Source organism: Eurosta solidaginis, chromosome 5, assembly GCF_040869045.1.
Source record: "Eurosta solidaginis isolate ZX-2024a chromosome 5, ASM4086904v1, whole genome shotgun sequence".
In the NCBI taxonomy this organism is placed as follows: domain Eukaryota; kingdom Metazoa; phylum Arthropoda; class Insecta; order Diptera; family Tephritidae; genus Eurosta; species Eurosta solidaginis.
The window spans coordinates 175,426,228-175,488,944 of record NC_090323.1 but is presented as its reverse complement, the minus strand read 5'-3'; the positions used below and the strand labels follow the sequence as shown (position 1 = coordinate 175,488,944).

General features: G+C 39.2%; 1 protein-coding gene and 1 long non-coding RNA gene across 3 annotated transcripts; one reads left to right on the top strand and one right to left on the bottom strand.

Moving 5' to 3' along the window:
• Positions 1 to 16,636: 16,636 nt before the first annotated feature.
• moi (modigliani) lies at positions 16,637 to 52,712 on the bottom strand. Of its 2 annotated transcripts, XM_067757501.1 has the most exons (5): positions 52,375 to 52,712; positions 51,893 to 52,312; positions 51,747 to 51,827; positions 35,100 to 35,239; positions 16,637 to 17,073 (listed from the first exon to the last, which is right to left on the bottom strand). In XM_067757501.1, exons 1-2 carry the CDS (start codon positions 52,620 to 52,622, stop codon positions 51,961 to 51,963), a joined length of 600 nt encoding a protein of 199 aa, XP_067613602.1. In that variant the 5' UTR covers positions 52,623 to 52,712; the 3' UTR covers positions 16,637 to 17,073; positions 35,100 to 35,239; positions 51,747 to 51,827; positions 51,893 to 51,960. The 2 variants fall into 2 exon arrangements, with proteins under 2 accessions (XP_067613602.1, XP_067613603.1); XM_067757502.1 differs by lacking the exon at positions 35,100 to 35,239 and having other exon boundaries at positions 16,640 to 17,073.
• Positions 43,332 to 44,185, top strand: LOC137233945 (uncharacterized). Its single transcript, XR_010947616.1, has 3 exons — positions 43,332 to 43,509; positions 43,679 to 43,903; positions 43,958 to 44,185. It is a non-coding gene; the product is annotated as an uncharacterized lncRNA (long non-coding RNA).
• Positions 52,713 to 62,717: the final 10,005 nt, after the last annotated feature.

Sequence of the window (62,717 nt, the reverse complement as noted above, 5' to 3'; positions counted from 1 at the left end):
TAACATTAAATTGGAAAACACTAAAATTTTTGAAAATGGGTGTGGCACCGTCCCTTTATTGTCTAAGCAATTTTCAATGTTTCGGGAGCCATAACTCGAAGAAAAATTTAAATATCGTAACAAAATTGGGTACACATATTTTCCTTATAGCAGGAAATATACCTAGTAAACATGGATAAGATTGGTTAAGGACCACGCCCACTTTTATATAAATGATTTTTAAAAGGGTCGTAGACGAAAATAATAAGTTAAATCTTAGCGAAAAATAGTTTTGTACCAATCGTATTTTGTGCCATTATAACAAGAAATGGGAAAAAATTCAAATCTTGAAAAATGGACGTGGCACTGCCCTTTCTTACAATGCATTATGCCTTTTAACAGGAAATATTTTCAGTAAAAATGGACTAAATCGGTAAAATTGCCTTCTTTTATATAAAAGATTTTGTAAAAGTGTGTAGATTCAGGTAATAAGCTATTTCTAGTAAAAGTTGGAAAATTTCGTTAATAACTCTGCCCTTTTTGTTTTTGTAATAACGCTTTTAGTACAATGGCACTTGTGTGTTTATGTTTATTGTTCTGTCATATCTTTATTTTAAAATAAAGAGTAGGGAAATCCACATAATTATTACGCGCTCAAGATCATTGGTGTTAGCATCTGTATCCTTTTTGCTTCTTTTAAACGAAAATTTATTCAGAATAGAACCATATTTGTATGTATTGTTGCGCAGCCTTGTAACAATATTAAGCACACAAAACAAACACCAACAGCATTTCAAGTTTTCAGCTGGGTATGTAATGTTCGGTTTCACCCGAATTTAGACTTCCTTACTTGTTTTGCCCTGGTATTACCATTTTCGGGATGAGAAAGTAAAAAAATCTTCAATTCGATAAAAATAAGCACCACCTTAATGGATAGAGATATGGATACATTTATGCACATACATACATATGTATGTATTTCAAACTGACTTAAGTACGTATTTAAAAAAAAAAGATTGGCATAAACAATTATTTAAAGTTTTATTCGTTTTACTTATAATTTATTTATCGTTGGAAGCAAACGCGAATGTGGTAAAAATCTTTAAGTGAATGGTAACTATGCGTTACATACACACATACATATAAAGATTAAAATTTTAAAAAGTTTCATTTAATGTAATGGAATATAACTGTGAATGCTGTTACCTAGCACTTAGCCATATTTAATCATTAATTCCTTTACACAAACTTTCCGGATTTCTCGATAAATGGGTTAGGTTGAGACAGCGTGTATAGCAATAAGCTCTTCTGAGTAAAGCACAAATGACTCCTCTTCCTCCTTATACTGACAACTTCTGCAGAGGGAGCTCATTGCTACGCGCGCTCGTTGAACCAGCGGTTCAATAGCTCAGCGAACTACGATGATGCCCTTAAGTACTCTAACTGCCGACTCGTTTCTTTCATATCCAAATATGAAACATAAGAACCATGAAACCCCACAATCATCTCTATTCGTCCACAGCAAGTTCGTTGTCCTAGTAGTGTACTCCTCGATATAGCCTAGTGGTGGTTGTACGGCGATGTCCGTCTCAGTTATATCCATATCATAGTATTTTCTCGCCATCCCGTTAGCGAATTCATTCCCTTCAATATTGCTGTGCACGTAGACTCAATAAATGGAGATATTGAGTTGTCATTTGAAGGTCAGTGAGGATGTACATTTCCGAGAAATATTCATTTCTTGTCAAGTTTTACTATAAAGCCCTTGGAGCAGTCTGGCTGTCAACAAAGATCGTAACATTCCTACGTGAAACAGTACTGTTCTTGACCAGTACACCCATGGCAAAGAAAGACCTCCAACTGGAAGACACTGCAAGGACTTAGAAGTAGGACTGATTAACTTCCAGATATTTCAAATACATCCCAGCTACAGCTCCAGTTTCCCTTCTCTCCTAACCAATGTCGAAGCCCTCCTCCGCCCAAGCCAGTTCCGCCCTACTACAATTAGTCCCTTACGTTCTGTACTTGGAAGTCAACAACTGCCGTATAAGAATAACTGTATTAGACAGACTAACCATGGTTGATATACGGCGACAGTCCCCAGTTTTATTCGAAGTTCCTTTTGTAGTTATAATACGCTACTAGAGCTTTCTTTGATCTCTCTTCAACATCAAGACTTCACCAAGAACACGATATTAATTTCTAACAAAAGCCAGACGGAACAGATGATGCCAGTTGGTCCTCCGTTTTTCTTGTGATTACAAGAGAGATCGCCTTTCGGTCGTTACTCAAACAGTTAACAAAAGGGATCATGAAAAGCGTCAAGACTTCACTCGACGTTCCTCGTTCCCCGAAGGTTGGATACTTTGAAGTTGCCAACAGCTCACTAAATTTATCTCAAAAGCCGCTCCACCGAATGTGCACTACATAAAGTGCGGGAAACAGTTTGGGGACAAAAGATCTATCCAGACGGCGTTCCTAGACATGAGACATAGAGGCAGTCCCCAACAATATTCGACTAAAGGCAAAAGCAGATTTGCTTTATTTGCTTGGCACTGAATGCCCCATTCAAAACTGGTCCAGAATGTCGGTTATCATTCTGGGTGTGAGCTAGTCAGGTAACAGCATAGACGTCATAATCCACTATCGTAGCAGAATTAATCGAGGAAATGCTTGTGTATATTTAAAGATAAAATCTCGGCACTGATTCGACGAAGCATTTTCGAAAGTCTTTCAGAACTATAGGAGGCACTTGATCACCTTGCAAGTATAAGCGAAGCACTGATGTCCTTAATGACGAACACGACAGTCTTCGCCATACTTGGCTTGGAATTATTTACTTACCTACATGGCACTCAACAGTTTAAACGGTTTAAATCGCTTTCCACCTCGTCCTTCCAGCGGAATGGGGGACGCCCTCCTCCTCTGCTTCCATAGGCGGGTTCCGATAAAAATAGTTTCTTAGCCGGAGCGTTATCTTTCATTCGCATAACATGGTCTAGCCAACAGCTGTTTCGTTTTAATTCGCTGGCCTATGTTGGTGTCTGCGCAAAGCTTGTAGAGCTCATAGTTAAATCTTCCTCAGTACTCGCCGTCGTCAACGCGTAGATATCCGTAACTTTTTCGAAGAAATTTTCTCTCGAACGCTCCCAAAGCTGCTTCATCTGATGTTGTCATGGTCCATGCTTCTACACCATGTAGTAGGGCGGGTACGATATGTGACTTGTAGACCATGATTTGCCGCGACGACTTTACCTTTTAATTGCGTACCTAGTCCAAAGTAGCAATTCTTCACTGGATTTGGCCTGGAATAGGCTATGATTATATTGGTTTTTCCACAGATGCCTTGAATACCGCAATAACCACATTGCGCTTGAGTGTCACTGCATACTTTTTATTGGTGGGTAATCAGGCAATATTTGGCCTATTATCTAAGTCATGTAGAAAGAGCAATCTATGGAGAAAATCTCAAGGTCTCCATCAAAATAAAAATAAAAAAAATAAATGTAAGGCGCGATAACCTCCGCAGAGATCTAAGGCCGAGCTTCTCTTCCAATTTGCGTCGTGCTCCTCTTGATTTTCCCTACAAATTGGCCGGACGGGACCTACATGTTTTATGCCGACTCCGAACGGCATCTGCAAGGCAGATGAGTTTTCACTGAGAGCTTTTCATGGCAGAAATACACCCGGAGCGCTTGCCAAACACTGCCGAGGGGCTTAGAAAAATTTTCTTCTAATTTAAAAACCTTATTTCTAAAATTTTGATCTTGCTTTGCCCGGGGTTCGAACCCAGGGCATACGGTGTGGTAGGCGGAGCACGCTACCATCACACCACGGTGGCCGCATCTGCATCAAAACGTTGCATTAATATCCGCATTATTTGCTTGTAAAGAGGCTGAAAGCCGTCCAAGCAGCGGAAGCAAACACCACAAGCTATTAAAAGTTGCACCTCGTCGGTATGACCAAAGTCCCTAATGCCCAACGTACCATCTCTGAGCTTAGACGAAGAAGAATTTGTCTTCAGCATTTGGGCTCGAGCTAAAAATATATTAAGTTTACTAAATTCGATGCGTATAAGTCAAAAGGTGTGTACACGTTAGCAGATGCACGCAGCGGGCATTATTTTCTTATTTTTTTTAGGTATCCTTAAATTAGTACCTATGTATGGAATAGGTACGCAAAACGCATTGAAGTGTGCCCACAAGCAGCTGCGTGTTAACACAGCTGATGTTTGATCCTGCAGGACTCTTTTCAATTCTTTGTAAACTTGAATAATAATAGGCATGTGGCAGCTGTTGCTTGCTGCCTGTTGCTTATTGCCACGATCCTTTATTCTCATTTTGTTTAAAAAGGCATCTTTCTTTTTAATTAACTATAGGTCCTACATACATACATATGTACATATGTGCATATGCTGGTACTTAGTGTGTTACGCAGCAAGCGTAGGGAAATTTTTAGGAACAGCTGAAAAATTCTTTTGTATATGGTCCAGGAAAAATATTAAGTGAAACGCAGTTCGTAGCATCAGCAGGAAAAATATTTCCTGGCAGTTCTACTTCAATACAGATTGACCCGAAGCCCTTCTTCCTTGATACATACTATTCAACAAGTGGGTAGGTAGGTTGAACTGGCCGGTCCATGAGGACCTCACATAGACTGATTGAATCCGTAGTGTTACCAGAAGTTTGTTTTAACGACCAAGCTGAAAAACCCTATCAAAAACCAGGACCTATGTTATAAAATAACTCCGTCCTCTTGGCAAATACTAGAAGCTTCCTAGGACTTAAGCCACTTGCTGCTTCTAGATCTGACAGCTGTATCACTCCTAATAGCTGGAGTCTTAGCCTGGCACGTGCAGGGCACGAGCACAGAACGTGGTCGATCGTTTCCTCCTCCAACCCGCACTTCCTACATCTGCTATCACTGACCAAGCCTAGTTTAAAGGCATGTGACGCCAGAAGGCAGTGTCCAGTCAGAATACCCGTCATGAGTCTACAGTCCTCTCTTTTTAATGATAGGAGCAACTGTGTTAGTCTAAGGTTGTAAGACCTACACATAATCTTCGACACTTTACAGCCCCGCGCTTGAACCCACGCCTTTCCCGCTTGGTCGATCATGTGCACCTCTCGCCTTCACTTAATCTCGCCCAATCTAATTGGGACATCTACGGAGCAAGCTTCAAGGGATGCGCCCTTTTTAGCTAGTTAGTCCGCTTTTTCATTCCCATCTATTCCCATATGCCCTGGGACCCAATATAGATGTATGCTTCTCCCTGTCCCGATTCTCTCCAGAGACTGCTTACACTCTAACACGCATTTAGATGCTGTGCTATGCGAGATTATTGCCTTAATTGCTGCTTGACTGTCAATATAAAAGTTAACACGGTTGCAGCTTAAGCTATTCTCTTCCAGAGTTTCTACTGCTTTGGTTACGGCTAATATTTCCGCTTGGAAAACGCTACAGTAATCCGGCAGCCTGTAGCTTCCATGACAGCTTACTGTCTAGGATGATTCATAAATATTTTGTGCAAGGTTTTTCCTGTAAGGTCACCCCTCCTAACTTAGGCCTGGTCTAATTTGGGACCTTGTACCTCTTTGTAAACAAGAACATATCCGTCTTCTCCGCATTGACTTTCAACCCGACATTAGATGCCCCGGTATGAATATCGCGAAGCGCCCGATCCATCAAAGAACTAATCGTTGGAAGGCACTTTCCACTTATGACAATAGCAACGTCATCTGCGTAAGCCGTAAGTTTTACGGGTCCCTCATCGAATTGCCTGAGCAGTTGGTTGATGACCAGCGTCCACAGCAGAGGTGATAGCATCCCTCCCTGCGGCGTGCCCCTGTCCACTGATTTCGTGGCCTCGTACAATCCCCATTGTGATGTAATCTTTCTGCAATTTAGCATGCAGCCGATCCATCTGATTAAGGCAGGATGTACTTTAATGTAATTAAGACCATCCATAATCGCCCATTTTGCAACATTATTGAAAGCCCCGGCAATGTCCAAGAAGACTCCTAGAGCATACTCCTTATATTCCAGGGATTTCTCTATGCTTATTACCACCCTATGCAATGCGGTGTCTACCGACTTGCCTTTGGTGTACGCATGCTGTGTTGTGGAGAGCAGCTTTTCATCCACGTTGGACTTTATGTACACATCTATCAGCCTCTCAAAGGTTTTGAGCAGAAATGATGTTAAGCTAATGGGTCTATAGTCTTTGGAATACATGTGACCGATCTTCCCCGCCTTTGGTAGAAAAGCTACACGAGCAGTTCTCCAAGAGTGCGGTACATGATTCAGTCGTATGCACCCATCGAATATTATTTTAAGCCATTCCACGACCGCCCTACTTGAGACTTGTAGCATGGCCGGGAATATACCATCTGGGCCCGGCGATTTAAACTTAGAAAACGTCTTCACTGTCCACTCGATCTTGGTATCGGTCACCAAGCCCGGCACTACTAGCTCCGTGATCGAAGTGTGAGTGATGTCTGCTGGCTCCTCTAAACCGTCTCCCGATAAGAAATGTGTATCGAGAAGCACCTCAAGGGATTCCTCACTATTACGTGACCATTCCCCGTTCTCTTTCCTTATTAGTCCCTGGACTGTTTCCCTTTGCTACGACTTTTTTCAACCGTGCTGTTTCGCTGGAGCACTCTATGTCCGTACAGAAACTTTTCCATGAGTTTCTCTTCGCCCTGGTAATTTCGCGCTTGTAGATCCTCAGTAGATCCCTGTACTCGTCCCGACACGCTTCGCTTTCCGCGGTCTTTGCGAGCTTAAACATTTCTTTTACCTGTCTTCTTAGAAGACTCAGCTCATTGCTCCACCATGGCGGCTTTGCTTTTCCTCTGAATCTTCTTAGAGGGCAAGCTTTGTTATACGCAGTCATAAGCGTCCTTGTTAGGAATTCATTCGACTCCTCCAGTTCCTCTACATTAGCAACCTCTTTGGGTTGTCCCAGTATTGTTTCTACATGTTTCTGGAATTTAGTCCAGTTCGTTGACCTAGGGTTTCTAAAGGTTCCTCCCTTCTCTACCCTCTTTAGAGGGATGTTGAAGCTGATATACGCATGGTCGGAGAAGGATGGTCTATCAAGAACCATCCAATCATACCTTGATATATCACGCTCGGAGCTCAATGTAATATCCAGAACATTGCTGGATGTTGGACCAATGTATGTAGGGACATTTCCCCTGTTGGCTATCTGCAAATTGGTTTGCAGGATGTAACAAAACAGAGATTCGCCTCTCTCGTTCGTATCTGCTCTTCCCCACGCATTGTGGTGCGCATTTGCATCTGCGCCTATGACCAACCGCCCTTTGCGCCCTTCCTCCTGTACTAGCCTTTTGCACTCCATCGGTGGGACCTCCGCAGCATGGGCCATGTAGCAGGACGCCAGGATAAATGCCTGCTTATTCTTTTGCTCAACGGCCACCGCTACGAGATCCTCAGTGGTGTAATTAGGCAGCATATATGAATGCAGCTGTTTCCTTACCATTACTACAGCTCGCACCCGTTCTTCCGTTTGCGCGTAGTAAACGCCAAACCCGCGCGCGCTAAGTCCAGAAACCTTTCCTCCCGATGAGAGCCACGGCTCCTGGATCAGCGCCACGTCAAACGAACCCTCCTCAAGGGTTAGGAGGAGTTCGCTCGACGCCACTTTACTGTGTTGGAGGTTTATCTGTAGGACTCGCAGCACCATTGGGCTGTTTGTCCCCCTCCAGCACCTTCGTCTAGACGTCGTCGTCCTCCCCTTTTGTTTAGAGTATTCGAGGCCCCCTTCACCTTCTCGTGACTGTTGTGCAGGGTGTTCCTCTGTGCGAGTCACAGCACCATTTAGCGGTTGGTCCTCTTCTAGCACGTTCGTGGTGACGTCGGGGACCTCCACCTGTCTTTTTTCCCTTAGCCTTTTCAGGTCCTTTTCGACTTCGCCCACCTCTAGCGTGTTAGGGTTTTTATCCACGGGACTTCTTTTCCTGAGTCGCATGTAAATTTTGCCAGTGCCAAAGGACATTTTACCAAGCTGCGTGTACAAAATATCCTCCGCCTGCTTGTTTATTTGGAAGATGTAGAACTGACCATCCTCGGTAGGCCGAGATACAGTAAATACCTTCCAATCCTGTGTCGGTATGTTCGGATTCTGATTCTGCAGAAGTCGCAGTGTATCCTCCGACTTCATCACGCATGGTATCCATACCTTAACTTTTGGTACCGTGGGGATTTGCGCTTTATCCACCACCTCAAACCGCGCGTTCGTGCCTTGCCTTTGGAGGTTTGGAACCACTTCCTCCAGCCACCGCAAGCTCGCGATGTTGTCGCACGCTGTCATCTTCACACCATTATACCATCCCCCCGAATCAAAGGTTGGAAGGGGCTTACTTGGTTGTTCCCGCATCATCTTAAGCATTAAGCTAATAAGCTCTCTTTCCACAGATCTCCACCTTTCAGTAGTCATTTGTCTGAAAGGACTGCTACGATCAACCAGCGCCACAGTCAGTGACTGCTTTGCCACATCACTCATCTTCTCGGGAAAAGCAGGAGTCTTAGTGTTATCTCCCTTTGGCACCTCCGAGAAAGCCGGAGTCTTAGCGTTAACTCCCTTTAGCGCCTCCGAGAAAGCCGGAGTCTTAGCGTTATCTCCCTTTGGCTTATCTCCTACTTCGTTAATTGGAACTTCCCTCTGACTCGCAGCTTTCGAGGTAGTTGCTACCTCGCTATTGGAGCCCATCTGTCTTACAGCTTTGGGCCTACTTGTCTTGTCTATGCGACTGCCCTGCCTCGCGGCTCTAGGACTGGGTCCTTTCTGCCTCTTGAAAGCAGGCTTGTCGCCTTCCGCCGAACGTTGCCTCTTCATTCTGCCATTCGACGCTTCTTCCTCCTCGTACCGGTTGCAGAACCGAGGGTTTCTCGCAGCAAACCTTTTGAACTGCCTTCGACCTACTTCTACCGCTTCATGGGCCCATTCCAAGCGGTCGATCTCCACTTCTGTTGGGTCGACCACTGCTCCCAAGCGTTGTACAATTCTTAGTGCCGCACGGTACTGCGAGAGAGCTCTTTTACTTCCTCTGCTCCGTACCCTTCTCCACTTTTCTACTCCGTTTTCATTTGTGTGCGTCTCCAACACGGAGTTCATTGAATCAGCACTACTCTCGCTCCCCGAGTCCGACGCATCGCTTAATTCGTATTTTTCGTCCTTGGATTGCGACTCAATCCTCCTCTTTACATCGTCCTTATTACCGTCAGGTAATGAGTCGTTCATCTTGGTCGTACGACCACCTGCCCGACAAGGCGGGCTCAGCGGTCCAGTATTATATACGGGGAAAGAACCGTACGCCACAGCAGCGCCCCTTACTGTGGTAAGGCCATTAATACTTCCCGAGGAGGCCCGGTATCGGGAAGGCTCCGTTCGAATACAGCCGAATTTATCCCCTGACTGCAAATCGTCCAATAGGCACGGTCCGCATAACACCCTGGATTAGGGGGTTGGCAGTTCTTGGTCACCGACATCCCGCCGCCCTCGTATGAGGCGAAACGGCGTAGATGTCAGTCATAAACAGCTCCGCCTCATAGTCGGGCGCTATGGAGTTCGGCTAAATCCTCACACCAACGACAAGGTGCCTACCCTAGTGAGGGATTCAACAAGTGGAGTTTGCTAAGAGCTTCGAAGCGACTCTCAGTAAGGTGTGTTCGCCCTCTAAAGCAGGATCGAAAACCCGAACAGAGAAAATTTTCTTCTTAATGTTCATATTTGAGAAAAGTGTTTCTTTAGTATTTCGGATTTTAAACGCCTCCTAATACATATGTCGCACACTTACTTGTTTTCATAGATAGAACTAGCTAGGTAGTTATAAAGGCTGCAACCCACGTCGCCCGAGTAAGTAACGAAAAGCCGTCTTGATGCCACATAACACTCGTTTGAACTTACTGAGTGTTACATCGGATATGTTCTACAACTAAGTTGATCTGTTTATATTTTTGATAATCTACCCAGATTTTCCAGAAAAGGGCTTCCGAAGGATCTTTAATAATGCGAAAGTTCTCAACAGTCTCTTTGGTAGTTACCCCTTTATAACTTTTGCAATTGTCATTAGGTGGAATACCTATATTTTCCGCTTGCGTGTTTAAAGCCCAATAACCGGTGCAGAACGCTATAAGTTTATGGGTTTCGGCTCAAAATCTACTCCGTAGACGTCTTCTCCTTCTGTCATTATAGGCTGGCCATGTAACTTTTGAAATTGTGCAGCTCGTATTGCTCTTCCACATTTGCTGAGGTTTGTGCAGGAATATATTTCGAATTTCCCTCTTAGCTGCCCCTAGGGGTATGGCTGTCTCGACGCTGAATATTCCTTCATTTCCTTCCGCTGAGCCCCTACGTGCCAGCTCATACGCCATTTAATTTCGGATATTTCTAGAGTACCCGCTAATGCAACTAGAAGTTACTTGTCTGCTCCTACTGACTTTGGGCTAGTGTATGGAGCAGATACAAACTTTTTTGCTGCTTGGATGTCTGAAAAGAAATATGCCTTTCCGGTTATGTTACGGGCCTGGAGTGATTTACAGGATCGTCACGTGTGGTTAGGTTAAACTGGGTTGTCCGTGAGGACCTCAGATAGACTGAATGATTCCATAGTGTTACTGGAAGTATACTTAGCGATCAAACTGAAAACCCTATCAAAAACCAGGACATATGTTGTAAAATAACTCCGCCAACTTTGACAAAACTAGAAGCTTTCGAGGACCTATGCTACTTAATGTTTCTAAATCTGATAGCTATGCCACTCCTAATAGCTGAGTCTTAGCCTGGGGAGCGCATAACCTACATCAGCCATCACCTACTTGGCCTAATTTAAAAGCATATGACGCCAGAAGACAGTGTCCATTCAGAGTACCAATGAGCATTCAGCCCCCGCTTTTCAATGATTAGAATAACTTTGTTAGTGGTCGATCATGAGCAACTCTCGCCTTCTTTTAATCTCGCCCAATTTGTTTGATACCCGAGTGGAAAAACTCCATTCATCACTTCGGCACAATTAAGTAAACCTAAAAAAACTATTTGCATTAAGCTACATATATTCAAAAAAGAAACTTTCTCCTTCGGATACGCTGCTTTGGATTCCCCTCAAGAACAAAAATTAAGTTTTTTTTAAATCCGAAATGGCTATCACTCCTATTCTGCATTTCGATTACGTTCCCGTTCTACGCTCCGCTTCAATCGAAGTTTGGTATTCTGCATTACGACGGAACCGTAAAGAGAAGAGGAAGAGCAAATGATTTTTCGTAATCAGCTGTTGGTACGGAATGTGTGAACATTGGAACAAAATAAATTAAAGAAAATTTGTAAAAAAAACACTGAAAAACGGTAATATTTTATTATCCACGCCATTTTGTACAAAAAAAAGCAATAGAATATATTGCCGCAGTGTTATATTTTTTTTAGTGAAGTGCTTTCATAATTGTAAGTGTGTTTTTGTCGTTCTTTTGGCCAATTCCCTGCCGTGGCCACCAAGCTTCGTTAAGACGGATTCCTGCACGAATATAGTTGACATTTTATGAATTTTATGGATGCTAATTTCATTGCACTGGCCTAAAATAATTTATAAAGATTTATTTATTCTTTCCGCAAGGATTGTTTACGTTTTCGCTTCACCTTCCTCTACGCCGGCAGCTTGCTTTGGCATATAACTGGACCCAACGAACACACAAATTATAGCTGTCTATTATAATGGAATCAATAGCCGCGGCATTATTTATGGAGTTGGAAAGCAACGCATACGAAAATTGCCAGGCGAGAATGGAAAGGCAAATATTGCGAGATTTGTGTAATCCATTTGAGATGAGTGACGAATTGTAAGAAATTGAACTTAAAAGTGGTAAAGTTTAATGACTTATTTTCTTATTTTGGTTCAAAAAAAACTTTCGACTTAACAAGGATGCTTTCAAGTATGTGTTAGATACTTTTGCGGGGCAAATACGTCCAAGGACTTCGACATCGACATGTTATTTTAGACCTGGAAACATATAAAAAACAATCATCATCAAGCCTTCTACGTTTCTTAACAAGTTTTACTTACATTTTTGTTAAAATTCTGTTATAAATTAATAAAAAAATAAAAATAAAATATTTTTGCGCCAACTAATTTGCAACTTAGAAAAACGGAACTACGATCGAAATGCAGAATACAAAAAATCGAACGATTCGAAGTTGGATCGAAAGAGATTGGAACACAGAATACCAAAATTGCCAAATCGAAAAAATTCCAATCCAAATGGAAATGCAGAATAGGGCTGTATATCTTTTGAGCATAAATTACAATAGCAAAAGTTGGGAAAAAAGTAAAAAAAAATTGGCAAATGTATTACTAAATTGAGACAGCCTCCAAAATGAATGCCCATGATATGAATAAATTTTAATTTATGTATATAAAATAATTTTGAACCCAGATTAGTTAAAAGAAGAAAACAAATTGGCCCGTAGTCATAGTCGAAATAAAATAGAGTTTTACTGGTTTAATCATGGTTCTAAATCAAATATCTTTTCAAGTCTGTTATAGTCCATTTAAACAATATTTTATCTCTAAAAAAGTATTTTAAATTTAAAATGACATGACCGCGATTTTAATTTTTTAAAATAGGTTTTAAGTTGGTGGTCTGCTGTCACAAGTTTCGAAAAATTAACCAATTTGCTATTTAAACGCGATGAACTTAAATGGAAGTGAAAAAAGGCTTCCCCGACAAGCAAATATACGTCAGGAACTAATTTATTATACCTAAGCCTCGTTTTCATTATGGCATATATGTTGTCAAACGTTGTCAAAATAATGAAAACGGGCTGCCAAATAGTGTCAGTTGCTTTTGCAGTCAGGTTTGACAGCTCACTGTCAGACAAAATGGCACCCAAGTGAAAACGACCAAATTTCAGTTTGCCAGCGCAGTTGGAAACGTTTGACACACAAAAGAGATTTTCCAACATGCTGGCAAATCTGTCATTAAACGAGCAATTCTTGTTTGTTTGTATAGCCGAACGATCTCGGGCATTGTAAATTTTACCAAGTAGCGCAACTAACAGCTGATCCGTGAAAATTCGCACATTCACACGCACAGTTCTCGACTCAGTTTCAAAAAAAAACTTTAGATTATTTAATTCAAATTTTAAAGTGAGATAATCCTTATAAATTTATGTTTACAGAATATATATGGCGTTTTTGTTGTTATTAAAACAATAGTTTTATTTATATTAAAGCTTTTATCATTTTTTTTTTTAGCTTTGAAAAAACTCCGAACACCATTCCTATTATATGACATTCGACTGCCTAGTCCACTGCCTTCCACTCTATTCGCAACATAACCTCTACCTAAGCTGCCAAACTATATAGTAAACAATGATCTCGGGAACGGCTCAACCGATTTAAATGAAATTTGACACAGAGATAATGTAACACCTTCTAAGACTTTCTAATTAGGTGTTGCCACTCAGAATGTTTCACAAGGTTGCCACCTATTCGAAATTTAAAAAAAAATTGCATGACATATACCGATATGGGTATCAAACGAAAGGTATTTCACTCCGGATTACAATAGGAATATTTTTGAGTAGGGTTGCCATTTAGGGTTGCCACCTATTCGAAATTAAAAAAAAATTTCATGAGATATGCCGATATGGGTATCAAACGAAAGGTATTTCACTCCGCATTACAATAGGGAAATTTTTGAGTAGGGTTGCCACCTATTCGAAATTTTAAAAAATTGAATGATATGCCGATATGGGTATCAAACGAAAGGTATTCCACTCCGCATTACAATAGGAATATTTTTGAGTAAGTTTGCCACCTATTCGAAATAAAAAAAAATGCATGAGATATTCGAAATTAAAAAAAAATTGTATGAGATATGCCGATATGAGTATCAAACGAAATGTATTTCACTCCGCATTACAATAGGAACATTTTTGAGTAGGGTTGACTTTTAGGGTTGCCACCCATTCGAAATAAAAAAAAATTGCATGAGATATGCCGATATGGGTATCAAACGAAAGGTATTTCACTCCGCATTACAATAGGAACATTTTGGAGTAGGCTTGCCATTTAGGGTTGCCACCTATTCGAAATAAAAAAAAAATTGCATGAGATATGCCGATATGGGTATCAAACGAAAGGTATTTCACTCCGCATTACAATAGGGAAATTTTTGAGTAGGATTGCCACCTATTCGAAATTTCAAAAAATTGCATCAGATATGCCGATATGGGTATCAAACGAAAGGTATTCCACTCCGCATTACAATAGGGACATTTTTGAGTAGGTTTGCCATTTAGGGTTGCCACCTATTCGAAATTTAAAAAAAATTGCATGAGATATGCCGATATGGGTATCAAACGAAAGGTATTTCATTCCGCATTACAATAGGGAAATATTTGAGTAGGGTTGCCATTTAGGGTTGCCACCTATTCGAAATTTAAAAAAATTGCATGAGATATGCCGATGTGGGTATCAAACGAAAGGTATTTCACTCCGCATTACAATAGGAACATTTTTGAGTAGGGTTGCCATTTAGTTTTCCCACCTATTCGAAATAAAAAAAAAATTGCATGAGATATGCCGATATGGGTATCAAACGAAAGGTATTCCACTCCGCATTACAATAGAACATTTTTGAGTAGGGTTGCCATTTAGGGTTGCCACCTATTCGAAATAAAAAAAAATTGCATGAGATATGCAGATATGGGTATCAAACGAAAGGCATTTCACTCCGCATTACAATAGGGAAATTTTTGAGTAGGGTTGCCACCTATTCGAAATTTAAAAAAATTGCATGAGATATGCCGATATGGGTATCAAAGGAAAGGTATTTCACTCCGAATTACAAAAGGAACATTTTTGAGTAGGGTTGCCATTTCGGGTTGCCACCTACTCGAAATTAAAAAAAATGCATGAGATATGCCGATATCTCGGAATAGTCCCAAAAAAACCCGAAAAGACAACGACACGATTCTAGACTTATCCAGAGAACCACACAGAAATTATGCCGGAAGGGTCCCCAAACGATCCCGTACAGATCCCGAAAACCCTCCAGAAATGATGCCGAAAGGGTCCTCAAGTGATCGCGTATCAGTCGAGAAAAAGTCCCGATTTGACCCCGACGGGATCGCGGACGGATACCCAAAACCATCTAGAAATGATGCCGGAAGGTACCCCAAATGATCCCGTAATAGTCCCGAAATAGCGACGACGGGATCCCGGACGGATACCCAAAACCATCTAGAAATGATGCCGGAAGGTACCCCAAATTATCCCGAAAAAGTCCCGAAATGACCCTGATGGGATCCCGGACGGATTCCTAAAAACCTCCAGAAATGATGCCAAAAGGGTCCCCAAATGATCCCTTATTAGTCGCGAAAGTCCCGGAATGACCCCGACGGGATCCCGGATGGATACCCAAAACCATCTAGAAATGATTCCGGAAGGTACCCCGAATGATCCCGTATTAGTCGAGAAAAAGTCCCAAAATGACCCCGACGGGATTCCAGACGGATACCCAAAACCATCTAGAAATGATGCCGGAAGGTACCCCAAATGATCCCGTATTAGTCGCGAAAAAGTCCCGAAATGACCCTGACGGGATCCCGGACGGATACCCAAAACCATCTAGAAATGATCCCGGAAGGTACCCCAAATGATCCCGTATTAGTCGAGAAAGTCCCGAAATGACCCCGACGGGATCCCGGACGGATACCTAAAACCATCTAGAAATGACGGCGGAAGGTACCCCAAATGATCCCGAAAAAGTCCCGAAATGACCCCGACGGGATCCCGGACGGATACCCAAAACCATCTAGAAATGATGCCGGAAGGTACCCCAAATGATCCCGAAAAAGTCCCGAAATGACCCTAATGGGATCCCGGACGGATCCCTAAAACCCTCCAGAAATGATGCCGAAAGGGTCCCCAAATGATCCCGAAAAAGCCCCGAAATGACCCTGATGGGATCCAGGACGGATCCCTAAAACCCTCCAGAAATGATGCCGAAAGGGTCCCCAAATGATCCCGTCTGTTTTTTATGGGCAATTTTCGCGTCATTTTCCTTTAGCTCTTGTTTTTTTCTCTCTTTCATTCATTCGCTCAAGCAGTCAACTGTGACGTAGATGCGCAGAACGAAACAATTTTGAACTCGTGAATGCGTAATCTGTGTAGGTGATTTGTGGTTGTAAGGAACAGCGTGAACTTTTAAAAGTTCTAAAAAATTTCTTCATGGCGCCAATCAATGTATTTTTTTTCATGCGGATACCCTGCCCATGCTTATTTTAGCTGAAAACTATGTTTAGTATGTCTATGACAGATACAAATTTGAAATCCCATTTTTAATTTAGCAAGATTTTAACCAAACAGTATTTTAGTCAGCGACTATGATTACGGGCCACAAATCACACACACAAGATTGCACATTGCGCATCTAAACAAAAGAGCACCTGTTTTTTATGGGCAATTTTTACGTCATTTTCCTTTAGCTCTTTTTTTCTCTCTTTCTTTCATTCGCTCAAGCAGTCAAGTGTGACGTAGATGCGCAGAACGAAGCAATTTTGAACTCATGAATGCGCAATCTTCTGTTTGTGATTTGTAATTACGGGCGACTTGCCGTCATCCGGTGGCAAAATCCTGAGCCAGATAAATAATTTTGCATGTAAATGCAACAACGATTTGAGCCAGATATAAGTCTGGTTCAATTTGTGAGCCAGATAATTTGTTAATTACTTCTTTTTGCAACGCGGCCTTTAATATACTTACTTTTTCAAAAATAGATGTCGCTGATTAGCCTTGAGCCGTATGAGTTAAATGAAAAACAGCGGCGACATCTGCCTATCACATTTCACGTGTGCGAAAATTTCACGACATCTGCTTTTCAAATCTCTCAATGATCCAGAGCATTCCCGTGAGAAGTGAGCGTGAGCCGGAGCTGTAAAACTCACTGGAAGACGGCAACTGTGTTCGTTGTTTTACTAGGCGACCTCTTGCGGTACATTAACATCACATTCGCTGAAAAGCATAGATTCTAACTACTATCCATGGTTCAACTATATACAGGTTGGCTCATCTGTAAAGCAACAAAATATGTCTGTTCAAATCGTCAAAATCTGTGTATTGGTGTTGGTGCGAATGGTATGGAATGGAAACATAAAACTTAGCAGTTTTTGTATGTGTAAGTAAAATGTTGCCAATGTGTTGGTTTCATTTTGAGTTTGCCATCTCCTTTTGACAATCCCTTCGACCATGCAATGACATAAATAAAATCAGCTGATGAGATGAGCCAACCTGTACATAATTGAACCATGCTACTATCAATGCATTGCAATTATGAAGTAGCGAGTGATCGTGTAGAATAAAAAAAAGAGATTGCCAAGCCTACATGAATTACTCACATATCATGACTTAAGTACAATTGGGTAGTCATGTGCTAAAGTTATATAAGTCGATATTTAAAAAATTCTATTAAGTAAAAGAAAATCAATTATAATTTAAAATAACAATATATCTCAAATGTGAACTTTATAATTAAGCGAATGTATTAACAATAAGCTAATATCTATTTTTATCAGAGATCGCAAATAACAGTTCCCGATACCAATATTTTCAATTAAAATTCGTTTATTGACTGCTATTAAATAACTGTTAAGGGTACTGCTGCTTTCGGTTTCTCACATAAGACGACCGTTTTGCAAGAATAATAAAGGGAATGATCAGCAAACGAGAAAACCCGATTATAAGTTAGCTCGCACAGTTGCTGTAATAGGAGAGTTGCGGTGAGAATATAAAAGAAAAGGAAGGAAAAGAAAAGAAAAGGAAAGAGTGCAAAGAAATCAATGGAGAGGAAAAAGGAAAGAAGAAAATGAGAAAAAAAATGAAAGGAAAGAAAAGTAAATAGGATAGAAAAGAAAAGGAGAGAAAAAAAGGTAAGGAAAGGAAATTAATCAACTGTTATCGATGAGTTATCGAATTGTCATTGTCGGTTTATGGCCATGTTATTCCTTTCCGACGAATTGTCGGTACTGGACCTACATACATGTTTCACCTCCGAGCGGCAGATGAGAAGCTTTTCATGACAGAGATATACTCCGAGTTTTTGCTAAAGCACTGCTGAAAATCTATTTCAGTCGCAAAATTAAAGTTTTGAAAAACCCTTAGGCTATAAATCACCCTTAACAATCTCAGTTAAGTTGGGTAAAAATGTATAGGACTGAACAGGGTTGTTCAAATTTTATGTTGAAGTTCAAATCACAATACCTGCATATACAAAATTGTATGTACACTCAGTGTAGTACACTGAAACTTTTTTAAATTGAAAAAACAAAAATTATTTTAAATGTTTAAAGAATTTGTGATGATCCCCTTAATAAACAAATTTTGAATTACAATTTTCTAGTGACTGAGGCAACGCAGCTAGTTACATTACACAGCTGCATATGAAAAAAGTTGGAGGTGAATACGGATCCGACCTCAGAATTGGCCTAGCGGGTTCCAGTTCGGCCCTGATTTCCAAACATTGCTCAATCCATAGTGATTTGTTTCCGTTTTTTTGCCGGTTAAGGTTCGAGTCACCCGAATAAATCTGTCGCATTAGCACATCTTACTCGTTTTTTATAAACCTATGTAATTTATCGCTTTTAAATTTTTCGGAAATCTAAAAGCCGGACGGAGACATGCCCATCTCAGAACTTGTTTCAAAAAAGCCCTATCTCAGAATTTGGTTAATATAGGGTGTTTTTTGAAATAGATTCCGAATAGGATGTTCTTCAACCGAATTCTGAAATAGGGCGTTTTTTAAATAGATTCCGAATATGATGTTCTTCAACCGAATTCTGAATTAGGGCGTTTTTGATACAAATTCTTAAATAGAGCGTTATTCAAAAGTATTATGAGATATGGTGTTTTCGAAACGGTAGCCGAGATAGGGTGATCTTCCACTCAGCAGTCGAAATAAAAAATTACTATAATGGGTACTTGGGAACTTCGAAAGCTATCTATGTTTTAGAGACTGGGTTCGAGAAACGATGAATTTAGTTTTTTGTTCAGAAAAACTCATAAATATGTGTGTAAATATGTAAATACGTACATAGATCACTTAGATGCACATGCAAAATGCATGAGATCTTTTTATACCTTTCATGAAAATGAAATGGTATATTAATTTCGTCACGAAACCGAAAATTGTAAGTCCTTAAAGGAAAATAGATAGACCCACCATTAAGTATACCGAAATAATCAGGTTGAAGAGCTGAGTTGTTTTAGCCATGTCCGTCTGTCCGTCTGTCCGTCTGTCTGTTTGTATGCAAACTAGTCCCTCAATTTTTGAGATATCTTGATAAAATTTGGTGAGCAGGTGTATTTGGGTGTCCGATTAGACATTTGTCGGAACCGACCGGATCGGACCACTATAGCATATATCCTCCATACAACCGATTTTTCAGAAAAAGAGGATTTTTGTAATATCTTTCCCAATTTAACAGATTGAAGCTTCAAACTTCACCATATACTTTCGTATATTGAACATATTGTTGCCTGAAAAAATTTATGAGATCGGTCGTATATATAGTATATATCCCCCACAACCGATTGTTCAGATAAGGAACTTTTCGTAATTACTGCCCTATTTTAAGAGCTAGAGGCTTCAAATTTCAGCGAATGCTTACGTATATAGCATATATTGTTGTCTGAAAAAATTAATAAGGTCGGTGGTATATATAGTATATATATGGTGGTATATATAGTATATATATATAGTATATATATATAGTATATATATATATATTTTCGCAAATTTTAGCCCCATTTTAACAGCTAGAAGCTTCAAATTTCACCGAATATTTACTTATATAGCATATATTGTTGTCTGAAAAAATCATAGAGATCGGTTGTATATATAGTATATATCTCATACAACCGATTGTTCAGATAAGAAACTTTTCGCAATTTCTACCCCATTTTAACAGCTATAAGCTTCAAATTTCACCGATTGCTTACGTATATAGCATATATTGTTGTCTGAAAAAATTAATAAGGTCGGTGGTATATATAGTATATATATGGTGGTATATATAGTATATATATATAGTATATATATATATAGTATATATATATATATATTTTCGCAAATTTTAGCCCCATTTTAACAGCTAGAAGCTTCAAATTTCACCGAATATTTACTTATATAGCATATATTGTTGTTTGAAAAAATCATAGAGATCGGTTGTATATATAGTATATATCTCATACAACCGATTGTTCAGATAAGAAACTTTTCGCAATTTCTACCCCATTTTAACAGCTATAAGCTTCAAATTTCACCGATTGCTTACGTATATAGCATATATTGTTGTCTGAAAAAATCATAGAGATCGGTTGTATATATAGTATATATCTCATACAACCGATTGTTCAGATAAGAAACTTTTCGCAATTTCCACCCCATTTTAACAGCTATAAGCTTCAAATTTCACTGATTGCTTACGTATATAGCATATATTGTTGTCTGAAAAAATCATAGAGATCGGTTCTATATATAGTATATATCTCATACAACCGATTGTTCAGATAAGAAACTTTTCGCAATTTCTACCCCATTTTAACAGCTAGAAGCTTCAAATTTCACCAACTGCTTACGTGTATAGCATATATTGATGTCTGAAAAAATCATTGAGATCGGTGATATACATAGTATATACCTCATACAACCGATTGTTCAGATAAGAAACTTTGCGCAATTTCTGCCCCGTTTTAACAGTTAGAAGCTTCAAATTTCACAAAATGCTTTCGTATATAGCATATATTGTTGTCTGAAAAAATCATAGAGATCGGTGGTATATATATTATATACTTCATATAAACTGTCATATTGACCCCTTTTTTACGGCTAGAAGCTTCAAGATTCATCAAATTTCATCAAATAGTTACGTTTACGTCATATATTTTTGAAATACGTGATTCGTAGCCTTAGTTTTTACATGCAGACCACAAAAAACATGAAGCTTTGCATCCTCACACAGATTACCTACCTATTTTTTATTTTATATTTATCTTAAAAATCGTTTAGATATGTTCAAATTTCGCCAAATGCTTACGTGTATAGCATATATTGTTGTCTGAGAAAATCATAGATACCGGTGGTATATATAGTATATATCCCATACAACCGATTGTTCAGATAAGAAACTTTGCGCAATTTCTTCCCCATTTTAACAGTTATAAGCTTCAAATTTCACCGATTGCTTACGTATATAGTATGTATTGTTGTGTCAAAAAATCATAGAGATCGGTGATATATATAATATATATATGATGGTATATATAGTATATATATATAGTATATATATATTTTTTTTACGATTTCGGCCCCATTTTAACAGCTAGAAGCTTCAAATTTCACCAACTTGTTACGTGTATAGCATATATTGATGTCTGAAAAAATCATTGAGATCGGTGGTACACATAGTATATATCTCATACAACCGATTGTTCAGATAAGAAACTTTGCGCAATTTCTTCCCCGTTTTAACAGTTAGAAGCTTCAAATTTCACAAAATGCTTACGTATATAGCATATATTGTTGTCTGAAAAAATCATAGAGATCGGTCGTAGATATATTATATACTTCATATAAACCAGGCATGCTTAACCAACGAACCGATATCATTTCGTTACGATAATTAACGCTAATAAACGAAACAAAGTCATTTCGTTTCGTTTATTAACGTTAAGAACGTCAAATTAACGAAGTGATTTTGCTTCGTTTTCTGCCATATCAAAACGAAATCAAATCGTTTATGTTGATTATTAATTTCAAACTATGCTGGCAAAGCTGATTGATGGCGGAGTCATTAAAGGTGAACACATTAGCCAAGCTGATTGCAACTTTTCTCATGAATTTTGACAGTACGAACATTTCTCAGAGTATTTTGACATTACCACCAACGAATTACACAAACAAATTACATGGAGTTTGTGCGTGTATGTTCGCTCGCTGTTAGCACCTTACGGCTTCACCATGGCTATAGCATTGCCAGCACAATTCAAACTTTAAGTATCACGTTTTTGTTAACGTTTTTACCGTTAACGAAAGCTTTTCGTTTCGGTTAAAAACGAGATACAATTTATTTTGATAATTTCTTTATCGATAATATTTCGAAGTGTTTCAACGGAAACGGTGGAAATTTTTTGATAAACGATTAGCTTAACGTTAAGGTGCATCCCTGATATAAACTGTCATTTTGACCCCTTTTTTACGGCTAGAATCTTCAAAATTCATCAAATTTCATCAAATAGTTACGTTTTCGTCATATATTTTTGAAATACGTTATTCGTAGTCATAGTTTTTACAAGCAGACCACAAAAAACCTGAAACTTTGCATCCTCACACAAAGTACCTACCTGTTTTTTATTTTATATTTATCTTAAAAATCGTTAAGGTATGTAGATCTGTTCACTATATATTTCTTATCTTATACATCCGATTATTCGGAGATTACGAACGGGATAAGATTATTGTTCAGCCCCATTCATGAAAGGTATCAAGTCTTCGGCTACAGCCGAAGACAGTCCCGTTCTTACTTGTTTTTATTGTGTTGCATGACCTACACTTTTAACTAAACAGTACATGTAATTGTGTAATTGAGAATTTCTCCCACGCCATGAACTACAAAATATGCAATAAAATGTACATATGTATATTCATAACATTTGAAAAATGTACACTGAAAAAAATTTTATTGAAAATTAGTAAAAATTTTAAAAATTTAAAAGTTTACAAAGTAACGAAAAGGTGATGAGTTGGCAAAAAAGGGTGCAGCACTCGTTGATTATAAGGTAGAAGTCCCAAGCCGTCAAGTGTTCCCACTCGAAAAACTTGATATCTCCCAAATCCACCAAAGCGTGCAAAAGGAGTGACCGAAATATGAACGGAATGCGATGATACAGGGTGTCGCGAAAGTTGCCTCTTTTTCCTTGCGATTTTTTTCCATAAATATTTAGACCAGTTAATTCGAATGTAAAAAAAAATATTTGGATGATTCTTATAGTACTTTTTTTGCAAGAAAGGGTACCTCCCTTCCACTTTCGACATCCTGGAAGAGGTTGGGCATGCCGCTCTCCACCTGCCAGCTCAAGATAAAGGAGGCTCTACTGATGGAAGCGGAAGCCAGGTGGAAGCATCATGATAGATGCCACACGGCAAAACTCACATGGCCGGAATGGAATGAGAAGAGATCGCGAGAGCTTCGCACCCTCCGTAAGAGGGATCTTTCCTTAGTTGTAGCTCTTCTCACTGGTCATGTTTGTATTGGACCGCATGCGGAAATGATTGGCGCTCCATTTAATGATTATTGTAGAAGCTGCGGCAAGGAAGAGGACCCTGAAACTGTTGGGCATCTACTCTGTGAATGTCCAGCGCTCGGTAGAAGGCAACGTTTTATGGACAACATGTTTCTTGTAGATCTGACTGATATAGCTGAGGTCAATACACGACGCTTAGTTAGCTTCACAAACTCAACGAAGTGATTTGATTAGGAGAGTAGGAACAAATCCGTGTGGTTTCACAATGGGCCTATAAAGGCCTAAGTGTGCCGCTCCGATGTGGACGGCAGCCACTTGAACCCATCCTAACCTATAGTACTTTTTCTGTACTTTCCAAAACACACAGTTTGAGTGGGAACCCTCGACGTGAAAAGTCCCATATGATGAAAGGCGTGCATCGAAATACAGCGCTGGAAATTGTCTAAGATCATGTTCAAGCCTTGCAATATTAGACTCACAAAGTTGACCATATCTCTAAAGGTAAAATACTTAAGGCTTATAAATTAGACCCCTCCAGAACTTGTCAAGGATTCAGCTACTAGGGTCCGACCGAGTTACCAGGCATCGAAGCAACAATTAAGCTATGTCCTAGAAAACTTCTAGTATTTATGAATTTAAGACAACTTTGGAATGAAATTTTTTGCAGTGTATGCCAAATTCATTGAGGCACATATTTCATAGAAGTACAGTGACATTGAAGTGCAAATTAACAAATCGAAATTTGCATGGAGGGGACTAATAGGGTACTGATCGTAAACTAATCTTCACATATTGCACTTACATACGGGACATTCTAAGCAACTTATCTAATAGGTGAGATCACTTACAAACTGACATCAATATCCTCTAATGGCAGTCCAAGAAAACTTGCAGTTTTAACAGGGTGGGAGCTATGGTATATGGAGGTTAGAAGTGTTTGTTCCACATTGCAATTGAAAAGAAGGTTTTTGTCATGTGGGGACACGTTACAAGCGGAATACATTGGGTATGTCGAATTTGATTATGCATAAATAAGTAAAAGTTTTTTTTATTACAGTACCAAATGGAAGTTGACCTAGAGTACCGCGCGTCTCCCTGGGGAGGTTGCAATACTCAACTGCGAGTTCCGGGTACTCGTCTTTAAGAACGAGGTTCATCGGACAACTGTTGGCATATTAATTTGACGACTTTTTGTCGATGGCTTTGGGGGCCTTTTTACGCTTCTTTTCTTCATACGGCTCACTCCTCGAGTGCCGAATTTCTTCACAGCGTTTACGGAGATGACTCCTTAAGTTCCTTCGGGGCGGGGCCTTTCCAATCGGATGTCTATTGGGATGTCCAGGTTTCATTTATTCAACAGAAACTGTTTGTTCAGCATTTCATTTCTCTCCCTTGTATGGAGTATTCTCGCCTCAACGTGTAGGTGATGTTCTGAGGACAACAATAACAGTTACCGATACTGGGGCTGTTGCCAGCGATACAAGTGTACCTGAAAAAAATAGTACTTCTTTGACGGGCTCGATAACCAACGCTAGGTCAAGCAATGCGTTTTCTGTCAACTGTTCTATAACGGCCGCAACTTCCCAGCTCTCTGGTGCGCTATCCGCTACTCCTTTGCAGGTGACTGCCGTGCAACCTCGTAGGGCTGTATTTGTGTCCCGATTACACGCCTCGCTTACTGAAAATGACATTGCTCATTACGTTTGCTCTAAACTTGGTGTTGCACCCACTAGTAACATCAATGTGTATAAATTTAATTTTAAATATGAGAGAGACATCTCCTCATTTAAAATATCCCTTTCAGATGAATATTTCGATAAGGTACTTGATTCCTTTTTTTGGCCTAAGCATTCTGTGGTTCACTTGTTCACAAGAAAGGCGAGGGCCGAACCTGTTTTATTACAGCCAAAAAACGATATGACGAACACAGTAATAACAACACAAAGGTAATTGCTGATCTGTCCCGTCTTCTCATTAATTACCAAAATGTTCGTGGTTTACGATCAAAACTTGTTCCATTCTTCCTTAATTCTTTCAACTTTTCTGCACAAGTTGTAGCTTTTACGGAGACCTGGCTAAAGCCTGATAATTACAATTCTGAGGTTTTTTCAAATAAATATGCTGTTTATCGGCGTGATCGCATCTCTAGAGCGGAAGGTGTCCTTATTGCTGTTGAATCTAACCTATCATCTGAGTTGATTTCGCTGGACAATATCTCTCATATCGAATTCATAGCAGTTAGACTTTCATTCGGTAGCTATAGCGTAATTATTTGCTGTTCGTATATACCACCTCGTTCGGATATGGATGTTTATGCTAGTCATAGCTCGGCCATCTGCGATTTGCATTCGCAGTTGGGATATAACGATCGACTTGTTGTTGTTGGTGACTTTAACTTGCCAACAGTTAGTTGGGTTAATATAAGTGATTCAAACTTTTTAACTCCCACTGCTCAACATGAGTTTCTCAATTGCTTGTTAAGACTCACCTCTTTTACAGATTAACAATGTTCCAAATAGTGGAAATAAAATGCTGGATTTAGTATTTGTGGATGGCTCGGTGGGTACTGCCCTTGTGCAAATCCCACCTTTATCCCTTCCAGAAGACCCTCTTCACCCTACGCTAGAGATATCACTTGATATCAGCCTACCCCGTAGGATTCAAGTACAGTCTCGTCCCCGATCTAGATGCTTCTACAAAGCGAATTTCATTATGCTCAATTATCTGTTGGCTTCCCATGATTGGTCGGATCTCTATGCTTGCACTGATGTCGATTCGGCTATCTCTATATTTTACAGTACGCTCGATGGCTTCTTTGATACCTGCATTCCTACTCGCTATACCCTATGTTCGAATAAGCCCCCTTGGTTTCCAAGGCAACTTATCAGACTTAATAACATTAAATCTAGGCTTTATAAGAGATTCAAGAAATCTAGAGCATCTGCAGACCTCTCTAAATATCTAATAGCTCGTTCTAAATTTCACCGTCTTAATCAGCTTTGTTATAAAAATTACTTGAGTTGTTGTAAAGCCCAATTTTTTAGGAATCCAAAAAAGTTTTACAGTTTCGTAAATTCAAAGCGGAAAACTTCTGGGTATCCTTCCTCATTAACCTTTGGAGGTAAAAAAGCTTGCACTGATGACGACGTTGCTGAACTATTTTCTGAGTTCTTTAAGTCCACGTATTCATCCAGTGGTTTTCATTCTGGTCAATATCCCAATCGCTTAGATAGCTCGAATTACATTAGGAATCCTGCTATTGATGGTAATATTGTTCTTCAGAGTCTTCAATCTTTGAAGCCCACCTTTTCTCCGGGACCGGACGGTGTTCCTAGTTGCGTGCTTAGGTACTGCGCCGAAAACATGTATGAGCCTATTTTAAAATTATTTGAGCTATCTCTGGGATCTGCGTCATTCCCGGCACTTTGGAAACAGTCTTTTATTACACCCCTCCATAAAAAAGGTAGTAGGTCAAAAGTTGAAAACTACAGGGGTATTGCTAAACTTTCAGTCATTCATAAAGTCTTTGAACAGATTGTTACCAGTCAACTCCAATATCAGTGTTCTAGTCTTTTATCTCCATGCCAACACGGTTTCATTCGTCAAAGGTCAACCACTACAAATTTGCTTGTATTCACCTCTATAGTTATGGAAGGATTTTTAGCGAACAAGCAAACGGATGTCATCTACACGGACTTCAGCAAAGCATTTGATACCGTCAACCATGAGTTACTTATTCATAAGCTTGATTTACTGGGCTTTCCGTTTCACTTATTAATGTGGCTGAAAAGCTATCTTTCTAACCGGACCCAAAAAGTCCTCTTCAAGTGCAACCTGTCGGAATCGTTCGGAGTTTCCTCCGGAGTACCCCAGGGAAGTCATCTAGGCCCTTTGCTCTTTACCCTTTTCATTAATGACTTGCCACAGACAATATTATATTCCCATACTATAATGTATGCGGATGATGTAAAACTTTGCTACACTTACTGTCCTACCGATTTGAGTTCCTTGGATCTTCTTCAGGCCGACTTGGACTCGTTCCAATGTTGGTGCACAACAAATTTACTAGCTTTAAATTGCTCTAAATGTAAGCATATGACATTTCACCGAGTGAAGCCAGTTTTGAAACCTTATGTAATAGATGGTACGCCTTTGGAGCGTATATCTATTGCAAATGATCTAGGTGTTCTTTTTGATCCGAAATTGAATTTTAGCATGCATATTTCATCTATTGCCAACAAAGCGTTGGGTTTACTTGGATTTGTTAAAAGATGGGCTAAAAAGTTCGATGATCCGTATCTCACTAAGGTTCTTTACACATCGCTGGTTCGTCCAATACTCGAGTATTGCTCATGCGTTTGGTCCCCTGTTTCTCAAAAGCATATAAAGCGTCTTGAGTCAGTTCAAAAGCAATTTTTGATATTTGCATTGCGCGGCCTTAATTGGGACTCAAGTCTCCAACTTCCTCCATACAGAAGTAGACTTCTTCTTATTAACTTGCCCACTCTGGAAAATCGGAGAATATTACTGGGGGTATTGTTCATCCATAAGCTCATTATTGGAGAAATTGATTCTGCGGACCTTATCAGCCGCTTGTTTTTTGCAGTTCCCCCTAGAGTATCCAGACACTACGTTCCTTTCTATTTACCCCTTTGTCGACGAAACTTTGCTAAAAATAATCCTCTTCTTATCTGCGCGCACTACAATGACTTGTATAGCTGTATCAGTCTTGAATGTACTTTTGCCACTATACTCAATGCAATACTTGCCTATCTAATTTAAGAGATAAAAGCTAATTTAATTTGCCGGCATTTTATTTCTTCCATAAAAAACAGGAACTATCTCGTTTAAGGATGGAGGAACATTTATCAACATGTATCATTAAGAAGGAACAAGACAGTACTGTGTTGATTGGAATCTGGTACATTCCAACAACGTAAAAATATGCTTTTTCATGAGTCACTGACCGGAATCGTATGCATTCCGGCAGTATAATCTTATGGGTCAGGCATCGAGCTGATTGGAATCCGGTGCATTCCAACAACACAGGTCATGTTACTTTTTTATGCCGTGTGATGGCGTATCCTCATTACACTACTCTTAGCACTGCCGGATTCCCATGACATGCTGATTGGAATCTTGTTGCATTCCAACAGGAAGATTGGAATCCACTGCATTCCGAAATCATGCTGAGCGGGATCTGATGCATTCCGCCAGTATAAGATCTCGGTACAAGATCTTATTTCTGCTCATATTTCTTATTATTATTATATTCCGAAATTAAAGAGTAATGTTCATTAATATATATTTGTTTGTAATATAACATTGTTGAAATCTCGATATATCTTAAATTCTATCTTTTGAGTTGTATATTTATATATCTTTTATATTATGCAGTCGACCATAGTTTGTCGTCGACTTTAAATAATAAATAAATAAATAAATAAAATAAGAAGACATCCAGTCGCAGTTCTGAGCGCGGTGCTTTATAAGTGGCTATGGGCGTTTCTTTGTCTTTGTTCCAAAGCTGCCAGTTAGGGACTTCAAGATTTTGTTACAGCTCTGAACCTAATGTAAAATTTCGGCTGCATGCTAGCCAAAAGTGTAGGTGCGCATCGCAAGTCGCACCTAGTAGGTAGCGTAATGCCATCAACGTGAATGTCTCACATTGCCGTAATTTGCCGCGTCAGCATTTTAAATAAGGTAGCCGAGGATTTGGTCGGTGACGGTGAAAAATTTTGCGAGTTGATTTTTTAGCATAGCTCATCAATGGATGGGCCAGGTCCTGTTGCCATTATCTTGCAGTCATCCTTCTGGTGGGGAAGGGAGCTTTTCGATATGTAAGAATTAAATAAAAGTGGGGATAGGACACCAGCCTGCAGGACCCCTTGTTTAATTATTCTGAGTTGGATGTTACGATCCCGATATGGACAGGTGCTTGCTAGTAGATAATTTGCAGTCCACCTTTCGATACTGGGAGGAAGAGTAGACCCTTGCAAGTCTTGCAGTAATGTGCTGTGAATCAATGATTTCGCTGAAATTTGGACATAATTTTGTATCACCTGCGAAAAAAAGCTAAATTTTTTTTTAATATTTTTTTTTACAGGGCCAATTGGGAAATATGAATTTTTATATTTGAACCTGAGAGATTTTTCAAACTTGTTGTGGATAGATTTTCTGAAAAATTTATGCAAAGAAATAAAAGATTCAAGGAAATAAAATTTAAAAAATGGATTTTAAGTCTTTTTGTGACCCAATTTTTTAACTTGACTATTTGTCATCCAATTTTTGAAATTGATTTGCAAATATTTTGGTTTTGAGAAGCTGAATATTTCCTTCTAATGTTCTTTTGTGATCAGAGTTTGTTTTTATAAGGTGTTGTCTCTTAAACCAGTTTTAGCCCTTTAAAGTATGCTACTTGTTTTACAGATCTATGAAAAAATGATTTAGGGAAAACGTGAGCAAAGCTCAAAAGACATATACATATATAGCAAATATAGAATTTCTCAACAGCATAATAATGACATGTGAATTCCAAAGCTCTGATGTCAAATAATCAAATTAGAACAGACGAAAACTATTTCGGATGTGATTGTAACGATACAAAAAATATTTACCGATACTGTCTCAACATAAACTTAAATTTAGAGACACGTCTTTTTATTTCATATGAGGACCGACCCTGTCTAGTGTGCAGGGAATGCTCCCTTTATATGGATGTATTTCACAAATTATGGCCGTTTCACAAGGTCAACTAAATTAGGGTTGCTAGTCCGAATTTGTGGCAATGTATGAAGTGACGTTTACAAAAACGCTGCGAATAACAAAGATGCAAATGCACATATCGATTACTACGGTAAATATTACAAAACAAAAAAAAAAAAAAAACAATCAGTATGTCAAATATTTATTTGTGCAATATTCATTTAGTGGTGGCCGAAATGTAGAAGGAAATGGAATAAACGAATGATATTTAAAAAAAACCACGAATTTTTCAAAAAATGTATCTTTCGATTGGATAAATGATTTATATAATTTAAAATTAAGAGGTCAGACACTTTTCTGAAAAAACTTCTGTAAACATCTTTTTTATTACGAGTCTACTTTTTATTTATATTGAGCTTTACAAAAGAAGAGCAATGCAATTGAAAGCACAGGACCTACTCCGTTTTTCTGTTGTTGTTTTAACCGACAAACACGCCTCGAGGGCTTAGAGGGTATTACGGGCATTTGCTGTCCTTTTTCGGATTGAATTCGGCATACTCCGTTACCAACATCTTCGAGTCTGTGGATATTAGAAGTATATTACGACGAGCCGACTATTTAAGATAATGAAACACCGACTCTTTAACTTTGTTAAACTCGTCCAGGTAGAAAAATAATTCAAATAAATGAAAAAATATTTTTCCGTAGACCACATCATGATAAAAACACTTACAAGGTATAACCATTCTCTCTCCTGGTCGGCCATGAAGTTTTTTTCGAAGGTTTTTCGCAACATAAATATTTAAAAATCAATCTCAGAAGAAAATGTAACAAAAAAATAAACAAAGTATATTATGCAAATTTGTTTTTGTTTGAGAAAAAAATATATGTATGCATGTGTGCAGTTGAGAAATTTGTAATTTTTTTCATAGCGGAAAACGTTAGTAATGTCAGAAACGGTTATACTTTGTAGGTGTTTTTATAATGGCTCAAATCTTCTATATTATCTTCTATCACTCAACTGTGAGAACCGCCCTTTTTCTTAAGTCCAATTGTTAAACATTCAAACTGCATCCGTTGTAGACGTACATAAAAAAAGAAGAAAATACATAAGGAAACTCTTAACGCTCAGTGAAAAAGAACTAAATGCTATCTTAATCCTTGACGTTCTATTTTCACACATTTTCTACATCTTTTTCCCATACCCGTCAAACACGAACATTGCCCTGGATGCATGGCCCGGACATTGTACTACAAAAAGCATGTGAAAGAATTCCGCCGGCCGCTCTCACAGTTACAACCACACGCACAAGCCTTGTGGTGGAAAATATGCACTTGCAAATGCATATCCTTGTGTGCATTAAGGAGCAAGGAGTGTGGGAAAATGTATAGAAAATGTGAATGAACTCACAAACGTGATTATTAGCGAGTGCTCTCGGCACTACAGCCTCAGGGCAAAGGCACACATGCTTTACACAAAACAGGGGCGTGGCGAGATCTTTTGTAATGTCGTAGCTACTGCATTTAGGTTTAGAGCGGCCACTTTCCTGAAGTTACTTCTAACAAAAAGGACTATCCAATCAAGTTCGAGAGACTGCTTATAGCGCGGTACGCATCCAGAGGCACCTCCTAAGGAGGTGTGTTATTCCCTCTACAGATTAGTTGCCAAATCACCGCACACAGAGATGGCATAGATATAAAAGCAACCGAAAAAGAGTTTCAAACTCTAAGAGAACTGCTGTAGAATCTCGCGGTATAGCAGTGAATGCTGTAAATACTGAAATTTACCCTTGGTTTATAGGAAATAAAATGATGCTGACGAAACAACGCCCCAACCGGTTTGTCTCCAAACCAAATTTTACAAGGGATGACGGAAATTTGCTCCAACATACATCATTTATCCACCCTGGCGGAAGATCAACAAAACCAAGTGAACCATTTGAAATGGTTTGGAGATAAAACTTGTTCAGCGTTCTGCCAGCTTCAGGGTAATTTTTCGTACAATCGAAGGGATGAATGAACACAGTTTCAAAATACATCAGTCGCACCAAATTCCACCCTCCCAATGTTGTTTGGTCAGATACAATGATTATAACAAGCGCACGGCCCTCAACACCCAGCAAGGCTCTGGAAATAATGCCTAATCTCTTACCGATAAATTACCCATTATAATTCCGGAGGCATGAATGGGATGTTAGCTCTAATCTAGACCAGAGTTCACGGCCGTCTTCAAAGATAGCTCTAAACTTGATGGAAATGTAGACATACCTATCTGCTAAGAGGATATTTCCCTCTCCTTAAGAATCAGACTTTGTATTTTTTTAAAGGGGAATTAATACCTTTAATGAAGGCGGCTCGATGACTTAGATCTTAGATTCTGTAGCTTACCCCGACATTCAAAAGGCGATCGAAACCCCACAGCAACAAAATTTTGTTCGAGGTAGGAAGAGATTGCAGACAGTCCGCAAAAAATCTAACCTCTCGGCGCTTCAGAGTATTGCCATGAGTTCAAGGTCACAGTGGTGTAATTTATGAACTGTGCCGACAAGGAGGAATACTACTGGTCACACCGAGAGAAATTAACTAGGTTACGTATTTATCGGAATCGGGGGATTGTCGATTCAGTAGGATATCTGAGGGAACAAAAAAAGTTATGAATTTAAAAAAAAACACCGTTTTTGTTTTCAAAATGCTATAACTTTTTCAAAAATTTACCGTTTGGGATCTTTTTCTTTTTAACTTGTTTTTCGGAAAAAATACAAAAAAAATTTTTAAAGTTTTTTTTTTAATTTTTCAGTTTTTCGAGATTTTTCGAATTTCGCCATTTTTTTTTCATAAAAAACTTCAATCAATTCTGCAATCATCCCCACTAATCCCGGAGTGGGCCGATTATTTTTATATTTTTTTTTATTTAATTGAAAAAAAAATTTTCAAAAATAAAATTTTTTTTTATCATAAGATTGATATATAACAAAAAAATTTAAGAAAATGATTTTTAAGTATTCTTTTCTTTATATATTATGGTAATCTACGATTAAAATAACCAGGATTAATGACTGACACAGAAAGCGAGTAATTTTAATCGTAGATTACCATAATATATAAAGAAAAGAATACTTAAAAATCATTTTCTTACATTTTTTTGTTATATAAATAAAATTGATAAAAAAAAAATTTTATTTTTGAAAATTTTTTTTTCAATTAAACAAAAAAAATAAAAAAAAATCGACCCACTCCGGGATTAGTGGGGATGATTGCAGAATTGATTGAAGTTTTTTATGAGAAAAAAAAATGGCGAAATTCGAAAAATCTCGAAAAACTGAAAAATTAAAAAAAAAAACTTTAAAATTTTTTTTGTATTTTTTCCGAAAAGTACATTTAAAAACAAATTTAAAAAAAAAAGATCCCAAACGGTCAACGGTGTTTTTTTTTAAATTCATAACTTTTTTTGAGTAGGATGAAAAAATTCTGAAAAACGTCTTTCGTAAGCTAGAAAAAGAAGAAAAACGTTCAGCCAATTCTAAAGGGGTCGGGTTCAAAATTGGTCGAAATGGGATGGAATACCCCATAGATAGTGTTGAGGACAGGTACTTCATCGGATATATAGCGAAACTTGGCTCTGCTGAATTCAATCACATTGGACGCTACATTAGACTGACAAAATAGTTAAATTTCCCACATACTTAAAGGAAGTGCTCTAACTCATCCTGTGGTATCACAAAGGCCCAGCTGATCAAAGTATGCAATGCATTTCGCTGCGAAGATAATGTTCTGGCAATCTCATCCCATGACATTTCTGAGAAAAGGGTTCTATCACGCTTCTGACTTTGTCTACTGCCGCTTGCCAGGCGCGTAAAGTCCTCCATTAGCACGAGCAGCAAGAAACCGCCTATGCACCGACGCACCATTGGCGACTTTTCCCATGTCAGGATAGCTAAGGTTAGATTGAAAGGACATGTATATGGCTTCCCACATTTTCCCTCGGAGAGATTTATGTCCATTGCGAATGCCCTCGATTACGGTGGAGTGAAGGCATATTTGTATCCAACCATATAGTCTTCAACAAACTGCTTGCTGTTCCATATGAACTTAAAAAGGTAGGATAAATCCACCTTCCCTTCCGCTGCCAGACTGTCGAGAAACCGTGCGCTCGAAAATGTAAATTGTCTTGTCTGAAGTCTTCAACATTGGCAAGTCGAAATTTTTCGGATCCAAACGACTCGAATGTTTTTCTGAAAATTTACACATTACTAGCAAAGTTTATACGCCTAATTGCATTCGTAGCGGACGAGACCTTTACTTATCTTTGGATAACGTAATAAGTCATATAACCCCCAATATACGGTAAGGAGATAGGAACATACTCGTCATGAAACGGGAATGCGATTGCCTAGCTTACTAAATTGAAACACCCCGCGGTCTAAGTTAGTAAAAACATTTTTAAGAGCGCCCCGGGGAACAGGAAGGTATACCGATACTCGAAAAATGTGGGATATTGTCAAGTAATGTGATGTAGTAGTCGCTTATTTAAGGTTAGAATGATCAGGAGTCACATATGTCGAGGACAGTCGCTTCGGCAGCACTCCTTCTGCGTATATTGTAAAATCAATAAATTGCTACGACGGGTTAAAGACAACCCCCCTCGTCGCCCCCTAGATACACCCATGCACAACGAATGCTTGCTCGGTAGCATAATGAATAGTTGAAAAAGCTCTAAATGAGCGATGACGATGGATGGGCGCATAACAAAAGTACCGTTATCGCGCAGCCGAGTATCCCCAATGCAGAAATAGTTTTTGTTGTTATTGCATTGCTCTTACTATTGTTACTACTACTAGTATACTATATTTAATGCGTACTCAAAACTACAGAAAGAGTTTCGTAAGACGAAATGCAATGCCTGTGAGTGGGAAAAGGACTGAAGGACAAGCAGGTTGATAGTGTTACATATACTATTATGTAAAACGAATCATGCTAAGCAGTTGTAAATGTTTTACAGATGTTACATAAATTTTATGCGGGAAGGATATGGGTTTGTGAACTTTTTTTAAAAGTGTTGCAGATTTTTAGGCTTCGTTGTACAAAAAAACTTACCATTTTGAAGTCCGTTGTGCAAGTGCTGGAAATTTGTAGATTTTGAAGAAAATTCTAGAATGTTGGTTGTTTGCTTTGGTATAGAAGTTTCAAACCTCTTGTGCTTTCAGGTGATACTTAGTAATTTTTGTTTTTCTTCACTGCGTCATAAATTCAAATTTAGCATAGTTTTAGGATATATTGTTTTGTATTTTTAAACTTCTTTAGCACTAAAGAAATGTATTTTAAATTTTGTTTCACATTCATGTATTATATCATAGCTCAATCGTCTTAGATGTGCATAAAAACCGACCTCCACTATCAACTCTCAGGACTAAAATGTGACGCACGCTACACCTAATAGGATATCCAGTTAGCTTGCAGCTGCTTTTCGAAAACAATATTTCGGCCAAACGATGTAACCCAACTGTGGAAGTATATTTTTAACCCCGCAGCAGCTTAAGGGGCTTGGATTTTTCGCGCGTATGCCTGTCGTAAGATGCGATTAAACCCCACAGACCTAGAAGATATGCTATGGTCATGTCAAATCGCTAACCTTAATAATGCTAATTTCCGAAACATATCGGACTAACACCCGACAAAAGACCACCACTATCGGGAATACTTCCTAAAACCTTCGGGGAGTTTATTTAAAGAAGTAGAAGAAGACTTTTTCAATAATTTAGTATCTCTAAAATAATGGTAGCATTTCAGTAAGCCCTGACATTTTAGCCCGACTAACGTTCGAACTATTTCAAATAAATGTTTTTAGGAAAGTTACAGGCAACCGCCTCGGGTTCGAGACTCTCGCTTGCTGCTTAGATGTAATGAAATTCCGAGCCTTTTACCTGTATTCAGCCAGCACAGAGATTAAAAAATTATTAGAGCAATGAAGCAGCCATCCGGCAGGAAAATGGGCCAGTAAATTAGTTCCCGTGCTGGATGCATGATTGAGTCGATAACATGGAGAGGTCCACTTCCATCTGTAACAATTATTAATCGGTCTTGGTAAAGGAGCGTATATTCATTTCAGTCAACAATGACGGAGAGTAGAAGATACATTTGTTGAGTTAACACCGGACAATGTCATGCAAAATCTGACCTGCGAATGTGGCAGATGGGATACAGTCAGCATGAGGGAAATACTTCTGATAAACACTACAGGAAGATTTAGTAGACAGTGGATTTACCAGGTTTGATTTGCACTTTTGGAATCCCAACAGGTCAGATCCCACTTAAGTATGCGCTCATCCGACTCTACTTTGAACAGCACGGGTTGTCTTCTTATGTCCCCAGAACACCATCTACATAACGAGGCGAGAATACTCCCCGTCAGGAAGAGAAATGAGATGCTAACAAAACAGTTCCTGTTGAATACCCAGAAACCTGGGCATCCCAACTGACATCTGATTGATGAGCCCACACCGCCCAGGGGCTTAAGGAGTCATCTCCGTAAGCATTATGAGGAAATATGTCACCTGAGAACTCAGCCGTATGAAGCCAAAAAACACAAGCACGTCCTCAGCGAACTCCATAAACAGGCGTCGGACCTTTATGCCGGGAATTTCCCGGTGAATCCAGTACTCAAAGAACAGTACCCAAAACTTGCGGAAGAGGAACGCATACTCCCCAGGGAAACGCGAGTCACTCTAGCTCAACTTCCATCTGGATACTGTAACAGGTTAAACTCTTACCTATCCAGAATCACCCCGACATACAAAATGTATGCCCCGCTTGCAATGTGTCCCCACATGACACCAACCATCTCTTTAATTGTAATGTGGAACCAACGCCTCTAACACCCCTCTCATTATGGTCCACCACCGTTGAAACTACAAGTTTCCTTGGACTCCCGTTAGAGGACATTGATGACAATTTGTAATTGGTCGCACCTATTAGATGGGGCGAAGCACTGCTACAACAACAACAACAACAACAACAAGCACACAAAGAAATCTATTTGTACTATGGCACTATTGTGAATATTTGCACTGCATTACCGGCAGTTGCTACAATACGCTAGATGGCAGCGCAAGCTGTAATTTTAATTGATTAATAGAACGTCTGATTTCTGTTGATATTTGATAAGAGACTTTTATATTGGTTTCGCAAGATGCGCACGGGTCTGGCTCGTACTCTATAAAAGCATGCAATTACTGGCGTATATTGGCGACATTAGTATTATCGGCCTGTACACCCGCCCCATATACTCAGTTTAATCCAAACTGGAAAAAGAGGAGTACAAAATGTGTTTTATGGTGAATGAGGACAAAAACAACAACGTTAGTCTAGAAATCCAGCAAAGAACCACTCTGGCCAATTAATGCTGCTTTGAACTAGGTAGGCAATTGTAATGTAAAGTCCTCTCTCTACAAACGAAAATAATGCTCTACAAGTCACTTATCGCACACGTTCTGCCTTTTGGTGCAGGGGGCATGGACCATGACACCAATCGGATGTGGCGGTTTTAGGAGTGTTCGAGAGAAAAGTTCTTCGAAAGATTTACGGACCCCTACGCATTGGAGACGACGATTACCCAAGAAGATTTAATGATGAGCTCTACAAGCGTTACGCTGACATTAACATAGTCCAGCGAATTAAAACACAGCGACTACGCTGGTTAGCCCTTGTAATGCGAATGAACGATGATACTGATACTCCGGCTAAGAAAGTATATTTATCGGAACTCGCATACGGAAGCAGAGGAAGAGGGCGGCCCGTACTCCGCTGGAAGGACCAGCTGTAAAACGATTTCAATTATCTTGGTGTTACCAGTTGGCGGCATACTCAGTTAGCGCAGGGAATAAGTGACTGGCGCGTCTTGTTCGGCGGCCATAATCTTTTAAACGGTTAAGCGCCAAATAATTGAGTAAGTAAACGCAATACATTTTAGCCTACAACTTGTACGGAGTGAAACACTTTTCAATTGGTTTTTCCATAAAAAGAGTTAGGGATGAAAGTAAACAATAAAAAATAAAAGAATTTCAAGTCGAAAGAAAAGTAGAATTGATTAATTTGATGAACAAAGGCTTCGCTTGGAAACACGGTGAATCCAGTATCAGATGCTGTTATCCCATCAGCTGATTTCTTCTTCTTGTTACTTTCTGTGTACAAGCAATACTAATTTATCTTTATTCTTTTGCACGGCTAATTGGGTTGAATTCGCTTTGCCATCATCTTGTATAGATTCGCCTTGGTTTGGAAATTATCAAGGGGAAGCAATCAACTGATGGGATAACAACAGCTTGTACGTAATTAGCCTTGCTTTATTGCATAATTCAAGGCGAATCTATACAACGTGGGGGCAAAGCGAATTCAACCAATTCGCCGTGCAGAAGAATGTCAAGTCAAAAGAAAATTTTAATTGATTTCGATTAACTGACATTTTAAAGTAGAAGGCGATGTATCGAAAATAATCAAGAAGAAGCAATCAGCTGTTGGGATAACAACACCTGGTACAGAATTCGCCTTGCCTGGTATTGAATTCGCCTTGCATTTCTTTAATAGCGTTTTCTTTTCTGGCAAAAGTGCTACGCTTTTTGTATGCCGCGCAAGGGTTGTAAATATATTTTGTTCTATTCTAAAAAGCAGGTAACGCCTTTACGGGGTATTTCGTTCTTTTGTGAAAATTGTTGCCTGCTCGCAACGCAAAAGCGTCACACTTTTACCCCGCATAAAATGGCGGTGTGGCAGTGCAACTCTGCTAAACCAGCTGATCGTGACAATTTATTTTCCTAACTTCACAAATTTTTAGAAAAGTAAATTGAATTGAAGGAAATAATTGCTAATGAATTTGTATTATCATTGACAACACGCTTGTGAAAATCAGCTAATACACGGGGTATCCATTTATGTTCTCTGCATGCACTATAAGGCCCGGTTTTTCAGTACAAGTTCAATTCAGTTTGTCAGTTAAACTACGCCTAACCTTATTCTGCAGTTTTTAAGTCTACTTTAACTGAAGTTTAAGCTGAGCTTAAGCGGCCGATCTGGCTGGGTTAAACTCTAGTTAACCTATCGGTGATTTCCGTTCGTTCGAAATGGCGTCGAATATACCCAACAAGCATTTGGGCTTGAGTACCATTAGAGCTCATATTGATAACTTGGCATACTTCTAAAATCTCAAGAGTTGTTTCAAAACAGTGGCTCAACTTAACGAGAATCATAGCGTACTCAGCAAAAAAAGGCAATTTTTTATAAAACAAAAAATGCTATTACTTAGTTGAACAAATTTAATTAACAACTTGTGGTTCTTTGACTACTCAAATGTAAGAAATACATATAATTTAAAAAATAAATAAATGTGACACGCTAACCTCCGAAGAGATTTTATGCAGAGCTTCTCTTCCAATTTGTGTCGTACTCCTTTTATTTTTCCTACAAGAACGGACGGGACATACTTGTTTTATGCCGAACGGCATCTGCAAGGCAGATGAGTTTTCACTGAGAGCTTTTCATAGCAGAAACACACTCGGAGTGCTTGCCAAACACTGCCGAAGGGCAATCCCGCTTAGAAAAAGTGGGTTCTAATTGAAAAACCTTGTTTCTAAAGTTTTGATGTTGCTTTGCCCGGGGCATCAACCCAGGATCTTCGGTGTGGTAGGCGGAGCACGCTCCCATCACACCACGGCGGATGCCTATATAATATATTTTTGATTAATTATGCCTCATTACTGCTGTCAATTAGGTGTTTATTTCTCACAATAAACAGCTGTTGGTTTTGGTGGTACAACCTTGGAGATTTTTTTCAACTCCACCTTAACTCGATATGCAATGTAGAATACCAACTGGAGAATGTTCATTTGAGAACTGTATATTTCTCAAGATCTCTCGAAATTAGGATATTAATTGGAATATTTAATGACGTTGGATATCAACTCGAAAACTATTAATTTTACAAAACTTCTCAAAGGTTGGATAGTGATCGGAAAATTAAATTGGATATCAACGAGAGAACTATATGTTTTAAGAAAAATTAAATAATGATGTTGGATATCACTTCCGGAACTATATATATAATTTCGCTGGAGAATTTTTTTCCATGTTTGTTAGGTAAACAAAATCCAGCTGTTGCCGTATTTACAAATTATCTAGATAATAAAAAAACAATGTTGCCGCACAAAAAAGCATACCCCAAAGGCGGCCTTAAACTGTGACTGAAAACTGCTCAGTAGTTTAACTGGAGTTTAAATTTGACTAGAGTTTAAGCAAATTTAGTTTAAGCTTAGCTTAACCAACTACAGAAACACCTGGCCTAAATGTTGGAAATTTTTTGGGGTAGGAGTATTTCTATTAAGGCTTTACCATTTACTTAGGCAACAATTTATTTCAGAAAAGAAAACTCTATAAGTTTGTTGTTATTAATTATGTTTCTTTAATCTTATATTTTTTGTATAAAAAAAATATTTAATTTTGTAATATTTTGTTTTTTTTTTTGTATTTTTTAAAGCTTTATTTTTATTCTTTTCTATTTAATTTGGTTATTCGTTTCTCCAAACCAATAAATAACAATAAATAAAAAAAAATATATGGTTATTGCCAATCATGTTAAATACGTTATCTATTCGATATTGTTTTGAGACCACACTTTATTTATTTATTTTTGTTTAACTAACCGTTTCTTTTTTTGGGTGAATTTTAACTTTTTTCTTAGATTTTTTTCAAATTTCGTTTTTCTTAAACTGTTTTTTGCTATACATATGTCATTATTTTATAAACCCGTTAAGATTGACAAAATTATGAAATTTTTTACTCCGTTATTTACATTTATTTTCTTTACCTTTTCTACCCAGTCTCTTACCTCAGCTGTACCGAAGAGTTCTCATTCGATAATTTTACTGATAACAAAAAGTCATTAATTTGTACAGACTAATTAGCGCAATAGCGGCATTAAAATTTTATTGTTTATATACCCATATATAAGAAAAAAAAACACAAATAAATAAATAACAAATGCCACTTAATTTCGCGTTATTCAGCTCTACCTTTCACTATTTGCGCGACCTGCTTGTGTCAACACCGCAACGTATCTATGCCTCTTTTAGTCTATTTTTTTTGTTTTTATTATTTTCCCATTTCAATGATTTTACGCAGGCAACTCAAACGTAGAAACATCCAAACACACATGGAGTAAAGAAAAAATAGAGGGGTGATTCCATCATTGGTAATACAAGTTGCAAAAGTTAGTACTCAGTGGTGGTGGTGGTGGGTTAACATAAGCGAGTACACGGAGAGCAGCTTATGCTCAGTAGTAGCAATTGTTGTTATGTAATACGTAATTAAATATGTGCATTGTTGTATTGTGTATGTGCACACCTCCAAATCTTACATGTTACATTTAAAATTTGCTTTAAATAAAAATAACTAGAACATCGCCAACTTCCACGTGCCGGTTCGTAAGCTTTTGTCTATTTTTAATTAGCAAGGCATACTCTTATTAAAAAAAAAACAAGTAAGGAAGGCTAAGTTTGGGTGTAACCGAACACTACATACTCAGCTGACAGCTTTGGAGACAAAATAAGGGAAAATCACCATGTACGAAAATGAACCCAGGGGTAACCCTGGAATGTGTTTGTATGACATGGGTATCATTTGGAAGGTATTAAAGAGTATTTTGAAAGGGAGTGGGCCATAGTTCTATAGGTGGACACCTTTTCGAGATATTGCCCTAAAGGTGGACCGGGGGTGACTCTAGAATGTGTTTGTAAGATATGGGTATCAAATTAAAGGTATTAATGAGGGTTTTAAAAGAGAGTGGCCCTTAGTTGTATATGTGAAGTCGTTTTCGATATATCGACCAAAGTGGACCAGGATGACCCAGAACATCATCTGTCGGGTACCGCTAATTTATTTATATATGTAATACCACGAACAGTATTCCTACCAAGGTTCCAAGGGCTTTTGATTTCGCCCTGCAGAACTTTTTCATTTTCTTCTTCTTAATATGGTAGGTGTCACACCCATTTTACAAAGTTACCATGTTTCATCTCTTTTTTCATACTTGGTAAAGAATTATGGAATTTTTTTCATTTTTCGTAATTTTCGATATCGAAAAAGTGGGCGTGGTCATTGTCGGATTTCGGTCATTTTTTATACCAAGACAAAGTGAGTTCAGATAAGTACGTGAACTAAGTTTAGTAAAGATATATCGATTTTTGCTCAAGTTATCGTGTTAACAGCCGAGCGGAAGGACAGACGGTCGACTGTGTATAAAAACTGGGCGTGGCTTCAACCGATTTCGCCCATTTTCACAAAAAACCGTTATCGTCATAGAAGCTATGCCCTTACCAAATTTCACAAGGATTGGTAAATTTTTGTTCGACCTATGGCATTAAAAGTATCCTAGACAAATTAAATGAAAAATGGCGGAGCCACGCCCATTTTGAAATTTTCTTTTATATTTTTATTTTGTTGCACCATATCATTACTGGAGTAATGTATTGTTTATCTTTAACAGCTGTTTCTCGTTATTTCTTTTTTGAGTAATAAGCCACCTTTTCATAGGCCGGGTCACATATACTGTAAAGATAATCAATTTTTGTAAAAATTTTACTTTTAAAATTTTTTTTTAAAGTGGGCGTGTTCTTCATCCGATTTTGCAAATTTTTTATAGCACACATACAGTAATAGGAGTAACGTTCCTGCCAAATTTCATCATGATATCTTCAACGACTGCCAAATTACAGCTTGCAAAACTTTTAAATTGCCTTCTTTTAAAAGTGGGCGGTGCCACGCCCATTGTCCAAAATGTTACTAATTTTCTATTCTGCTTCATAAGGTCAACCCACCTACCAAGTTTCATCTTTATATCTTGGTAAATATGTCTTTGGTAATGAATTATCGCACTTTTTCGGTTTTTCGAAATTTTCGATATCGAAAAAGTGGGCGTGGTTATAGTCCGATTTCGTTCATTTTAAATAGCGATATGAGATGAACCCAGGAACCTACATACCAAATTTCATCAAGATACTTAAAAATTTACTCAAGTTATCGTGTTTACGGACAGACGGACGGACGGACGGACGGACATGGCTAAATGAATTTCTTTTTTCGCCCGGATCATTTTGATATATAGAAGTCTATATCTATCTCGATTAGTTTATGCCGCTACGGATTACCGTTATGCGAACAAAATTAATCACCCCTATTCTGCATTTCGATTACGTTCCCGTTCTACGCTCCGCTTTAATCGAAGTTGGGTATTCTGTATTACGACGGAATGGTAACGAGAAGAGGAAAAGCAAATGATTTTTCGAAATCAGCTGTTTGTACGGAATGTGTGAACAGTGGAACAAAATAAATTAAAGAAAATTTGTTAGAAAACACTGAAAAACCTTTATATTTTATTATCCACGCAATTTTGTACAAAAAAAAAGCAATAGAATATATTGCCGCAGTGTTATATTTTTTTGAGTGAAGTGCTTTCATAATTGTAAGTGTGTTTTTGTCGCTCTTTTGGCCAATTCCCTGCCGTGGCCACCAAGTTTTGTTAAAACAGATTCCTGCACGAATATAGTTGACATTTTCTTAATTTTATGGATGCTAATTTCATTGCACTGGCCAAAAATACTTTATGAAGATTTATTTATTCTTTCCGCAAGGTTTGTTTACGTTTTCGCTTCACCTTCCTTTACTCCGGCAGCGTGCTTTGGCATGTAACTGGACCCAACGAACAGACACAATTTATAGCTGTCTATTATAGTGGAATCAATAGCCGAGTCATTATTTGTGGAGTTGGAAAGCAACGCATACGAAAATTGCCAGGCGAGAATGGAAAGGCAAATATTGCGAGATTTGTGTAATCCATTTGAGATGAGTGACGAATTGTAAGAAATTGAACTTAAAAATGGTAAAGTTTAATGACTTATTTTCTTATTTAGGTTCAAAAAAAACTTTCGACTTAATAAGGATGCTTTCAAGTATGTGTTAGATACTTTTGCGGGGCAAATACGTCCAAGGACATCGACATGTTGTTTTTGACCTGGAAACATATAAAAAACAATCATCATCAAGCCTTCTACGTTCCTTAACAAGTTTTACTTACATTTTTGTTAAAATTCTGTTATAAATTAATAAAAAAATAAAAATAAAATATTTTTCCGCTAACTAATTTGCAACTTAGAAAAACGGAACTACGATTGATAGAGTTGGGTCGTTGCGTTCTGAACTTCTTCAATTGACCGGGTCTCTCAACTGAACAAGTGAACTAGATCTTCGATTTCGGTTCTATTTGTTCTTTTAGTCATTTAGTTGTTGTTGTTGTTGTTGTTGTAGCGATAAGGTTGCTCCCCGAAGGCTTTGGGGAGTGTTATCGATGTGATGGTCCTTTGCCGGATACAGATCCGGTACGCTCCGGTACCACAGCACCATTAAGGTGCTGGCCCGACCATCTCGGGAACGATTTATGTGGCCACATTAAACCTTCAGGCCATCCCCTCCCTCCCCAACCCCAAGTTCCATAAGGAGCTTAGGGTCGCCAGAGCCTCGTCAGTTAGTGAAACAGGATTCGTTTTATCTTGTTATTCTTTCTCTCTTCTCGGTCGCGAACATTGTAAATTCATACATACATACGCAGAAATTCACAGTGAACACGAATGTCGATGAAGCCACTTACACTAAAGATATGTGTGGTCATCTTTGTGAGTGGCACTGCTACAACAATATATGTATGGACTATTTATGAAAAACATGTTTTGTAAGAAACTAATTATTACATTTATTTAACTTGGATAGTTCATATGTACAATTTGTGTCTGTACTCTTTCAATTTCCTGGATCTTCCGAATTTTGCAACTTTTTTGAAGTTAATTATACATATATATTTATCTTATTTATTCATAACACATTTAAATATACCCACACAAAGCATTGCTGCATACACACCTCCATCTATACTTGGTGGCTTTTTTCGCGGGTGCGAGCAGCAGTGAACAAATTTGCTTGAAAAAAAGAACAGATGAACAAAAAGAACAACTTGTTCGTTCATCAGAAAAAGAACGAAAAATTCGAATCTCTGAAATGAACGAAAAAGCCCAAGGCAGTCGGTTCTATGTACCGGAGCGACTCGGGATTTTTCCCGACCAAGGACTGTCATTTCAGTGTGACCCCATTTAATTTGTTTCGTCCCTCCCACAAATTGTCATCCTCCCAGCAGCTTCTTGCAGCAGGACTGCTACATATTCTCTTACTCCGGGAAGGTATCGAACACAAACCGGGTCCGTCTCCTGACCCCGGTCCTGAGAAATGGTTTTGCTGCATTTGCCAGAAAAGAATCTTTTTAGGACGGTCATACTCTGTTCAGTGTGTCTCGTGCAAGGGATGGTTGCATCGGACAGGTTGTTCTGGGCTTGATCCCAAAACCCGACGTCCACGTAACTTTTATAAATCTTTTGTGGCTCCTTGCTGCTCACGCCCAAGGGCGTCCCGTAGTCTACGCCTAAGCGTATCTCCACTACCTTCCAGCAGCTTCGCTGCTCAGCAAGCCACAACAAGTACCCGCTGCTGCTCGCGCCACACGGCGCCAACAACTGAAACAGCTGATACCACTCATAACTACTACCTTCGTAGTAGAGCTGGTAGCAATGCTGAGCATCAGCCCCTGCCCCCGTCTTCTTCTCCCCCCCCCCCCCCTCTTTTCTGGCAGCAATCGTGCAGGTCAGGGAAACAGACTCTTAGTCCCTGCCTCCGTTTGCACCGTCTGCCATCACAGAATATATAGGTTTGCGAAATCCGCTCAATGCATCTCCTGCCTTGGGTGGTGCCACTTTCCTAGATGTTCTGGTCTCCGCGACGGCAACCCCTCGACGGGTTTCATCGCGCCATGTTGCCAGGTCGCAAACCCAAATCATCCGGGTACCCCAATGCTTGCCCAAGGGCGCCCAGTCCCAAGGCCACAACAGCAATTGCGTCCTGGCCTTCCACAACCTAGGCGAAGTCACCCCTCACTTACCCCTAGAGTGGCGGCGTCACCCCTCATGCACTTCAGAATTCTGCAGTTCAACTGTAATGGACTGACTGGGAAGATTACGGAGATAGTCGATTTCATGAAGCGGCACAACATCCGCATTGCTGCGATTCAAGAGACTAAACTCACAGCAAGATCTGCATTGCAGACCTACTCTGGTTATAATGTCCACAGGAAAGACCGCGAGAGCGGAAATGGAGGCGGCCTCGCGTTTATTATACACCACTCTGTGCAATATCATATATTTGATCCTGGCATCGACCGCAGTGACAATGTCTTAGAACGTCAAGGCCTATCTGTCCGGTCAGGCGATGCAAATCTAGAAATCATCAACATCTACATCCCTCCTGTCACCTGTTGCCCCAGTGGATACCGCCCTAATATCGAGGCCTTACTCACCGGCAACAATCGCATTATCTTAGGCGATTTCAATGCCCATCACGACCTATGGCATTCAAACTTGCGGGCGGACAGTAGGGGTGAGATGTTGGCGGATCAAATAGACGAAACGACGTTCTGCACAATAAACGGAGACGCCCCCACACGTATGGTAGGAAGCTGTCATAGCTCGCCAGATATCTCAATGGTGAGCGCAGAACTCGTAAACTGCGTCAACTGGCAGCCGATGGTAACATTGGCATCCGACCACCTGCCCATACTTATTTCGTTCGAGCGTACCGCCGACTTCATCGTCACCGAAAAACGCACTTTCATAAACTTCAAAAAAGGAAAGTGGGAAGAATATAAATCTGCAACAGACAGCAGCTTTGCTGCCCTCCCTATCCCGACTGATGCCCGCCAAGGGGAGCGTGCCTTCCGTAAGGTCATTGAATCCGCCTCGGCACATTTCATTCCCGCCGGGAGAATTCCCGAAATCCGGCCCACTTCCCGGCGGAGGCCGCAAGCTTAGCGAGGGAACGCGACCTTATAAGGCAGCTTGATCCAGGCGACCCCCAAATAAGGGATATAAACCAACGCATCAGATTGCTTGTGGACGAACACAAGCGGGCGAAATGGGAAGAGCACCTAAGAGGTTGTAACCTCTCTACCGGTGTAGGCAAACTTTGGTCCACCGTAAAGTCCCTATCGAATCCTACTAAGCACAAAGACAAAGTTTCCATCGCCTTTGGCGATAAGGTGCTGTCGGATGCGAAAAAATGCGCGAGCGCTTTCTGCCGACAATATATAATGCATCCTACGGTCGACAAAGATATACGGAGAGCCAATAGACGCGCACATAAACACAAACTCAGCGCGTCACCAATTACCATCACCGCTAGAGAGGTTGAGGACGCCATTGGTCGCGCTAAACCATCCAAAGCAGTGGGCCCAGACGGCATAGCCATGCCGATGCTTAAAAACCTAGGGAAAGAGGGTTTCAAATATTTAGCGCATGTCTTCAACCTGTCTCTTTCCACCTTTGTCATACCCGAGAAATGGAAAATGGCCAAGGTGGTCCCGCTACTAAAGCCTGGGAAACCAGCTAACGTAGGTGAGTCATATCGTCCGATATCTCTCCTATCGCCAGTGGCAAAGACGCTTGAAGCCATTTTGCTCCCTTATTTCCAAGCACATTTGCAGCTAGCCCCTCATCAGCATGGCTTCAGAAAACTCCATAGCACTACCTCCGCGCTAAATGTCATTAGCACCCAGATAAATTGCGGTTTGAATCAATATCCCCACCACAGAACAGTACTCGTAGCGTTAGACCTATCAAAAGCTTTTGATACGGTCAACCATGGCTCGTTACTGCAAGACCTGGAAGGGTCTACCCTTCCCCCATGTCTTAAAAGGTGGACCGCAAATTATCTGGGTGGTCGGCAGGCATCGGTGCAATTCAGAAACGAAACATCAAAACAAAGGAGAATTAAACAAGGGGTGCCACAGGGTGGTGTCCTATCCCCGCTTTTGTTTAATTTCTACATATCTAAGCTACCTTCTCCACCGGAAGGAGTCACAATCGTTTCCTACGCCGATGACTGCACAATAATGGCCACAGGCCCAGGCCCAAAGATCGATGAGCTATGCAATAAAATAAACGGCTATCTCCCTGATCTCTCCAGTTTTTTCGCCTCGCGAAACCTGTCATTGTCACCGACTAAATCTTCCGCGACCTTATTTACAACATGGACGCCCCAAATGTCGACCATATTGAACATCCACGTCGATGGCACTACGCTACCGACTGTCCTACACCCCAAAATCTTGGGTGTGACGTTTGATCAGGATCTACATTTTGGTGCGCACGCAACCGCAATTGTTCCAAGAATTCAGAGCCGTAATAAAATCCTCAAATCCCTTGCTGGCAGTACGTGGGGAAAAGATAAAGAAACGCTCTTGACCACATACAAAGCAATTAGCCAGCCGATTACGTGCTACGCGTCACCCATATGGTCGCCAAGCCTAAAAACCACCCACTGGAAGAAACTACAGGCCTGCCAAAATACTGCTCTCAGAATCGCCACGGGCTGTCTTCTTATGTCCCCAGAACACCATCTGCATAATGAGGCGAGAATACTCCCCATCAGGGAGAGAAATGAGATGCTGACCAAACAGTTTCTGTTGAATACCCAGAAACCTGGGCATCCCATCAGACATCTGATTGACGAACCAGCACCGCCTAGGGGCCTAAGGAGTCATCTCCGTAAGCATTTTGAGGAAATACGGCACCTGAGAACCCAGCCGTATGAAGCGGAAAAACACAAGCAGGTCCTTGGTGAACTCCATAGACAGGCGTCGGACCTTTATGTCAGGAATTGCCCGGTGAATCCAGTACTTGAAGAAAAATATCCAGAACTCGCAGAAGAGGAACGCATACTCCCCAGGGAAACGCGTGTCACTCTTGCTCAATTTCGTTCTGGATACTGTAACAGGTTAAACTCTTACCTATCCAGAATCAACCCCGACATAATGTATGCCCTGCTTGCAATGTGTCCCCACATGACACCAACCATCTCTTTAATTGTAATGTGGAACCAACGCCTCTAACACCCCTTTCCTTATGGTCCACCCCTGTTGAAACGGCAAGTTTCCTTGGACTCCCGTTAGAGGATATTGATGACAATTTGTGATCGCTCGCGGCTATTAGGTGGGGCGAGCATTGCTACAACAACAACAACAACAACAACAACAACTCTAACGATCGAAATGCAGAATACATAAAATCGAACGATTCGAAGTTGGATCGAAAGAGATTGGAACACAGAATACCAAAATTGCCAAATCGAAAAAATTCCAATCCAAGTCGAAATGCAGAATCGGGCTGACTATACTCTGTGAGCTCTGCTCAGCTAAGTATAAAAAAATATATATAGAAATTTAGGCCGAGATTCTTTTCCAATTTGCGTTGTGCTCCTTTTAATGTTTGGTACAAATAGGCTGGACGGATCCTATGTAGATGTTATACACCGACTTCGAGCAGCGTTTGCAAGGCAAACGAGTTTTCAGTGAGAAGCTTTTCATGGCAGAAATACACTCGGAATGTTTGCCAAATCACTGTCGAGGAACGACCCCGCTTAAAAAAAAATGGTTGCCTAATTTTCGATGTTGCTTTACCCACAGCGGCAGCTTATTAAGTATGTAGATTTTAAAGCTCTCATTCCCCTTTCTAATGATTTTTTAATAGTTTTTTTTTCTAGAGTGGATAAAGATTCTTTCCTGCTGTTGTTGTTGTAGCGATAAAGAGACTACCCGAAGTTTTTGGAGATTGTTATCGATGTTGATGGCCCTTTCGCGGATATAGATCCGGTATATTCCGGTCAATGTACTAGCGCGACCATGGTCGGGAGCGACTCAGTATGACTACATGGATCCTTCTAGGCCATTACGCCTTCCCACCCCCTAAATCCATGAGTAACTTGGGGTCGCCAAAGCCCCGGCTGCTAATGAAACTGGATTCGACACCGGTAGATGAGGTTGACAATTTGGTTGGAGAAGCTATAAATTCCTCTCGCAAGCCCTCGAAAGGGTTGTGCTACACAGCCCCTTTAGCCAGTTTGGTATTTTAGTCGCCTCTTACGATAGGCATACCTGCTGCGGTTATATACTAAGGCCTCTGTAGATTCTATATTATTCTTAATAGAATTCACTTTTAGTTTTAATATAAAAATATTTTATTTTTAAAATAGTTAAAATGTAGGTTTTAACATTAAAAGAATCTTCAATGGAATGCAAATTTTTGAAATAACAAAATTCAAAATTAAATAGCATGAATACATTTTTTAAAGTAATAAAGTATAATATTAAAAAGATAAATTTGTAAACAAACCCTACACCCCCTATGTTCCTGTCCCAGTATGTAGTTCTATTGCAGAGATTGGACATAAGGATGGCGGAAGCTGCTCTCAAATATAAGTAACAGACGCAATGCAATATCACTATGATGAAGAACTGTCTGCACCACAAGTTTCGTTGTTGTTGTTGTAGCGATGAAGACACTTCCACAAGGTCTTGGGACGGCAATTTCGGGAACGGTTTAATATGGCCACATTGAACCGCTAGGCTAAATCAGCCCTCACATCTCCTAGTTCCATGATTTCATGAGATTGATATTTGCGGTAAGATAAAATTTTGCAGAACAGGCGTGGCACCCACCACATTTCGAAGAAGAAAATTTTAAAGTTTTGCAAGCCGTAAATGAAGATATCATATTGAAATTTGGCATGGAGAATTTCCCTGCTATTATATATAAGTTTTATGAAATTTAAGAAAGTTGGTTGGAGCACGCCCCCTTAAACAAAAACGATATCGTAACTTCGAAAAATGAAAAATACGATAGTTCATTACCAAAGATAGTTTTGTTAGGCTAGGTGGTATGAAAAGCACACTTGGACTGCAGGAAGGTACATTCTAATACCACATAAAATAACGTAAGCTATAGCTACTAAGAGAGTCGTTGCATAGCCACGATTTAGTTTCGAATAAGACCAATCTCAAGCTTGAATAAATCCTCCGGAGCTCCAAGTGAACTCTATAACGCCCGACTATGTAAGTCCTACATCTACGCCGTTCCGTCTCATGGGAGGGCGGCTGGTTGTCGGTGACCAAAAACTGCGATCCCCTACAGGGTAACACAGCACCATTAAGGTGCTAGCCCGACCATCTCGGAAACGATTTATATGGCCACATTAAACCTTCCCTCCCCACCCCCCGATTCCATGAGGAGCTTGGGGCCGCAAGAGCCTCGTCTGTTAGTGAAACAGGATTCGCCGCGGATAGATGAGGGGGCTTGGAGAAGCTATACATTGCGCTGGCAACCTGAAGGGTTGCGCTACACAGCCCCTTGAATCTGGTATTTTAGTCGCCTCTTACGACAGGCATACCTACCGCGGGTATATTCTGACCCCATGACCCGCTGGGGTTCTTCATCTTCTTCATCTGCATCGTTAAAACTACGTTTCTGTGAACCTGATCTGACTGGAGGCGTGGAAAGCGCATGACGAAGCGGCTGAACTAACAATAATTACATGAACCATTTCTTTACTTCAGCCCTAAAACATAAATATTTTCATCAATTATTTTAACTTCGCTGTATTCGATTTGAATAATGAATACATATATGTTAAGAAGAAATTAATTTTATGAAACGAATTGTTGACTTACAGGGTCTTAAAGCTTGTATAATTAAAATATTGTATTCCAACAAGTTTTTTCTGGGATATTTTAGTTTTGGACAAAATCAGCATATATTTGGAACGTTTACTTACATTTAAAACTTTGGTACATTCAAGTACAAGTGAACATTACATCCGAATGTACAGACGGTCATGTGATGCGTCTCATTTAAGCTAAAAAAAATTAAAAATGATAAGCGACATTGACCTTCTTATGAGTTAAGTGTATATGCACTTACCTTGGCTTTTAGTTTCAATCTGGTCATGAAATGTATTTACACTTCCTTAGATTAAATTTAAGACACTTCTATATGGACTGCTTTTCGCCGCGCTGTATAAGCAAACGTATTTTCAAATGTCTTTCAATTAACTCAGCTGCAGGACATTCTATATAATCAAATTTGAATATATTTATTGCAGGCAGGTACTTCTTCTGTAATGTATCAAGTTGATCAGTCCTCGTGGCACTATCACAATGCTGCAGAACCAACTCCAAAGCTGCACGTGGTGTCAGAGGTACCCAATTGTCACATGGATTATATGGATTCCAAAGTACAACCTCACCGATAATTTCACAATATTTCCCAATTTGTAGTTCATCACAAGCTGAAAATTTAAAAACACGTAAGCTAACAGAACCTTCTGGTAAAATGCAGTTCCTGTTGATTTAAATTTTATTAAATTATTTATAGAATACTTGCTAATTCATAAAATTTAATACTTCGGTAAATGTGTTAGTTTTATGTTTTCGAGCACAAAATATCCATCTAAATGCTGCTGTAATCTTCCTATTACAGTGCAATGTCCATGATGCAATTTTGAAAAACTCCGCTGCAGCACTAATTCCTCGACAAGCAGAAACTTATTGTATGGACAATATTTGGGCAATTTATTTGCGTTGGTCTTGTCTTTGCTGTGATTTTCTGTTGTATTAAGCATTTTGGTGATTTGTTCAGTGCATTTGATCATAGTGTACCTATACAAGTGTGTCAACCATAGTAAATTTTACCAAGTAGCGCAACTAACAGCTGATCGGTGAAATTCGCACAAGCACACGCACAGTTTTCGACTCAGTTTCAAAAAAAAACTAGATTTTTTAGCTTAAATTTTAAAGTGAGATAATCCTTAACAATTGATATATATAGAATATATAAGGCTTGTTTGTTGTTATTAAGAGCATCTTTTTATTGATATTAAAGTTTTTATCATTTATTTTTGAACTTTATTTTAACAATTTCATGTGATTTTAAAGCAGGGATGCACCTTAACGTTAAGCTAATCGTTTATCAAAAAATTTCCACCGTTTCCGTTGAAACACTTCGAAATATTATCGATAAAGAAATTATCAAGATAAATTGTATCTCGTTTTTAACCGAAACGAAAAGCTTTCGTTAACGTTAAAAACGTTAACGAAAACGTGATACTTTATGTTTGAATTGTGCTGGCAATGCTATAGCCATGGTGAAGCCGTAAGGTGGCAACAACGAGCGCACATACACACACAAACTCTATGTAATTTGTTTGTGTAATTCGTTGGTGGTAATGTCAAAAATACTCTGAGAAATGTTCGTACTGTCAAAATTCATGAGAAAAGTTGCAATCAGCTTGGATAATGCTTTCACCTTTAATGACTCCGCCATCAATCAGCTTTGCCAGCATAGTTTGAAATTAATAATCAACATAAACGATTTGATTTCGTTTTGATATGGCAGAAAACGAAACGAAATCATTTCGTTAATTTGACGATCTTAACGTTAATAAACGAAACGAAATGACTTCGTTTCGTTTATTAACGTTGATTATCGTAACGAAATGATATCGTTTCGTTGGTTAAGCATGCCTGATAAATTGTATCTCGTTTTTAACCGAAACGAAAAGCTTTCGTTAACGTTAAAAACGTTAACGAAAACGTGATACTTTATGTTTGAATTGTGCTGGCAATGCTATAGCCATGGTGAAGCCGTAAGGTGGCAACAACGAGCGCACATACACACACAAACTCTATGTAATTTGTTTGTGTAATTCGTTGGTGGTAATGTCAAAAATACTCTGAGAAATGTTCGTACTGTCAAAATTCATGAGAAAAGTTGCAATCAGCTTGGATAATGCTTTCACCTTTAATGACTCCGCCATCAATCAGCTTTGCCAGCATAGTTTGAAATTAATAATCAACATAAACGATTTGATTTTGTTTTGATATGGCAGAAAACGAAACGAAATCATTTCGTTAATTTGACGATCTTAACGTTAATAAACGAAACGAAATGACTTCGTTTCGTTTATTAACGTTGATTATCGTAACGAAATGATATCGTTTCGTTGGTTAAGCATGCCTGTTTTAAAGCATTTTCGTGCATATAAATACAACCATGTGCATATACGTTTTGACATTACATTTCATACACGTTCGTATTTGCCATTCTCATTGTTTCTAAATTCGTAAACAATTACTGCGGATATTCTGTGTGATTTTTCGAAAAAATGTATTACTTTTGTGAAATTTTATACTTAATCTGTGGTATTGTGGTGGACAAAAAGTTTTTATGCAAAAATACTTAGCCTCACAACGCGACAATGTATTTCGTAATGTCGAAGTACTTATATGTATATGTATTTGATGTGGAAGCTTGCATTTGAGAACACGGTTGCCACTTCAGTCCATTCCCTTCCGCCCCTATAAGGTCCACTGATCCCTTTTTCTCAATTTTGGTTCTTTTTCGGCACCGTTTTGGTACTTTTATTTCTTTTTCACTGAACAAAAATTCAAAAAACTGTTAAAAAATTTCCGCAAATCTATTACCCACATATAATTTTGAATTTACTCCAATGGAATTCTTACCGCGAAAATTGCTCTGTCAATAAAATGTAGCAGAACAATGATTTTCACTTGGGAGATAATTTAGGCGAGGCATTAAAAATGAAGTGTTGAATGTTCGGACAAACACATTGTCATTAACTTTTGATGAAACAACGCACTTATCAGAAAGAGACTTGTTTTAGTGTTTAGATGTTTCGATCGGTATTTAATTATTATAGAGTAAGACGCTTCATTTTTAGTCTGGGTTCAAAACTCACACTTACTGAATCTAGGCTCTGGTATGAAGTTTAAACTGTGAATGAAAATGAAAGCATCTATAAAAATAGCATTAACACAATTGCTTAGTTTCATTTACGATTTATTGAGTTGCCACAACGCAAATTTTTTAACCGTTCCTTACTAAAACCTAACTGCGCTATACATTTTATTTCATTGCAATCAAGCAAAACTAGGTTCACAACGTTAGATTGGTGAAAGACATAGTCTTATCCTAAAAATTTCAAAATGTGATACCTAAATGTACACTTTATTTTTGTTTGTGCAGTTTGAACCAAAGCCAAATGTCTCCTTTATTAAAATTTTATATAGGACACCCCTGAAATATTCTACAATTTTCGCTTTTTACAACAAATACGATACTCTAGTAGCTTGCCGAATTGTTTGTTACCAATAAAATAAAACTAAAATTTGGTCGTTTTTTTTTTTTTTTGAGGTCTTTTCCTTTTTTCGATAAATTTGGGTCCCAAATGACAACATGGTGTGGCAACCGTGTTCGAGAATGCACGATATAAGGTTGCATTTTTCCGAACTTAATTTTTGTTTTAAATAATAAAATAGTAGTATGCAAGCGACTGCCATAGTAGTAGATATGTACATGAATATTATGAACAAAGTTTAAATCTAAAAAGAATGTCTTTGAAATATAATCTAAGAGAAGATGGACACGAAGCATAGCTTCATAGACGTGTATTAGGCACAGCATAAGCAATCTTGAGGTGTAGAGAGATCTTAGCTGCATGCCATATTTTGCAGGCGTCTACAAAGCTACGCCTCTTGTGTATCTTGCCTAAGTTCAACTTTTTAGGTGATCTAACATTTTTAATTAATACTGATAAATAGCACCTAAAGCAAATACGCTTAAGGTGACTTTTGCATCGTTTTGCTTTAAGCAACGCAACGCCAACGTCAAAGCAGCACACAAATAATTGAAAACTTACGTTCTTCTTGAAATTTCTTGCATTTTAGAAAAAAAAAACCGATTTTCTATCGCCGTTCAACTAAATAAAAAACATAATTTTGTATTCATGTCGATTTCGTGATCGATCAGGAGAGACGGTGGAACATATCCTCCTGGAACGCGACACAATCTAATGAGGGCACAATAGATCAATGGCCGCAGTGCAATCCCCAATAAATTTTCTATCTATCTTCATGTTATAAAAATAGTTGTACTTCATTTTTCCTCATGTGACAGGGGAACTTTTAACATCCGTTATTTTAATGTAACCCTTATTTGACGAATCACTGAACGATTTCTTTCAAATAGGCCCCTATTATGAGCATTATTCGATCTTCGATCTTCGCTGGCTATCGAACATCGAAAATCGAATTTGAAATTGGTATTACGACAACTCATCTCTGTCGAAATTTTCGCTGTGTATCTAATTTTCAAGCGAACAGAAATTTGTTGTCGATGCTGTATCGAATAGAAAAAGAATTGTTTAAAATGTTAGTTTTTTGTATTTATGTTTTCCTTTTTTACTACCTACTAGTAATTTTAAACTATTTGAAATAATTTTATAAAGGTTCAAGCTCGTGAGTACAAAACAACAGCTTGAAAGACTGGTTTCAATTATGGAACAAAATCCCCATATAGCAAAGGAACTTTCACATTATAGAAATGCAACTTTGCTTAATGCAGCTCAGCCTCCTCGTAATTCAATTTTATCCATCTTTCACAAATAAAATTTTCCAAGACATTCAACACCTCTGATAGTACCACAGAAACAGTCGGCTGGGCAAGTCCGAGTGCATTTTCGTTTTCAACGCTCAGTTGGTAGGATCCCTGAGCACAAAATCGGAGAACTGTTGCCAAAATAAAAAAATATAAGGAATAGACTTGGCTCTTGTGCATTGCTGCAGCAGTTCATCTGTACTGGACAACAAGTCCATGAACGCTTCTTTGGACAGTCTGAAATTTTGAATAAATCTATAACAAAACTTATAATTTCAACAATTTATCAACTTATTTAGAAAGCTACACTTACGTGGTGGAATTCATTTCCAAAGGATTTCAAGCATCTCCCCCGTGTTCTACTTCTGGCTAGCTCCAGTAAGCTTTCCTCTTCATCTGACGAATCATCAAACCACAATTCCGTTGTAGTCATACTTTTATTTTTAATATTTGCATTTAATAACTAGTTCTGCTTTTGTTTATTTATTTTATTTTATTTGACAGAGTATTGGAAATGTGCTATTGTGAACTTTTGAATTTATCGAAATTCACAATAACGCTTGCCTTCATCGAACGCGCGTCGTAATACCGAATGAAAATTCGTTCGATCAGCTCTTTCGCCCACAGTCGAAGATCGAATTTGTCTCATAATAAGGGCTATAAAGTGTTTGTTAGCGGTGAAAACGGCCCCTGGAATTGTTAGCTTATATAGCCAAAGAAAGTTATGCATAGGCAAAATTTAGTCAGCACAAAACGAATAGTTAGAGAAAATTTAAAATATAATGCAAATCATTTTTATTAAATAAAATTAGTTTGACATATCAGATTTGTCAATATTATTTTAGTCCTGCTACTTTTAACACATTTATAAAATTTAAGAAGAACATTTAAGAAGTAAGAAACATGATTAATGCTTACATTAAAACGTGTTTCATTTTCATTGAGGAATAAGTTCGTAAAAATAAAAAGCACGTTTGTTATGGATACGCATCTTTGGTGGAAGCAGTAAGGAAGGCGGTCGGCATGATATGGTGGTGCACAGTGGCTAGTCATTGTCGGCTGGGGCGGGTCCTTGCCAACCTTACTGTTCCTGCGCCATAAGCAGAAAAAAGTTCCTATCATGCCTATCAAAACGAACAGCTGTCAAATTAAAAAAAAAACCGACAGAAGCGCAGAGACCGACCCAAAACGTTTATCAATACAAAATAAAACAACATCCGGCCGAACCGGATGTCACGGACAGACCGTTAACATTCAAATTTAAATTCAAATTCAAAAAAAAAACTGACGCAAAAAAAATTACCGAACCGGACATGACCGGTTACTACTCTGAAATCAAAATTCAAAAAAAAAACTGCTGAAAATAAAATAAAAGAACCAAAAGGAAAATAAACAAAAAGGGCCGAATATATAGAGGGGCGCCGCGGGTGTTGTTGCGACGCCCGGTGCTTGTCCCACCCTCAAAAATCCATGGCCACCGACGCACCTAAATTTCGGTGGCCCCTTACCTGTTCACCCTACGTGCTCTCTAAATGAATGGTGACGCCAGCATTCCCATATTGTTAACAAATTTATTCAATATTCATTATTACTAACATAGCTTTTCTTTTTCTTTTCTTACTACAAGGTTTCTGAATATATTTATGCTTATAAATAATTTAAAAAAAAAAATATAGCAATCGAAAATGCGAGCCTAATTAAAGAGGAACTCTATTCCTGTTTGTAAGGTTTTAGAAAAATTTATTGTGAGCCGCGTTTTGCGACGGTCCATTGAAAGTAATAATAATTGGTTTGTTTTATAATCTACTATACTATATGTGTAATAAAAAAAATCCTTTTTTTTTTTTGTAGAAATTTGGTTAAATGCCCTTTTCTCTTTTTTTTTTTGTTTTTACAAACCTATCTTAGGGCTGTACAGTTTGTATACAACTTCTGATATTTGGGGCCCCCTTAGAAAATTAATAGGTTGTTGTATTAGACTTACTTTGAGTTTAACAGAACATCAATTTGGTATTACACATAGTATAATGACACTAATATGTACTATGAACTAAGAAATTTGTTAAAAACGCAACTAGGACTAAACTTGGGGTAAATCCTACCCCTCAAAAAAATATTGTTTCACAAGTTCAAGTAAAACGTAAGCTTTTAAATTCCTGGAAAATTTTGCGGAGTCATTCACCTGTTCAGGAAGAACGTGAACTTTTAAATTTATTGTAAAATCGACGAAATTGTTTTACAGGTTCAGGTAAAACATGAACCTTTTAAACTTATAGTACAATTAATGAAATCTTTTTAGTTGTTCAAGTGAAACGTAAACTGTTTTACATGTAACAGTCAGGGTTGGTATTGTTTCGGGTTTAGTTCAACTCAGTGCACAAAAATGTATACAAAAAAAGTCTTTGTTTTGATAACGCAAGCTAATCCGCATTACTTGTTATCTGCGTCTCTTAATATAGATTTAATGCATTTTAACTGATAATGCAACTGAACTTGAATTACCAATAAAACTTTATTCCTTACCGAAACAATATCAACACTTTTTGCTCATTCCAAAATCATATCCGCAACGATTGCATCAATTAAAAAACGTAATAGTAAAATTCTACCGTAACGCAAAGCAAATTTTAATACCTGAAACACTTTTTTTGTTTCACAGGCAGTATAAATTGCACACATATGACCATTAAGATATGCTTTGTTTTTTTGTTGGGTAATTTTTTTTTGTATGCAACAATTTTGAACGTACAACAAGAATTGCCTTTTTTTTTCTAAACTTTTCATTTCTTTTGGGCATTGTGCATATTGCATTCGTATTCACATTCGCTTTAATTCTACACTAGGGTGATAGCCTTAAACTTGAGTATGTTGGTATATTGACATTATATAATGTTGCGGAGTCAAAAATATAATTTTAAAAGACAAGGTTAAGGCTACAATTACATAATTTTAGTTCAGTAATGGAACGAACTCACCGCTTAACCGCTGATGTTCGTTATCGCAATTGGACTGGCCGCAGGCCTATATTCGCTGCCCTGTGATTGTCATTGTAGCTGGTTTATTGTAGCCCATCTGGTCGTAGCTGATAAGGGTTGCGCTAGTATTGTTATAGCCGGTATGAACGCATCTAATAAGGATGCGCTAGTAGTATTTTCGCCGGTATGGACGTAGTTAATAAAGATGCGCTAGTAGTATTATCGCCGGTATGGACGCATCTAATAAAGATGCGCTAGTAGTATTATCGCCGGTATGGACGCAGCTGATAAAGATGCGGCTAGTATTGGTGTCGGTGGTACCGCCTGTTGTAGGTGTTAACATTAGTGGCCGCAAGCCTATGTACGTGGCCCCGCTACGTGCGTTGCAACTGGTGTAGCGGTACGTCTGACGGTTGTTGCGCTCGTGGTTGCGCTGAGTTGGGGGAGGTACTACCGATGGTGATGCCCGAGGTAATAGTAGGCACCTTTGGTGGCGGTTGGCGCTGTGGTCCGAGGTGACCAAATGACCCAGGTGCCGATAAAGCTTCATGCTGACCTTTACGCCGGTGGTAGTGTCCTCACTAGGTTAAGATTTATTACCACCCAATTTTTTTACATTTGCTGCGCTGCATACAATTGCCACTTGAACATGCCTAATGGTTGATAGGTTAAATGCAAATCTAATTCTGGCGTTGTTTCATTGATGGGAAAATGTTCACGTTGTGAGTTCCAATAATCATTTATAAATACAATAGGTGAATACGTTTTACCACCATCATCCTTTTGGTGTCTATTTGGCCGGAAACTCGTGCGATTTTCTCGATTTTTTTTATTTCTTACCAGAAATTTTTTTCTTTCTTCGTGTGTATACGGCCGGAAACTCGTTGCCTTTCTTCTCTCGTGATGGCAGGTCTGTCTTTTTCTTGTTTTCGATATTTTTTTATCGCCACTTTCGCCACATCGCTAGGTGTGTTCGCGTGAACACGCTCCCAAGTGGATCGTAGCCGTAGACCGTAGCAGCAGACCGTAACAAACCTGCTTCGCTTTGGAGACCTGACGATGAAGAGAACAGGAAACCGGATCATCTGTGGGAAGCTACTGCCAGGGATCTACGACGACAAGCAACGTGGGGCACGACTCACCCCTGAGATAAGAGTCTCTAAGTCCTACTACGAAGCTAGCCGGGCAACATAGGTTCATCAAAAAAAAAATAAGTCAAGTTGGGAATAATTTCTGTTTCCTAGTTAAAAGGGCTTTGCGGCAATTAGACATTTGTTATGGAGAACTCGTCAAAACTCCGAAAGATGATTTCTAGTGGGTATCGCTCCCACAGGAATGCAAAATCAAAAAAAAAAGGTGTAGACATTTTGATCTGGAGAACTCGTCAAAACTCCGAAAGGCTAGTCCGACCTAAGTGTGGACTGCCAGGGTGTTCACGGTGCTCGGTGAGTACGCGCGTGAACATCCTATGAGGTCAGTGATCGGGGAGGATACTGGGCGAGATGTCCCCGACCGCCAAAACGCCCAAACAAAAAAAAATTGTAAGTTTAAAAAAAAAATAAAAAAAAATTTATTTAAAAAAATCTTGGTAAAAAAAATTACCATTACTCCCGGAAGGGGTGTGATGAGAATGCTGGCATCCCCTTCGAAGGCAGTAGGACCACAGAAAAAAACAAAAACAACACAAATTCATTCATACTCGTCCCTAGTGCTCCCAACCGCAACGCATAAGGGGGTCTTAAGGACCTACCTCTGTGACTGGTTGGGGCCACTAGGGTCAATTTCCTACACACACAGGTTGGTCCCAACACATCCAGCCGCAACGCAGAGGCGGTCTCTGGGGACGCGCTAGTGGGACTGGCTGGGGGTGCTGAGGCCTCCCGTCCATTCACCCGGGACACCCCTCCTGCCTCCGCCGCAATGGGTGGAGCGCTTCAAGAGCGGCTCCCCAGACTGGTGGGACAGGGAGGAGTGCCACTTTGAATCCCAGCTCAACCCGTCACAATCCAGGTGGTATTCTATGGTACCACCTGAGACGTGGGATGAGCTGGGGTCCTTCTAATACACACACACACACTCTCACACCGGACAACACAAATTCGGCAGATAAACTAAAAAAAAAATTACTTTACAAAAAAACCCCAATTAGCGGACATATATATACCTAAGCCGACTAACGGACCACATTCCGGGAAAATAAAAAACCCCCAAATCTACAAAAAAAAATAAAGTGCGTGCAGCACTGCCTCATCGGGTGAATACAAAATCCCGATAACTGACGTTAAGTCTCGTGGATCCCTCAGCTACCGGAGACGATGATCACTCCGGACACCCTGATCCGTCCAACCATCCCACCGCAACGTAGGTGACAGCTCCTGTGGCTGCTCACTCGGACTGGTGGGATGGTCAACTTCACAAGTTGACCTGGAGTGACCCTCGCACTCGGCGCCTCAGGAACCACGTTGGGCGCCATCTGTTATGGCGCCCTCAGCAACTGTCAACGATGATCACTCCGGACAACTTGATCCATCTAACCATCCCACCGCAACGCAGGTGGCTGCTCCTGCGGCTGCTCACCTCGGACTGGTGGGATGGTCAACTTCACAAGTTGACCCGGAATGACCAGCGCGACAGCGCCTCGGGCACCAAATCCCGTTGGGCGCCATCTGTTATGGATACGCATCTTTGGTGGAAGCAGTAAGGAAGGCGGTCGGCATGATGTGGTGGTGCACAGTGGCTAGTCATTGTCGGCTGGGGCGGGTCCTTGCCAACCTTACTGTTCCTGCGCCATAAGCAGAAAAAAGTTCCTATCATGCCTATCAAAACGAACAGCTGTCAAATTCAAAAAAAACCGACAGAAGCGCAGAGACCGACTCAAAACGCTTATCAATACAAAATAAAACAACATCCGGCCGAACCGGATGTCACGGACAGACCGTTAACATTCAAAAATTTAAATTCAAATTCAAAAAAAAACTGACGCAAAAAAAAATTACCGAACCGGACATGACCGGTTACTACTCTGAAATCAAAATTCAAAAAAAAACTGCTGAAAATAAAATAAAAGAACCAAAAGGAAAATAAACAAAAAGGGCCGAATATATAGAGGGGCGCCGCGGGTGTTGTTGCGACGCCCCGTGCTTGTCCCACCCTCAAAAATCCATGGCCACCGACGCACCTAAATTTCGGTGGCCCCTTACCTGTTCACCCTACGTGCTCTCTAAATGAATGGTGACGCCAGCATTCCCATATTGTTAACAAATTTATTCAATATTCATTATTACTAACATAGCTTTTCTTTTTCTTTTCTTACTGCA

Excerpts from the sequence above, each read along its gene's own strand:
- moi (XM_067757501.1), bottom strand. The coding sequence starts at position 52,622 with ATGATCAAATGCACTGAACAAATCACCAAAATGCTTAATACAACAGAA. Across the intron at positions 52,313-52,374 it reads AAACTAACACATTTACCGAA|GAACTGCATTTTACCAGAAG; the intron begins GTATTAAATTTT and ends TTAAATCAACAG.